Source organism: Stomoxys calcitrans, chromosome 2, assembly GCF_963082655.1.
Source record: "Stomoxys calcitrans chromosome 2, idStoCalc2.1, whole genome shotgun sequence".
NCBI lineage: Eukaryota > Metazoa > Arthropoda > Insecta > Diptera > Muscidae > Stomoxys > Stomoxys calcitrans.
This window is the reverse complement of record NC_081553.1, coordinates 32,584,516-32,656,604: the sequence shown is the minus strand read 5'-3', so window position 1 is coordinate 32,656,604 and position 72,089 is coordinate 32,584,516. Positions and strand designations below refer to the sequence as shown.

Here is a 72,089-nt window from a genome sequence, read left to right as displayed (position 1 = left end):
ATATCGGACTATATCTTGATATAGCCCCATATAGTCCGATCCGCCGATTTAGGGTCTTAGGCCCATAAAAGCTACATTCATTATCCGATTTTGCTAAAATTTGGGAAAGTGAGTTGTGTTAGGCCCTTCGACACCTTTCTTCAATTTGGCCCAGATCGGTCCAGATTTGGATATAACTGTCATATAGACCGATCCGCCGATTTAGGGTCTTAGGCCCATAAATGCCACATTAGTTATCCGATTTTGCTGAAATTTGGGACAGTGAGTTGTGTTGGGCCCTTCGACATCCTTCACCAATTTGGCTCAAATCGGTCCAGATTTGGATATGGCTGCAATTAGGCCTTAATCGATCAAGAATTGCATAAGGCTAAGGACCCATAAACGGCACATTTATTGTCCGATGTCGCCAAAATTTGGGACAGTGAGCTGTGTTACGCCCTTCGACATCCTTCCTTAGTTTGGCCCACATCGGTCCAGATTTGGATATGGCTGCCACATAGATCGATGTCTCGATTTAAGGTTTTGGGCCCATAAATGGCGCATTCATTGTCCGATGTCGCCGACATTTGGGACAGTGAGTGAAATTAAGCCCTTCGACATACTTCTGCATTGTGGCACAGATCGGTTCAGATTTGGATATAACTACCATAATGACCGATCTCTCGATTTAAGGTTTGGATCCCATAAAAGGCGCATTTATAGTCCGATGTCGCCGAAATTTGGGACAATGAACTGTGTTAGGACCTTCGACATCCTTCTTCAATTTAGCCCAGATCAGATCAGATTTGAATATAGCTGTCATATAGACCGATGTCTTGATTTAAGATTTTGGGCCCATAAAAGGCGTGAAATTTGGGACAGTGAGTTGTGTTAGGCTCTTCGACATTTTCTGCAACTTGGCCCAAATCGGTCCAGTTTTGGATATAGCTGTCATTTAGACCGATATCGTGATTTAAAGTCTTGGCCCCATAAAAGGCGCCTTATAATCCGATTTTACTGAAATTTGACACAGTGACTTATGTTAGGCTTTTCAACATCCGTGTAGTATATGGTGCAGATCGACTTATTTTAAGATGTAGCTACTGAAAAGACCAATAGTTTGTTATACACAATTGAACAATGACTTGTACTTATAAGTATTTGGTCCAAATCGGAATATATTTCAATATAACTGCTATGGGGCATAAGGTATGCATTTTTCACCGGATTTTCACGAATGGTGGTTTCTATATAAATCCAAGGTGGTGTGTATCCAAAGATAGGCCCGGCCGAACTTAACGCCTTTTTACTTGTTCTTATTTTCATTAGTGATCTGTTAAGTCAGACATCGAATCCGATCTAGTCATTTGCGGTTGACTGTAACCTCTGTCATTTGTACTCATTCGACCATAAGCCGGGTCTTCGAGACATTGAGGACAAGAGGCAGGTAAAGGACGATACACTCTGCCTGGATTTACTGGTCATTTCTGAGTGGGGTCCAATAAATCGAGTTGATTTTAATGCGCGAAAGACTCAGTGCTGGTATTTGTCACACAAACGATTTGTTGATCCATTACGAGCATCTTTTTCTACCAACGGTATAGAAGAAAATACAAAGTTAAATATGTCCTTTGGGAAAATACAAAGTTATGTGCGTTGGGCTTAACATGTATTTGAAGTGTCGAAAGAAGCATTCAAGTGCTTAGGCTTCCTTAAACAGTGTAAGAATTAATTCACTCCTTCTGAACTTCTGATCTGATCTGGAGCATAAAAAGCATCCTTGGAGCTACTGAACCATGTACCGAGGACAGTAGGGTATCCAGCTCTATTGCCTTTCTTGAACATCGTCGCAATATGGGTTGTTTTGCGCTGTTCTATCGGTACTTTCTTGGTGCATGTTCGTCTTCTTATTCCTGATGTAAGGATGTTTGTCAGAAATACTATACATTCCAGGAACTCACACCCGTTTGTAATTGATTGGCCAGTGGACCGGACAATGCATTATAGAGAGAATTCTTATTTCGCCCGAACCGTTCTTATGTGGAATCGACTTCCGGCTAATGTTTTTTCCACCCATTTTGACATCCCGAGATTTAAGAAAAATGTCAATAAACACTACATCCTTCCGCCCCATCCCCCCTCCAATTCCTAATTCATATTCGCCAACGCAATGCACTGCGTTAATATGGGTCATCCCCTGCGTGTAAATTGATAAAAAAATAAGTGAGAGCGTGCTAAGTTCGGCCAGGCCGAATCTTATATTTCCTCCACCATGTATCACATTGGTCGAGTTCTTTGCACGGTATCTCTTTTTAAGCAAATAAAGAATAGTGGATAAGAACTGTTGTGCTATTATATGTTATAGTGCGGTATATCAAGTTATAGTCGATTCGTACCATAAGTGAATTGAATGTTCAAGACCATAGTAGAAGTCATTGGGTTATATTTCAGTCCATTCGGTTAAGAATTGCGCCTTGTAGGGGCTCAAGAAGCATAATCGGGATATCGGTTTAAGTGGAAGCTATATGAGGCCACTGATTGTTTAAGATCAAATTGGACACGTATGTTGAAGGTCATGGGAGAAGCCGTTGTACAAAATTTCAGCAAATTCGGATTAGAATTGGGCCCTCTAGAGGCTTAAGAAGTCAAGATTCCAGATCGGTTTATATGACAGCTACATCAGGTTATGAGCCGATTTAATCCAAATTTATCTGAGTTGGTGGAAATCATATCGAAATACTTCATGCTAAATTTCAGCCAAATCGGAAAAGAACTGCACCCTCTAGTGGCTCAAGAAGCCAAGATGCCAGATTGGTTTATATGGCGGCTATATCAAGTTATGGACCGATTTAAACCATACTTAGCTCATTTGTTGGAAGTCATAACAAAACATCTTGCGTCAAATTTCAGGAAAATCGGATAAGAATTGCGCCCACTAGTGGCTCAAGAAGTCATGGTCCTAGACCGGTTTATATGGCACTTTATCAGGTTATAGACCGATTTCAAGATCGGTTTATATGGCAGCTATATCAAAACATGGACCGATATGGCCAATTTACAATCCCAATCGACCTACGCTAAGATATATTTGTGGAAAATTTCTAGTGCTTAGTTTTACTATTTCGAAAGTTTTCGACAGACGGACGGACGGACGGACATGGCTAGTTCGACTTAAAATGTCGCGACGATCAAGAATATATATACTTTATGGGGTCTTAGACACATATTTCGAGGTGTTCCAAACGGAATGACGAAATTAGTTTACCCCCCATCCTATGGTAGAGGGTATAAAAAACTGATATGGGCCCCATTTTCACTTCTGGAACCCCTATAAAATATAAATCGTATATGATTTAGTTGAAATTTAACTTATGATGACTTTTGTGTACAGAATGGTCTTTTCTTTTAAGTACGTGAGAAATGCTGTTCTTGGTGAAAGGTATTAAAAGTTCGGTATGTACGAAATTATCGCGTTTTAACTTATTTCTTGTAATGCTTGTCTACTTTCATTGTATCAATATTAGGGCAATAAAGATTATTAGTCTACAACTTCTGCAAACGGCAATACAGCAGAAACGACAAAAATGTGTTTATTACAATCAATAACAAGTCTTATATCATTAGAGACTAGTTTTCAGGCAAGTGCCTTTGATAATATTCCAAATAGTTTTGGACTATTAGTCACTTCTAAGAGAAGCAGTGACGAAATCAATTTATAACAATTTGTATTCCTATATTTATATACACCATAGAAAGAGGAAAGGGGTGCCTTCTCAATATATAGCAAATCAGTTCGATGGTTTAGTTGGAAAATGTTAGCATGCGATACTGTTGTATTGAAATTTCAAAATAAAGATCTTCAATACCAAAAACGAAAAAAATCCTACAGTGCATTCTTTTTCAATCTTTAAAGAGGCTTACAGAAGGAGTAAGGATAAGATTCTTGGACCCCCTTTGGTGGGATTAAAATACAATCTGCTTTCAGTGTAGATACTAATAGCAGATCATGTTACCAATATGTTTCCCCAATCTTTTACTATGTATTGTACATTTTTAGGATGTATGTAGAAATTATCTTCTTTATTTATTTCTCGACCTATCCCAAAAACTTAAGATTACCCAGCATAATGTGACAATTCAAAATAGTTACCATCAAACGCATTTCATAGTTTGAAGTACTTGTTGTTAACATTTTTATGTATTTCTTTAATTGATTGCCTATGTCTTTAAGCAATTAATATGTTTTTGATCTGCTATTTCCGATGATGATGGATTACGTCCTAATCCAACGATAAGATTATAAATGTAGTTGTTTTTTGCAAACTTCCATAATATCAATAGTTAGCAATTATGGAACAATAACATTGATTCCAGGAAAACTCTCAGTGGTAATCAAAGAAGTGCTGAAGTCGAAGAAATATTTACACTGCAAATGGTTTAGTTTTGAAGTGAACTAACAACAATGTACCTACGTAACCAACCAAATTAGTAAAATATCATGTTTACAGTAATACATAATATACCCGTAAACATTTGATTAACAACCAGGGGATACATTACTCAGATTTAAGTTTTATCCCAGTGAAAAATATCCTCTTTTTTATGCCGAACATATCTTTGATACCTGACAAATGTGGCCTGTATTAATGAGGCGATGGATAATCGCTACACATTTTTGTACCCATTACCATAGGATGAGACAGGGGCGTAGCCAGGAGTATAAAAAAAAAGTTTAAGTTAATTTTATTCTAATCATTTCAGTAAAAGATTTTTAAATGAAAAAATTTCATACATCTAATCTTCTTATATATAAAAATCAATTTGTGTTTGTGTATAGGTTTGTTTGTATGTTTGTGTGTTCCTTATAGACTCAGAAACGGCTGAACCGATTTTCTTGAAATTTTCACAAATGATGCATAATGACCCCGTGGTGAAAATAGGGTACTACATTTTTTGATATCTGAAGGGGGCTCCCTCCCCCTTACCCTAATTTTCAGAAACGCCATTGATAATTATGCCGATCGGCTCAGAGTCATTTTCTGATTCGATTTAGCCATGTCCGTCTTTCCGTCTATGAGTCCATGTATTTTTATACCCACCACCGAAGGATGGGGGTATATTCATTTTGTCATTCCGTTTGCAACACATCGAAATATCTATTTCCGACCCTATAAAGTATATATATTCTTGATCAGCGTAAAAATCTAAGACAATCTAGACATGTCCGTCCGTCTGTCCGTCTGTCTGTTGAAATCACGCTACAGTCTTTAAAAATAGAGAGATTGAGCTGAAATTTTGTACAGATTCTTTTTTTGTCCATAAGCAGGCTAAGTTCGATGATGGGCTATATCGGACTATATCTTGATAGAGACCCCATGTAGACCGATCGGCCGATTAAGGTTCTTAGTCCCATAAAAGCCAAATTTATTATCCGATCTTGCTGAAATTTGGGACAGTAAGTTGTGCTAGGCCTTTCGACATCTTTCTTCAATTTGGCCCAGATCGGTTCAGATTTGGATATAGCTGCCATATAGACCGATCCTCCCATTTAGGGACTAAGGCCCATAAAAGCTACATTTATTATCCGGTTTCGCTGAAATTTGGAACAGTGAGTTGCCATAGGCCTTTCGACATCTTTCTTCAATTTGGCCCAGATCGGTTCAGATTTGGATATAGCTGCCATATAGACCGATCCTCCCATTTAGGGACTAAGGCCCATAAAAGCTACATTTATTATCCGGTTTCGCTGAAATTTGGAACAGTGAGTTGTGTTAGGACTTTCGACATCTTTCTCTAATTTGGCCCAGATCGGTTCAGATTTGGATATAGCTGCCATATAGACCGATTTCTTGATTTATGGTTTTGGGCCCATAAAATGCTTATTTATTGTCCGATGTCGCCGAAATTTGGGACAGTGAGTTGCCATAGGCCAGTTGACATGCTTCGTTAATTTGGCTCAGATCGGTCCAGATTTGGATATAGCTGGCATATAGACCGATCTTCCGATTTAGCGTCTAAGGCCCATAAAAGCCACATTTATTATCCGATTTGCTGAAATTTGGGACAGTGAGTTATTTTAGGCCCTTCGACATCTTTCTTCAATTTGGTCCAGATCGGTTCAGATTTGGCTATAGCTGCCTTATAGACCGATTTCTTGATTTATGGTTTTGGGCCCATAAAATGCATATTTATTGTCCGATGTCGCCGAAATTTGGGACAGTGAGTTAAGTTGAGCCCCTTGACATACTTTTGCAATATCGCAGAGATCGGTTCAGATTTGGATATAGCTGCCATATAGGTCGATATCGCGATTTAAGGTCTTGGCCCCATAAACGGCGCATTTATAATCCGATTTCACTGAAATTTGACACAGTGACTTATGTTAGGCTTTTCGACATCCGTGTCGTATATGATTCAGATCGGTTTATTTTTAGATGTAGCTAGTGTACTTTTAGTATTTGGTCCAAATCGAAACCTATTTCGATATAACTGATATGGGACATAAGGTATGAACTTTTCACCGAATTTTGATGAAAGGTGGTTTACATATATTCCCGAGGTGGTGGGTATCCAAAGATCGGCCCGGCCGAACTTAACGCCTTTTTACTTGTTTTAGTAATCAAAATGCAGTTCGTATTTGTTGTCCAATCATCACAAATATTCTACACATATCACAAGGACGAACGCTATTGATTTTGGTCAAAATCGGTTTAGATTTAGATATAGCTTCCATATATATGTATCGCCCGATTTGCCCTTAAATGACCGTAGTAGCTACAATTTTCAATCGATCTACACAAAATTTCATCAAAATCGATTCAGATTAAGATATAGCTCCCATATATATGTATCGACCGATTTGCACTAAAATGCTACAATTTTCAATCGAACTGCACAAAATTTGGCATGATTTGCTTTGTTTTTAATCTTAACATATCCGCAAAATCTCATCACAGTTGTAGTAGCTACAATTTTCAATCGATCTGCACAAAATTTGACACGGATTGTTTTGCTAATTATCTTAATATATCTGCTAGATTTTACCAAAATTGGTTCAGATTTGGATATTGCTCCTATGTATGTGTAACACCCGATTTATTATATAGTCGTCACAGCCCGACTTTTGGCTTTCTTTACTGGTTTAATGTACAGATTTTTCATATTTTTTGCTAAAGACAATATTTTAATTAAATTGTTTATTGTAACTTATTGGGTGCCCAAAAAGTAATTGCGGATTTTTTAAAAGAAAGTAAATGCATTTTTAATAAAACTTAGAATGAACTTTAATCAAATATATAATTGCCATTTTGTTCGATAACCTTTTGCCATCTTCCTGGCAAATTTAGTATTCCACGCTCATAGAACTTCTGGCCTTTATCTGCAAAAAACTGAACCAAGTGCGATTTTATAGCCTCATCATTGCCGAAAGTTTTACCATTTAAGGAGTTCTGCAAAGATCGAAATAAATGGTAGTCTGATGGTGCAAGGTCAGGGCTATATGGTGGATGCATCAAAAGTTCCCAGCCAAGCTCACTCAGTTTTTGGCGAGTGACCAAATTGTGTGCGGTCTAGCGTTGTCCTGGTGGAATATGGCACCTTTACGATTGACCAATTCTGGTCGCTTCTCCTTGATGGCTGTATTCAATTTGTCCAATTGTTGACAGTAAACATCCGAATTAATCGTTTGGTTCCTTGGAAGCAGCTCAAAATATACCACACCCTTCCAATCCCACCAAACAGACAGCATAACCTTCTTTTGGTGGATATTAGCCTTTGAAGTGGTTTGAGCTGGTTCACCATGCTTGGACCATGATCGTTTTCGACTAACGTTGTTGTAAACAATCCATTTTTCATCTCCAGTTATGATTCGTTTTAAAAACGGATCGAATTCATTGCATTTAAGGTGCATATCACAAGCGTTGATTCGGTTTGTTAAATGAATTTCTTTCAATACATGTGGTACCCATATTAAAATTGACGCCAAACAAACAAATGTAAACAAAATTTCGCGCACTTTTTTTCTAAAGCAAGGTAAAAGTATCAGCTGATAACTGACAGAAGAAAGAATGCAATTACAGAGTCACAAGCCGTTGAAAAAATTTGTCAACGCCGACTATATTACTACTATATTACCGACAATTACTTTTTGGGCAACCCAATAATTTTCAATGTCTTTCATTTGTCTTTCAATTTTGAACAATAATGCAATTATTTGGTAATTTGTTATTTTTGTTAAACGATACAAAAAAAAAAAAAAAAAAACATTGAGTCCGAAAGTTCGTCTTATGTCTCTTGAGGTCACTGTGAATTTCTTAGATATCGGTTCAGATTTAAACATAGCTCCCATATTGCCCAATCTTCTCAACATTTTGCACAACGCTTGGTTTTACGATTATGAGTCCCATTCCATATTCATCTATTTCTTAGAATGTTCCTTATTCAGTCTCTGAGAGCCTGTTCTACAAAATTGGAAGTTATAATTGAATCCCTTTCTTTTCTCCTTAGCCATCTATATTAAGGATGTTATTATACCCAGTGGGGTCTACTCGTCAATGTATGGTGAAAATGTTTTGGATTCCTGGAATGATGTAAACTTACGATGGATAGCTTATGACAACTGGACGTACACCAATGAATTTTCTGGTAACTGCTAATGCCAAAAAGTTTAAAAGTTTTTAATAACAATAAACCATTTTCTCAAATTTCAGTCAACACTACAGAACTGAAGAATATCCGCTTCAAAAACCTTACGCTCTATGGCATCGATACTGTGGCCGAAGTGCGCCTCAATCATTATCTCTTGGGTCGTACTGATAATATGTTTGTGCGCTACTCCTTTGAGATATCCAAGTATCTGAAGGAAGAAAATCTCTTGGAAATTGAAATCCTTTCGCCCGTCCATGCTGCCTTGCAAAAGGCCAATGAGTTGATGGCCCAAGGTATTGAGGTGCCTCCGAATTGCCCCAATCCCCGTTATCATGGTGAATGCCACATGAATATGCTGCGTAAAATGCAGGCCAGTTTCTCTTGGGATTGGGGTTTGGCTGCCCCCTCCATGGGCATATGGAAGACAGTGGCATTGGAGTATTATGATGTAGCACTGATACGTGAAGTCGATGTGGCCATGACAAAAAATGATACCCATTGGAATATGGATGTGCGTGTGTTTATCGATAGTGCTGGACATCATGATTTCTATGCTGAATTGACTTTTTATGCAGTGTAAGTAGAATCGCAAGACACACTCTCAAACAATGTTTGGAAGAAAATTTAAATAATTGATAAACGATGTTTGTGATCTCTTTTTTTGTTGTTTTTTTTATGGGTAGTGAGCTACTTAAGAATCCCCTGATAATCAATGATTACACCAAAGTTCCAATTAGTTACAAGGCTCCTGTCATTATGTTTCAGGTGGCCTTTCCAATTGTGAGTAAATGGGAAAACTGACATTGTTTCTAATTTATAACAATTTGAGTGTTTTTCTGTTTGTTATAGAACAAGGTTACTTTATGGTGGCCCAATGGCCATGGAGAACAAAAACTCTATCCTTTACACTTTAGCCTAAAGGCTTGGTGGGATGCAAGCGGCACTAGTCTAAGAAATAGAGTCACTTCGAAAAAGTCAATACGTGTTGGTTTTCGTACCATCGAATTGGTGGAGGATGCTGTCAGCGAAGGTAAGTGAAAAGGGACTGAAAGGGGTACAATGACTGAAAGGAGTAAAAGGACTGAAAGGAGTAAAAGAACTGAAAGGAGTAAAAGGACTGAAAGGGGTACAATGACTGAAAGGGGTACAAGGACTGAAAGGGATAAAAGGACTGAAAGGGGTAAAAGGACTGAAAGGGGTTTGATATCATATGGGTCAATATTGTATTTTTTTTTCCTTACAGGTACTGGAAATTCTTTCTTCTTTCGAGTGAATGGCAAGGAGATCTTTATGAAGGGCAGTAATTACATACCAAGTCATATATTGCCTGAATACAGTTTTGATGCCCTCAGAAGTGAGTATTATGCAGAGGTATGGGACCAAACTTGATCTACAATTCGGGTAACATAAAAAGTTCAAGTCATAGAAATGCGTTAGCAAAGATTGAACAGCTTTACAAGTCGTTGTCTAAAAAAAAATAAAGGGTGATAAAAAATCGTAGTCATATTTGAGCGACAAGGTTCTCAGAAGTTACAATCCAAAAAACCTTTTATACCCACCACCAAAGGATGTCGGTATATTGGGTTGCCCAAAAAGTAATTGCGGATTTTTCATGTAGTCGGCGTTGACAAATTTTTTCACAGCTGGCACTCTGTAATTGCATTCTTTCTTCTGTCAGTTATCAGCTGTTAATTTTAGCTAAGTTTTATTACAAATGCATTTATTTTCTTTTAAAAAATCCGCAATTACTTTTTGGGCAACCCAATACTAACCTAGACATTCCGTTTGTAACACTTCGAAATATTGACCTGGGACCCCATAAAGTATATATGATCTCGATAGTCTCGACATTCTTATTCGATCTTGCCATGTCCGTCCGTCTGTCGAAATTACGATATGGGTCGAACGAAGCTTGAAATTTCGCCCAGATGCTTAATACTGATGTAGGTTTGTTGGGAATTGCAAATGGGCTAAATCGGTTTAGATTTGGATATAGCTCCCATATAAACCGATCTCCCGATTTGACTTGTGTAGCCTCTGAAAGGAACAAAATTAATCCGATTTGGCTGAAATTTTGCACATAGTTGTCTCTTATGACTTCCAACATGCATGCCATGTATGGTCCAAATCGGGTTATAACCTGATGTAGCTCCCATACAAACCGATCTCCCGATTTCACTTTTTGAGCCCCTGGAAGCCACAAAATTCGGGAAATTTTGCACAGATACTTAATATTGATGTAGGTCGTTGGTCGATTCAGATTTCGATATAGTTCCCATATAAACCGATCTCCCGATTTGACTTCTTGAGCCCCTGGAAGCCGCAATTTTCATCCATTTTGGCTGAAATTTTGTATGGAGTGTTCCGGGGTGATGACTTCCAACAATTGTGCCAAGTGCGGTCCACATCGGTCTATAAGCTGATATAGCTCCCATATAAACCGCACATTACAAGCCGCAATTTTTGCCCTATTGGTCTGAAATTTTGCATCTGGTGTTCCGTTATGATTTCCAACAACTATGTCAAGTTCGGTCCAAATCAGTCAGTGTAAACCGTTCACTTGATCATCCTTGTTCGGTTCCTAGTAGCTTTAGTTTTGGCTGGTTTGGTAGAAGTTTGGTATGTAGAATAAAACAAGTAAGAGCGTGCTAAGTTCGGCCGGGTCAAATCTTATATACCCGCCAGCATGGATCGCATTTGTCGAGTTCTATGCGCGGTATCTCATTTTAGGCACACGAAGAATATTGAATAAGAACTATATTGCTATTGGAGCTATATCAAATTATAGTCCGATTAGGACCATAAATGAATGTTGAACATTGTAGAAGTCATTGTGTAATATTTCAGATCATTCGGATAAGAATTGCGCCTTGTAGGGGCTCAAGAAGCAAAATCAGGAGATAATTTTATATGGGAGCTGTATATAGCTATTGATCGATTCAGACTATATTAGACACGTATGTAGAAGGTCATGAGAGAAGCCGTTGTACAAAATTTCAGCCAAATCGGATGAGAATTGGGTCCTCTAGAGGTTCAAGAAGTCAAGAACCCAGATCGGTTTATATGGCAGCTATATCAGGTTCAATGCCGATATACTATACTTAGCACAGTTATTGAAAGTCATAACAAAACACCTCGTGCAAAATTTCAGTCAAATCGGACGAGAATTGCGCCCTCTAGAGGCTCAAGAAGTTAAGACCCAAGATCGGTTATATGGCAGCTGTATCAAAACATGAACCGATTTGCACAATACTTAGCACAGTAGTTGGAATTGATACAAAAACTAAACGTTCAAAATTTCAGTCAAAGCGGATGAGAATTGCGCCCTCTAGAGGCTCAAGAAGTCAAGACCCAAGATCGGTTTATATGGCAGTTATATCAAAACAAGGACCGATTTGGCCCATTTACAATCCCAACGGACCTATACTAATAAAAAGTATTTGTGCAAAATTTCAAGCAGCTAGGTTGACTCCTTTGAAAGTTAGCGTGGTTTCGACAGACAGACGGACGGACGGTCGGATGGACGAATGGACAGACGGACGGACATGGCTAGACATGACATGACGATCAAGAATATATATAATTTATGGGGTCTCAAACGCATATTTGAGGTGTTACAAACAGAATGACGAAATTAGTATACCCCCATCCTATGGTGGAGGGTATAATAATCGATTGAGTTTGAAATACGTATTAATAACCTACACCACTACTGTGGTACAGGTTTTTATAACTAAGTGCATTTGTTTGTAACACCAGAAAGGAAGAGAGTAGACCCTTTGATAAGTATACCGATCGACTCAGAATCACTTTCTGATTCGATTTAGCTATGTCCATGTCCGTCTGTCTGTCTGTCCATGTTAATTTGTATACAAAGTACAGGTCGTAATTTTCATCCGATCGTCTTCAAATTTGGTATGGGCATGTTTTATGGCCTAGAGACAAAGCCTATTGCAATTGGAAAAATTCGGTTCAGATTTGGATATAGCTTCCATATATATGTTCATCCGATTTGCAGTAATAATGCAATAAAATAGTCATTTGTTAGCCGATTATCTCGAAATTCGACAGGAAGGATTTCCTTACGACTCTCAATGTTACTGGTGAATTTCATAAAAATCGGTTCAGATTTGGAAATAGCTTCCATATATATGTTCGTCCGATTTGCAGTAATACAGCAATAAAATGGTCATTTGTTGCCCGATTCTCTTGAAATTCGACAGGAAGGATTTCCTTACGACTCTCAATGTTTCTGGTGAATTTCATAAAAATCGGTTCAGATTTGGAAATAGCTTCCATATATATGTTCGTCCGATTTGCAGTAATACAGCAATAAAATGGTCATTTGTTAACCGATTCATCTCGAAATTTTGCAGGAAGGATTTTCTTATGACTCTCGATATTGCTGGCGAATTTCATAGAAATCTGTTCAGATTTAGGTATATGTCTCATATATATATATATCGCTCGATTTTAACTCCTAGACCCACTGCAAGCGCATTTATTGACCAATCTTGCCAAAATTTTGTACAACGGTTTCCTCGACGACTTCCACAATATCCATAAAGTTTGGTCGAAATCGGTTCAGATTTAGATATAGCTCCCATGTATATGTTCTTCAGATTTTGGGTAATTTGTTGTCATTTGTCAACCGTAGTTATAACATTTTGAGCATATTTGCTTTGCTCGAAATTTTTATAGGGTAGGTGTAGGGTATTATAAAGTCGGCACCGCCTGAATTTTGCATTTCCTTACTGGTTTTGAATAAATTTTGTAGCAGAAGGAATGGTGGTGGCTTCCCAAGATTCGACCCGGCCGAACTTAGCGCGCTCTTACTTGTTTAATTTAGACCAATGACAGCGACCACTGTGCATTGGGGGGTATTTATGCCTACGTCACCTATTAATACCATTTACCGATGTTACAGATGGTTTCCACATATTATACCAAGACAAGATCAGTATGTAAAATTGACCTGGGCTTTGTCGAGATAGAGCCCCTGCGACAGCATAACGTCTACTCTGAATATAAAAAATTTAGTATGACAACCTTTAGTATTTTTCTACCCATCACCGAAGGATGGCGGTATATTAATTTTATCATTCCATTTGCAACACATCGAAATATTCATTTCCGACCCTATAAAGTGTATATATTCTTGATAAGCGTAAAAATCGAAAATATTGGGTTGCCCAAAAAGTAATTGCGGATTTTTCATATAGTCGGCGTTGACAATTTTTTTCACAGCTTGTGACTCTGTAATTGCATTCTTTCTTCTGTCAGTTATCAGCTGTTACTTTTAGCTTGCTTTAGAAAAAAAGTGTAAAAAAAGTATATTTGATTAAAGTTCATTCTAAGTTTTATTAAAAATGCATTTACTTTCTTTTAAAAAAACCGCAATTACTTTTTGGGCAACCCAATAGCTGCCATATAGACCGATCTTGCGATTAAAGGCTTTGGGCCCATAAAAGGCGCTTTTATTGTCCAGTGTCGCCGAAATTTGGGACAGTGAGTAAAATTAAGCCCCTCGACATACTTCTGCAATATGGCACAGATCGGTCCAGATTTGGATATAGCTGTCATATAGACCGATCTCTCGATTTAAGGTTTTGAGTCCATAAAAGGCGCACCTTCGACATTCTTCTTCAACTTGGCTTAAATCGGATATAGCGGTCATATAGACCGATCTCTCGATTTGAGGTTTTGTGCCAATAAAAGGCGCATTTATTGTCCAATGTCGCGGAAATTTGGGACAATGGCTTGTACTTATTAGACAATGGGACAATGGCTTGTACTTATTAGTATTTGTTGCAAGTCGGAACATATTTCGATATAGCTGCTGTGGGGCATACGGTATGCATTTTTCACATAATTTTGACGAAAGGTGGTTTACATATATACCCGAGGTGGTGGGTATCGAAAGTTCGGCCCGACCGATCTTAACGCCTTTTTACTTGTTATACCCTCCACCATAGGATGGGGGTATACTAACTTCGTCATTCTGTAACTCCTCGAAATATTCATCTAAGACCCCCTAAAGTATATATATACTTGGTCAACATGACATTTTAAATTGATCTAACCATGTCCGTCCGTCTGTCCGTCTACGGCCAAAATTAGTCTTTAACCTGATAAACTGGTCTCTCGATCATACTGTCTGCCGAAAGCACGCCAACTTTCGAAGGAGTAAATCTAGCCGATGGAAATTTTCCACAAATACTTCTTCCAATAAATATGCTAAGTATGGTGGAGATCGGTCCAAAACCTGATATTGCTGTCATATAAACCGATCTGGGATCTTGACTTCTTGAGCCTCTAGAGTGCGCAATTATTATCCGATTTGGCTGAAATTTTGTACAACGGTTTTTCCCATGACTTCCAATATAGGTGTCAAATATGGTATGAATCGGTCTATAGCCTGAAACAGTATCGGTCTATAGCTTGAACCAGCACTACAGAGATACCAGGAAAAGAAATCCACAAATTTGATCCATGGTGGAGGGTATATAAGATTCGGCCCGGCCGAACTTAGCACGCTCTTACTTGTTTTAATTTCTATTTCAGTTGGTCATCTCTTAAACTCAGCGAAGGAGGCCCATCATAATATGATTCGCGTCTGGGGTGGTGGCATATACGAATCCGATTATTTTTATGATTTGGCCGATGCGTCTGGTATTTTGATATGGCAAGATATGATGTTCGCTTGTGCCATGTATCCTACAACCGACTCATTTTTGGCATCGGTACGTAAAGAAGTTGTGCAAAATGCCCAAAGGCTCTCCCATCATGCAAGTGTTGCCATATTTGCTACAAATAACGAAAATGAAGTGGCCATAGCCCAAAACTGGTATGGCACCATGGAGGAGAGATATAAAACTGAATATAGGGAATTATATTTGGCAACGGTGGTGCATGAACTCAAGGTGGTGGGGCATAATGATAGACCCAATCCATTGGTGTCATCGCCATCAAATGGCAAGGAATCGGCTAAGGATAATTATATATCGGAAAATCCTCAGGATCCCAATTATGGAGATGGTAGGTTTTTTAAACTTAAAAAAAAGAAAAAAATAATTTTATAAGGAATTTTTTTCTTTTCCAGTACACTTCTATGATGTCTTCAAAGATGGCTGGAATCCCTCCATATATCCTCGTCCCCGTTTTGCTTCAGAATATGGCTTCCAGAGCATTCCCTCGCTAACGGCCTGGCGCCGTTCCATGTATGACAATGATAGTTTAAGTGATCTAATAGAACATCGGCAACACCATCCTTTGGGCATGTTGGCCATCACTACTTTGGTTAGGCAACATTTTCCTTTACCCTTGCCGGAGGATGATAACTATTTGGAGGGCTTGGCCTATTTCAGTCAACTTACACAGGCAATGGCTACCAAAGTGGAGACAGAATTTTATCGCAGTCTACGCAATACTGAGCACAGAACTATGGGCGCCCTCTATTGGCAATTGAATGATGTATGGGTGGCTCCCTCATGGTCGGCCATAGATTTTTATGGAAATTTCAAGGTGAGTTAAAGAATCTTTTCAGAATGTTATTGGTTTTAATGCTCAATTGTTTATATAGCTACTGCATTATTGGTCTAAGGAATTCTTGGCTCCCATTGCCATTGTGGCTTTGCCGGATAGTAGAACCAATTCCATAAATGTCTCCTTGATATGTGATGACTTTAAAGTGGAGACAGAAGGCTTGTATGTTTCGATGCATATTTACAAATGGTCTCAATTATATCCCAAGGATACCAAAACCTGGCCAGCAACGTTGGTAAGTTGATTACAAACGATAGACGGACAAACTGCACAGCAAAGATATGGGGACAGAGAGATATGGCCAAGCCGAATCAGGATGAATTTCTGAGTTGAACCGTACATTTGATTACAAATTCCATATAAATATTTTCCTTGTATACTAATTTCATGCTAGGACCTAAAATAATCAACTGGATTCCTTGAAAAGTTCTACATTTAACAAATCGGTCCATGTTTTGATATAGCTGCCATATAAAACGATCTTGTGTCTTGACTTCTTGAGCCAATAGAGGGCGCAATTCTCATCCGATTTGGCTAAAATTTTGCAGAACGTGTTTTGTTATGATATGCCACAACTCTGCTAAGTATGGATCAAATCGGGAAATAACCTGATATAGCTGTCATATAAACCGATCTTGAATCGTGATTTCTTGAGCCAATAGAGGGCGCAATTCTCATCCGATTTGTTTGAAATTTTGCATGAGGTGTTCTGTTATGACTTCCAACAACTGTGCTAAGCTTGGATCAAATCGGTGAATAACCTGATACAGTTGCCATATAAACCGATCTTGGATCTTGATTCTTGAGCCAATAGAGGGCGCAATTCTCATCCGATATTTCTGAAATTTTGCATGAGGTGTTCTGCTATGACTTCCAACAACTGTGCTAAATATGGTTCAAATCGGTACATAACCAATACAACTGTGCTAAGCTTGGATCAAATCCTGAAATAACCTGGTATAGCTGCCATATAAACCGATCTTGAATCGTGACTTCTTGAGCCAATAGAGGGCGCAATTCATATCCGATTTCGCTGAAATTTAGCATGAGATATTTTTTTAATGACTTTCAACAACTGTGCTTAGTATGGTTCAAATCGACTCATATTCACTGCCCCTACAAGGCGCAATTCTTATCCGAATGGACAGAAATACTTCCCAATGACTTCTACTATGGTTTTCAACATTCAATTCATTTACTGTCGAACTTAACACGCTCTTACTTTTTTATTTTATGTTAGGTTGGAAGAGGGTTATACTTAAACAAAACTTAAACAATATTCGCTGAGGCCCATAACCATTTCATAATTCCTTCTTTTCCCTTCAGGTTCCTAATGGCGTTCATTATGACAAAGTGATACCCATTGACGGCATCATGAATGGTGAATTCACCAAACAAAATAGTTTTGTGGAATTTGTACTACATCGTTATAATCAAATAATGGCGCATACTTTTTATTTTCCTACAACATTTAACAATGTACAGGCAATAAAGGATCCTGAATTGGATGTAAGTAGACCCACAAAAATACCTTCAACTTGCCATTTGCTTTGGCTTAACATATATTTCTTACAGTTGGAAGTTCGCAACACCTATTGTCGCACTGCAGCAAATGTCAAACTCAACAGTTTTAGTCTTGCCCTGACCACCAAATATCCTGCTATATTTGTCTATATAGAATTGTTGTTGGAGTCACGAAACGACATTAAAAATTATAAATTATCTAAGAATGGTTTTATGCTGACCTCTGGCAGTTGTGTTGTCCATTTGGAGTTTGAATCATCGAAATGTGTTAAACTAAAGAGGAGTGATTTGAATGTGTTGACGGTCAATCAGTTTTTAAAAGTTTAATTTAAGGATATACCAAGGATCGTTCGTTATACATCCTCATAAATATTTTATCGAACAAAATAAAATTTTTACATTTTACCATTGTGGTCTCGCAATTTATGCAATACCATAGGGAAGAGAAATATTTGATAGAAAGTACATACATATTTGTTTAACATATTATGTATGCTTGATTGTTGTAGGACTCTTATGCCTAATTTTTGGTATGGGAGAATTTTATTTAGAGATACATCGATCTTTATCAATATTCACTTAAACTTATGAATTTTTTCTTAAGGAGATGTAAGTCCAAGAAATGATGCATACTTTTAGGCGCTTTTAAAATTAATGTTGTTGTATACAGTACTACAATAGTTGATGTACGCCCATACTCACAAAACATAGTACACCTTTAAAGTCGCATTAAGTTTTGTGAAATTGAAATAAAAATTGATTTATACAGTACTGTATAAACAAGGTCGAAGAAGATTAATAAAAAAATTATATTGAAGAATGCTATAAGATCAAATAATGAGAGCCTGAGATGTTGTCGGATTTTGCAAATCTAAGCCATTTATTGGTATAAGAATCAAATATTCGGTATATATAAGGGAGAATTATATTTAGAGATACATCGATCTTTGTCAATATTCACTTGGAGTAATGAATTTTTTGTTCTCAAGGTGATATAAGTCCTAAAACTAATGAATACTTTTAGGTGCTTTTAAAATTAATTTTGCTATATTTATACAGTACTACAACAGATGACGTACGCCCATACTCACAAAACATAGTGCACCTTTAAAGCCGCATTAAGTTTTGTGAAATTGAAATAAAAATTTATTTATACAGTACTGTATAAACAAGGTCGAAGAAGATTAATAAAAAAATTATATTGAAAAATGCTATAAGATCAAATAATGAGAGCCTGAGACGTTGTCGGATTTTGCAAATCTAAGCCATTTGTTGGTATAAGAATCAAAAATTCGGTACATATAAGGCTATTAAATCGTCGTCGTGCGGTATAACGCCTTCTGAAATGATACCAAAACACTGCGTGCAAAATTTCAGTCAAATCGGATGAGAATTGCGCCCTCTAGAGGATCAAGAAGTCAAGATCCAAGATTGGTTTCTATGACAGCCATACCGATTTGAATTATACTTAGCGCAGTTGTTGGAAGTGATACCAAAACACTACGTGCAAAATTTCAGTCAAATCAGTCGAGAATTGCGCCACCTAGAGGCTCAAGAAGTCAAGTTCCAAGATCGGTTTATCCATCGATTTAAACCATAGTTAGTGCAGTTGGTGGCAGTGATACCAAAAGAGTACGTGCAAAATTTCAGTCAAATAGAGAAGCGCAAGCCGAGCTGGCCAGGTATGGATCGCTGATTGCTGCAGATCTTGCTATGGTATCAGTGAGACATTCGCTATGCAAGCTTCTTGGTAGGGAGGACGACTTCTAAGATGACTGCTCTAATAAGGTGTGGGCTGGTGCTATAGTTTATAGGGTGTCAACGGCCCTGTGGCAAAGTATTTCGCGAAACAGGACGTCGCTTATCTTGGGACTGCGAAAGCATGACTTAAGACAGCCAATAGATGTCCTGACCTGATGGTCATTGCATCTTCAGGTCTTCGGCGCTGCTGGGAGCAAGGATAGGCAGACTTCTGAAGGCTGAAACGGCTGAACCGATTACCTTGAAATTTTCACAGATTGTGTAGTTTGGTCTGGAACGAAACATAGGCTATATAATTTTTTCATATGGGAAGGGGGGGGGACCCTCCCCCTTACCCCAAAAGTACTACCCAAAAATAAAAGTGGACCGATCAGGACAATATGGGACTCAAATGAAAGGTATTCAAGAGTAGAGAACGAAATTCATATTAAAAATTGGGTCCAAATAACTGGGGGGCCGCCCCAACCCCAAAACCCCCTAAAATAGGTTTTTTGAACGATCATGACAATATGGGACTTAAATGAAAGGAATTCGGGAGAAGATTGCGAATATGGTCAGGAAGGAGAAATAGGCTTTATAATTTGTTGATTTCGGAAGGGGGCGGACCCTACCCCTATACCCAAAAACACCACCCAAAATCAAAAGTGGACCGATCGGGACAATATGGGTATCAAATAAAAGGTATTGGAAAATATATTACGTATATGGTATTAAAATTTAGGTCTACGTACCGATCGGGCCGCCGCAACCCCAAAATTCGCCAAATCAGACATATTGGGAGTTCATGTCAATATGGGCCTCAAATGAAAAATATTCGGGAGAAGATTGCGAATATGGCCAGGAAGAAGAAATAGGCTTTTTAATTTGTTGATTTCGGAAGGGGGACGGACCCTCCCCCTTTACCCAAAAACACCATCCAAATTCAAAAGTGGACCGATCGGGATAATATGGGTATCAAATAAAAGGTATTGGAAAATAGAATACGAATATGGTATTAAAATTTGGGTCTAAGTACCCATCAGGTTGCTTCAACCCCAAAATTCCCCCAAAACAGACATATTGGGAGTTCATGTCAATATGGGCCTCAAATGAAAAGTATTCGGAAGTAGATTACGAATTTGGCATACAAAATCGGATCGAAGTATAGGGGGTCACCTTACCCCCCAAAAACGCCTTAAAGGGGCATATGACCCTTTATGACTGAATGGGACTTGTTTTTTTCCGTAGAATCAAAAACGGCTGAACCGATTTTCTTAAAATTTTCACAGATTGTGTATGTTCGTCTGGAAGAAAACATAGGCTTTATAATTATTAGTTATCGGATGGGGGCGGTCCCTCCCCCTTACCCCAACAACGCCATCCAAACCCAAAAGTGGTCCGATTGGCACAATATGGGTATCAAATGAAAGGTATTGGAGACCAGAAAACGAATATGATATTAAAATTTGGATCCAGGTACTTAGCGAGCCCCCCAACCCCAATACTCCTCTAAATAGATATATTCGAAGTTCATGTCAATATGGGACTCAAATGAAAAGTATTCGACAGTAGATAACAAATATGACATAAAACATTACGTCCAAGCAATGGGAGGTCGCCCACCCCTAAATACCCCCCAAAAAGGCATATTAGCCGACCATGGCTATATGGGACTCAAATGAAAGGTATTTGGGAGTAGATTACGAATATGACATTAAAATTTGCGTTCAAGTCTAGGTGGCACTATTCCTCCTATGGGACTCAAATGAAAGGTATGTGAGAGTAGAAAACGAATAACCAATTTTGAAGCCAAGGGTTTTGAGGTACGCCCTCAAGCACCCCCTAAACAGAATTTCATTTCCGTTGGGAATAAAGAACGAATCTGATATCTATTTTGAGTGCAAAGTGCCGGTGGCCGCCCAAGCCCCAAAACACCCTACAAACGGTTCATATTTACCGGCCATGGCAATATGGGGCTCAAATTAAAAGGATTTGGAAGTGCAGCACGATATTGATGTCCATATTTGAGTCGAAATGTCTAAGGTGCCATCCCTCCCCTTAAAAGCACTTCTCATTACCCTAATTTTTAAAAACACCAGGAACCGAGCAAGGGCAAACTTCTCACACATCAATAAGTGCTTTACGATTCAAGTTTAAACTCAATGATAAGGGACCTTTTTTTTATAGCCGAGTCCGAACGGCGTCCCGCAGTGCGACACCTCTTTGGGGAACATTTTTTAAATGACCATGCATGGCATGGGGGTTTGTATTTATATTGGGTTTTATTCCTTTAATAATTTTTAAGAAAGTTCCACACTGCAAACTTTTCAAAACTTCTGTGAGAATAAAAAAGCTATTTAAGCACATATTTATTAATATCGATATAATTATTAAATATCTAAATTACATAGTAACTTTATATAAAACAAATTGTAATAAATTACAAATAAATAACAATACGATAAGGCAGACATATGCAGTTAAGCTAAAAGTCTAGGCATAGTACAATAGAAATAAGATTAAATTTAGTGACAAATATCAGAATAATAATAAATTCTAAAGGACAAGATTTAAATGAGCTCCAATTGAGGCAATTGAGGGGCCAAAACCATCAACATCGTCATCAAATGCGGCGATGGCGTTTCTATCTATCGAAAGTCTGTATTTGCACCTTGGGAGGTGTATAGCCCTCGGGATATGGCACCAATTGATTGTTGAGCACACGAGCATTGCGCCATGTTTTCACCTTATCCTCAGGAGTATCAGGCACCCGTATGCCTTCAATGACAGTGACAGCGGGCCCATCGACTACAGAGACAGTGGATGAGGTTTGTGGTGAACGTGTATAGGCGCTGGTCGACTGATGATCCGATTGCACCAGGGACATGGAGGTCTGAGGACGTGTGAATTGTTGACTATAAGTCTGAGTTGAGTACTGTGTGTGAGCATGCTGTTGAGGGATTTGAGTTTGAGTTACAGACGGGGCATGGAAATTTCTGTTGCCCGAACCTTCTTGTACCGCCGTCGAGGAGGTCACCACTATGGGTTGGGGCACTCTAATGGGTTGTCTTTTGGCCTGGCTATAGTTTTTCTTGGTGATTAGATTTACCGGCAATTTATGGGTGTTGTGTTCCTCTTCGGCGGCATTGACATTGGACGAGGTGGCCACATGACGTGAGTTACGATAGAGTGATTCATAATTATCGCTGCTGGCGAAGGTTGGAGTGTAGCCAAAATCGGCAGGAAATGAGGAGGGTACCAAATGTTGTTGGACTTGTCTCAAATTGCGATTTCGCAATTCCCTTACCTCCATGGGCTGCCATTGCTTTTCCTGTGCATATGAGGGATTGGGGGTGTATCTAACATCCTCGGAGGGAAAGGAAAAGTTGCGTCTTCTTTCCAGCGGCACATAGGAGGGGGCCTGCACATTTGATCTGCTATGTGGCTGAACACGCTGAGGCAACAAATACATATCCTCGGTATACTGTTGTTGACCATAGAAAGGTTGGGGTTCATTATTTTCAAAACGTATGCGGCGAGCTGCCCTGGCCCTTTCTACCATGGGATTGGCCAAGTTTTCTTGCTGGCGCCAACTTTGCACCTTTATCAATTTCAGATCCTCCAATTGTTTTTGGCGCGCCTCTGCATCTTCTTTGCGCTGCTTATAGTCCTTGGCTTCCCTTACTAATTCCTGTTGCCTCAACAAAGCCATTGAGTGGGGGAATAGTAACTCTTCGGAAGATCTCTTAGCAGCTTTGTCCTGCTCCACTTGTGGTTTGCGCACATCAGAGGAACGTACGAAAAAGCCTTGGCTTTCTCCAATGCGAGCTTTGCGACTATTTTTGCCTACCAGCAATTCGACATCATCGCCTTTATCTGACTTCACTGTGACCACGCGCACCTTCTCGGGATCTAAATTACGGCCGAATCTCAATTCGGTTCTTAGCACAGTGGGTTTGAGCACCTTTTTGGTGTCTCCAGCATTGGCTGGTGTATATCCAGTGTCTTCGGGGTTGACATGGGCCTCGCCTCGACCATACTGAGCGCAACTCCCATGCAGGATACTTAGAATACAAAGTAAAAATAGGAGTTTTACTTGTCCAGTAATCATATTGGGGGTAAAAGGGTTGCTGTTTATTGGAGTTTCAGTTGTAAACTGGGATAGTGAAAATTCCAAAGAACTGCTGCCACTGAAATTTGAAAAGGAAATCTAGTTAGAATACTGTTCTTCAAAGTATTTTATGTTAAATTTTATTTATTTCTTATCTGTGCTACAGTTGAATGTCAGCAGAAACTAAAGCGAGTTACGCTCTATTTCCCTGTTATGTATTGAGGTTGTGAAGATAATTCTACAAAATTAGGTGAATATAACAAGCCAAGTACTACATAATATCGGTTCTATCGTATGAGCAAAATTATGAAAAAAATCCCCAAAAAATCCCATAGCTGTCTTGTGCCGCAAATTGTAAAACTGTAGAAATCCAATGAGCAAATTTAAGACAAAAATCCTTAAAAAATCCCTTAAATTGAGGGAGCTGTCTGGTGCCGCAATGAAGTCTGTAGAGATTTTTACATTAGCAGAACTATTTTTGGCTTTGTCTTACCCATAACAATGAACTTAGTATTGTTATTACTATAATTTACCCCGAAAAACCCAAAAGCGTTGACAAACTCCACTCCGTTTTATTAGTTATACCCATTTAAATTGCAACGTAAAAACCGCCAAACTCTAAATGACCCATCAACAGCTGTTAGCAAACATTGCAAAACTGCTGCATTTTGGAGCTTTAGGCAACACAAAAACGTGCGACTAAAACCTGAATTTCCTCCATTCAAATTTGTCAGCGATTAAATAGCTGGGCTTGAACTTTTTCGTTGTATCTTTTGTTGTTGTGCCATGAATTCCGGTTTGTAACCGTTTAAACCCCCCCCCCAAAAAAAAAAAAAATCCAAACAATCATAAAGATTTGCAACAAGCTCATTACGCATTATGTAATAGCTATCTCACAGATCTGCATGAAGGCTGAGAGAGTATTAAGTCAACATTTATTTAAACAGAGAGTGTGAGAGAGAGAGAGAGAGAAACTTAACGGTTGCCTTCAGTTTACAAACAGAGAAATCCCAAACAAATACTCCGTGACATTGAAGGCTGTTGAAACCGAAAGCTGGTCATAACAAGACAACAGAAAATAACACAAAACATATAAAAGAGACCGGGCAAAAGAGGCCGTACGGTTAACAAACTTCCATTGTGGTTAAAAGGTAATAACAAAAATGTTAGAGTTGCCAAAGTAGAAGAATAATATGGAGGAGGGATGAAAAATATTAATTTTGAAATGGTACTTTTTTGGGACTTAAGAGTACTTTTGTCTTATCTCAATTTTTGTTTACCTTTTAGGGCGAGGATAATTTTTTTATGATGCGTTTATCTCTTTCGAAACAAGTTTGATCGTCGTCATACATTTCTATGGAATGGTAAATAAAAGCCATTACAGGAATCAAAAATATTTGTCCCGAAAATTTCTGCCTTACAGATTACACAGTGAAACAGCCAATCAGAGATGTGGGAGAAGATTTCTCAGGACCAAAGGTTTTGGGCCCTTTACATAACGCCCTAACCGACGACTGACGGAACTCTAATATTGCCGTCTGGAAGATCATGTTACACAGATGGATCAAAGCTAGGGGACAGAGTGGGCCTGGGGGTCTACATTGATATCCCAGGGACTGAAATCTGTTTTAGAGTGCCTGACCATAATATGGTCCTGCAGGCAGAGATCCGGGCGATTACGGAATGCTTGAGCTGGTGTGGTGCTAACGCGAGGACGTCTAGTGTGAACATCTTTACGTACAGTAAAATGGACGTAAGAGCAATAACAACCAGGAGGGTAAGGTAACGAAGTGTTGCAGTGTAAGAAGGAGTTTAACGCCTTGTCTGAGGATGGAACAATCCGCATCGTTTGACTGGCGGGCCATAACGGAGTAAGGCGGAATGAGAAAGCAGACGATTTGGCAGTGAAGGCCAGACTGCCGTCAATTAACTTGGTTTACTCGAAGCCTTTCGGGTCGACATCCGATTTAAGGGCGTAGGCGACAAACACGCATGTTACACTGCGAAAAATTCTGTAGGACGGTGAAAATCCTATGAGCTGATCCGGATCGTGAGAAGACGTGGCTATTACTGAAAGGAAGTAAGAAGGAGGTCAGTATAGCTTTTGGTGTCATAACGGGACACATAGAACTACGAGCTCACTTATGCAAAATCGTGGCCGCAAGTAATAGCATGTGAGGAAGATAATGAGACATTGGATCATTTCCTATGATTCCTATCATTGACCGGCTTTCGCGGCTTACAGACACCGGTACTTAGGTGGGTTACGATACCAGACATGAACCAACTTAGGGCAGTGGTATGGAAAACAATTAAAGATATTGTAAGTAGCACGAAATTCCTAACTTAAAATTTTCTTTTTCGAGGTTACTTTTTAGTTTTAAGAGCGCACAACAAACCGATTACTGGCTTAGGTGTATGTCCATAGTGGCATGGTGCAGATTAATATCTGCACCCACTATTCAACCTAACCTAACTTAACTTAACCGACGACAAAGCATTACCATCTTTTGCGATATATGCGAGACTACATTAGTGATGACATTTTTGATTGTACATTGATAGTAAAAACTTCTCTCCCAAAGAGATGTCGCAATGCGGTGCAGCAAGTGATAACATGTGGCACGCCGTTCGGACTGGCCTATAAAAAGGAGGTACCTTATAATTGAGTTTAAACTTCAATCGGGCAGCACTCATTGATATTTAAGATGTTTTGTCCCTGTTTTTTAATGGAATGTTCATAGGAAAATTTGCATTACATTTATAATAACCCAAAATCGAAAATTTTGACCCAAGTACCTAGAAGCAACGCCCCACCCCATAACCTCCAAAACAACCATATGGACTGATCGATACCATATGACACCTACATTTTGTGTGTAGATCACGAATCTCATATAGATATTCGAAGACAAGTGTCAGGGCCCTTGCTACTCTCCCAAATCTTGTAAAGGTGCAAATAGTCCAATGAGGCGACTAAATCTAAACTGACCCCCTTACAATCTCCAAACGATCCGCATAACGCAATTTCGACAGTTGGACACATATGATTCGAGCGACTACCAAGTGAATATCCCTATATTACCGTGGCTTGTTTCATAAAGTCAGAACTTTTCATTTTTTAGGATTAAAAAGACTCGAAAACATTCGAATTGTTCAAAAAATTCGTACTGTTAAAAAGGTACCCGAGACGGTCGCGGGGGTACTACGGCACTCCTCGGTTGGAAATAATACTAAAGTAATGACTTTAAGTCCCTGGTATGGAATGAAAGTAGCTGTTCATTGTCGACTCGTACATAATACATATTTTTGGGCTTTGTCCGTCCCCGAATATTATGCTCATTGACTTTACATTTTGCATGTTACGACAACCATGGCCACTGTGCACTTGTCCTCTCTCTATCCACTGTGCTTTAGTGTCCGCCCGCAGTTATTTACGTAAATACTCATATGCCAGCAACAGTTATCCGAACTTATATTTGTTCATACAAACATTCGCTGGTTTTGACTTACCAGCACATCGCTATTCACATTCATACATACTGGTAAGAAGGGTATCCGAAATGATGTGGGAATGGACATTTATATCTTGGCACAGATGGTCACATTGACTGTCGTGTTTCGGCGTCCTTTTTTGATGAGATAAGTGGAATATTTCTCACTTGGTTCATTTGACAGTCTGTACTTAATGTCACACCTTTCGATCGAGCAGATAAAACCATCAGACGTGTGGCATGGTGCGCAGTCGTTCACTTCGAAGCCCTTGAGATCTCATCAGCTAACGCGATTCGTTCGGTTCCTAACGCGATTCGTTCGCTCCCTAACACATTTCGTTCGCTTCCTAACGCGATTCGTTCGCTTTCTTACGCTACTCTTTCGCACGCATTTCGATAATAAAATTCAATAATTTGCCAGCGTTTAGGTGTAATTATAGGCCAAACTGAAGATGTTTGACAGTGAAACAAAAATCGGAACGTGCATAAGCAGTTTAAACCAATATTGTCAAGAAGATAATAGTTACAAAATCACTCTTTATTACACTAGGTTTAACACTATTTTGGGATATTCTTTTAATCCATTAGCGCTAAAAAGGCTTTTATTTATTTCATATGTTTTTTGCTTATACATACTTTTTTATGTGAAGTTGGAAAATTTTCCGCGTAAAAAGAAGAACAGAATACCAAATTTTAGAGTCTTAATCAAATAAAAGTGTCATGAGTCAGCGTCATGTTGTTTTACAAGCATTTCATATGGGACTCTCATGCCGCTGGCATCTGGCGCTAGCGTCAGCGGTTTTTTGTTCCCATATGAAAGGGGTAAACACTTATGCAGTTAGTATTAAATAAAATTATTTTGCGGCAACCCTGTTTCTTAATTTTAGCTTGTTGTTCGTGTAAACAAAAGTTGATTCAATTTGTATCGGCTTCAACACAGAAGGTCATTGTGTGCTACTTTGTAATGATAGTGGTAAGCAAGTGTCGTTTGTTTGATTTCTTTATTCATGGAGCTTAATTTTTTATCTAAAAGCCTAACACTGTGTTTATGCGGATGAAAACCCTGAACATCACAATGAGAATAAAAATTTGGGCTTGGGGGTTAAGAAGTCGCAACTGAGTATCTGATTATAAGAGGGCCCTATAAGACAGTCAGCATGATCCACAATTTCTGTGTTACCATTTGATTTAAAAAAAAAATTTTAGAAGAAAATGTCAGTTTAGTCGGATGAAAATTGAGGTTTATAGGATCCCAAGAAGTTATATCTGATGAACGGATTTTTAGGTTCCATACCTATTAATTGAAACATAGACTAAGAATGTCACGACGAACAAGAACTTGGAATTAAAACCAAGTATTTGGAAGAAGATGCTAAAACTGATGAAATTGGACTTCTCTGTGCTTTCGAAAGTCAAATCGAGATATTGGTCTATATGAGGACTATATTGAAAAGTTAAATATGCGTAATTCTTAGTCAAAATGTTCAAACAATTGGTTTTAGTCTAAGATGTCATGTAAATTGGTTAAAAATTCGATTAAAAGTTTTTCTGTCTACAAGACAAATCGATTTATTTTTATAAATGGGGGCTTTTCCGAAATGAGGGCCAGTATCGACGACCATACTTGGCGTAGATGGAAGGAAGGTTAATAGCTCTCTATATTTTAAATCAGATTAAATTTAGGTCCTCTGTCATCTAATAAATCAATTGTGAAAATCAGTATACATGGCGATATTATCGATAAATACTATGAGCAGCCAATTAAAGGCCACCATAGCGAAGAGGTTAGCATGTCTGCCTATGACGTTGAACGCCTGGGTTCGAAACCTTGCGAGAACACCAGAAATAAAATTTGCGGTGATTATCCCCTCCAAGTGCTGGCGACATTTGTGAGGTACTATGCCATGTTAAAACTTCTCCCCAAATAGGTATCGCACTGCGGCACGCCGTTCGGACTCGACAATAAAAAGAAGGCCCCCCTAAAATAGGACAATGGAAGGTCACAACAAGAAATCCCTATGGATTTTTGTATATGCTTAATTCCTTGATTTCTAGTTTCACTATTTTCACAAACTCTCTCTCCCTCTCTCCTTGAAGTAGTCTAGTTATATCCTGACCATATTGCTATGGTCGGTAAATATGTCCTCTTTGGGGTTTGTTTTGGTGTGGGCGGCCTCCACAAACCCTTGATCCAAAATTTGGATATCAGATTCGTATTATACTCTCAAATACCTTTTATTTGAGTCCCATATTGCCATGGTTGGTAAATATGTCCGATTAAGGGGTGTTTTGGGGCCTAGGGTGGTCCCCCAGGGCACACAAATTTCGATCCATGCTTTGGTATAGCTGCCATATAAAGCGATCTCGGGTTTTGACTTCTTGAGCAACTAAAGGGCACAATTCTTATCCGATTCGGTTGAAATTTTGCACGAGGTGTTTTATTATGACTTCCAATGACTGTGTCAAATATTTTTCAAATCGGTCCATAACCTGATATAGCTGTCATATAAACCGATCTTGGGTCTTGACTTCTTGAGCCTCTAGAGTGCGCAATTATTATCCGATTGGAATGAAATTTTGCACGACGTGTTTTGTTATGATATCCAACAACTGTGCCAAATATGTTTCAAATCGGTCAATAACCTGATAAAGCTGCCATATAAACCGATCTTGGGTCTTGATTTCTTGAGCCTCTAGAGCGCGCAATTCTTATGCGATTAGAATGAAATTTTGCACGACGTGTTTTGTTATCCAACAACTGTGCCAAGTATGGTTCAAGTCGGTGGATAACCTGATATAGCTGTCATATAAACCGATCTTGGAAGTTGACTTCTTGAGCTTCTAGAGGGCGCAATTTCTATACAATTTGGCTGAAATTAGCGTGACGTATTTTATTATGACTTTCAATAACTCTGTCAAATAAGGTTCAAATCGGTTAATAACCTGATATAGCTGCCATATAAACCGATCTTGGGTCTTGACTTCTTGAGCCTCTAGAGAGCGCAATTCTTATCCGATTGGAATGAAATTTTGCACGTCGTATTTTGTTATGATATCCAACAACTGTGACAAGTATGGTTCAAATCGGTCCATAAACTGATATAGCTGCCATATAAACCGGTCTTGGGTCTTGACTTCTTGAGCCTCTAGAGTGCGCAATTCTGATCCGATTGGAAAGAAATTTTGCGTGACGTATTTTATTATGACTTTCAACAACTGTGCCAAATAAGGTTCAAATCGGTTCATAACCTGATATAGCTGCCATATAAACCGATCTTGGGTTTTGACTTGAAAGTATATATATTCTTGATCAGCGTAAAAATCTAAGACGATCTAGACAAGTCCGTCCGTCCGTCTGTTGAAATCACGCTACAGTCTTTAAAAATTGATATATTGAGCTGAAATTTTGCACAGATTCTTTTTTGTCCATAAGCAGGTTAAGTTCGAAGATGGGCTATATCGGACTATACCTTGATACAGCCCCCATATAGACCGACCTGCCGATTTAGGGTCTTAGGCCCATAAAAGCCACATTTATTATCCGATTATTATTGGCACAGTGAGTTGTGTTAGGCTTTTCAATATCCTTCGTCAATTTGGCCCAGATCGGTTCAGATTTGGATATAGCTGCCATATAGACCGATCCTCCGATTTATGGTCTTAGGCCCATAAAAGCCATATTTATTATCCGATTTTTCTGAAATTTGGGACAGTGAGTTGCCTTGGGCCCTTCGACATTTTTTTGTCTATTTGACTCTGATCGGTTCAGATTTGGATATAGCTGCCATATAGACCGATCTCTCAATTTAAGGTCTTGGGCCCATAAAAGCGCATTTATTGTCCGATGTGGCCGAAATTTGGGACAATGAGTTGTCCCCTTCGATATTCGTCTTCAATTTGGCTCAGATCGGTCCAGATTTGGACTTATAAGCATTTGGTCTAAATCGGATGATATCTATAGAGCTGCTATGGGGCATAAGGTATGCATTTTTCGCTGGATTTTGACGATATGTGGTTCACATATATACCCGAGGTGGTGGGTATCCAAAGTTCGGCCGGGCCGCCTTCTTACTTGTTTTGCCTAAGAAGAGATGCCGGGAAAAGAACACGACAAATGCGATCCATGGTGGAGGGTATATAAGATTCGGCCCGGCCGAACTTAGCACGATTTTACTTGTTTTTATTTTCTTTAAAGATCACCAAAGAAGTGTAATCTGTAGGTTTTAATACATTTCAATAAAATCGAGCACATAACTCGAAAATGTAAAACTAATGTTTGCGCAATTACACTTTTGTATGGCTAATTTCATTGACATTGCAAAATTAAAGTTTAGCATACCTATTTAGATAACACTATGCCCCAGATGCCTCTACACCTTGTGCTTTAACTGCCACTCAGGCTATGCTTGCTTTACATTTCTAAGGTTTATATCACCTTTTGCCGATTTCATAACAACCAACCATCGCAGTGGGTTTGAGCTAAATGTAACCCTCGGATCATCAACATTTTGCCAGATTGATGTGTGGCTTGGCAACGGTGGAAGGTGAAGTCTAACCATGGATCATGTGGATGCCACTTTGACTCTCATTGTTTAGAGATGAGAAGGCACACAGCTGAAAGTGAAAGTATGAAAACAAGCAGCAGGCAGCATATGTTGCACCGTTTGCTGCCGTTAGGCACCAAATTTGACTAAGTGGGCTTCTAAGGCTATTGCTTTCGATTTTTCTTTGCTTCCATCACAAAAACAATTGCAAGTTGAGGATGGAATACCAACATTAGGTGTTGAATGTGGGTCTCTAACTCCACATTGGTGGCTTGAATGTAGGTTTCTTTGACAGCCGCTGCCTGATATGTTGAGATTGGGTCTGCTGCAATAACGCTACTCTTGACAATCGTTAGAAACACGTCAAAACACGCCTACTTTTTTCGCATAGATATGCATTTGTAAGAAAAACCAAACCCCACACATCAATATGTGTTGAAAAGTGGCAACTGTTTTGGTTAATGGGGCTCCCCCATAGTTGCTTTGGATGGCGATGATGATGATGATGATGTTGATAGTCATCAGCTAAATATGGTAGGCCTTGAATAAAACATTTATGAATCCATAGCTGTTGCATGTTTGCGGAGTGAATCTTTTTCTGCTTCTTCTTTTTCTGTTTTGAGTGTTGCAACATATAATTTTTTCCTTAATAATACTTTAATTAACAATGGTTGGAAATATGAAAAAAAAACGAAAAAAACAATAAAACCTAAGCGAAATAGCAGTTTTTCACGATACGAATACCACCGTCACTACAATCAATCCATTTTGGCTTAGATTATAATGATGCTAAGCCTTAAAAGGCATTGCCATGCAACTTTATGAATTTCTCAGGCATTAAGTGTTACAAACTCATTCGCTCATAAAAATATAAAACAGAAAGTGTTGTTGTCTTATTTCGTTATTTTTTTTCTTTAGTTTTGGCTAAGGCCTAATAAAACGTCATTGTTATTTGAAAATCATCAAAGTTATCATCACCGAAACCTTCTTGTTTTTATTTGTTTATAAACATATTTATCTTTTCAGCAATATCATTGCTGATAATTGCAACATTGTGTAGCAATACTTGGAGAACAGTGGGTTACTTTGGGAAAAATGTGGAACTGCCAAATGGCACACAAATATAAGTCACAATGTGTTACAAATCCATACATATCTGTAAAATGTGAAAGATAATCTGATTAGGATTAGGCCACCGTAGCGCAGAGGTTAGCATGTCCGCCTGTGATGCTGAACGCCTGGGTTCGAATCAAAATTTGGGCAAAATTTGCAATCTGATTGGATCATGATTGAGCTTAAAATCGTGGACCTCGATTGTCCATTTTTGTTAATAAGTCTTCTATAGTAATATACCAGTAAGAAAAGGCAATAAATAGATTGGGTTGCCCAAAAAGTAATTGCGGATTTTTTAAAAGAAAGTAAATGCTTTTTTAATAAAACTTAGAATGAACTTTAATCAAATATACTTTTTTACACTTTTTTTCTAAAGTAAGCTAAAAGTAACAGCTGATAACTGACAGAAGAAAGAATGCAATTACAGAGTCACAAGCTGTGAAAAAATTTGTCAACGCCGACTATATGAAAAATCCGCAATTACTTTTTGGGCAACCCAAAATATCAGTAATCGGCTTGTTTTGCGCTCTCTACAATGTAACCTCGAAGAAGAAAATTTAAATTTTTAGGAAATGCTATAACACCTCATCATCTTCCCCACATGCCCTACACATGCCATCACTTGCCGCACCGATTTTGCATAAGTGAGGTCGTAGTTTTATGCATCCCGTTATGGCACCAAAAGCTATACTGACCTCCTTCTTACTTCGTTTCAGTAATAGCCTCGTCCTCTTACGATCCGTATCACCCCATAAGATTTTCGCCGTCCTACCGACTGTTTCGCTGTTCCACAGTGTTTCATGCGCGTTTGTTGCCAACGCGCTTAAATCGAACTGCGTCGACCCAAAAGGATTCGGGTTACCCAAGTTTATCGACGGCAGTCCTCTGGCCTTCACTGCCAAATCGTCTGACCTTTCATTCCCCCTTACTCCGTTATGGCCCGGCACCCAAACGATGCGGATTGTGCCATCCTCAGAGAGGGCTTTAATCTTCTTCTTACACTCCTTGGTGACTGTAAGAATGCAAACAATTTTCGAACGAATCGCATCACCAAACTCCGAGATCTGGTGTTTTTAAAAATTAGGGTTATGGGAAATGCTTTTTAGGGGAGCGATGGCAGCAGAGACATTTCGACTGAAAAATGAATATCAAATTCGTGCAACACTCCCAAATCCCTTTAATTTGAGCCCATATTGCAATGATCGGTAAATATGAACCGTTTGGAGGGGGTTTAGGGGCTGGGGCGGCCACCGGTACTTAGCCCTGAAAATAGATATCAAATTCGTTCTTTACCCCCAAATACAGTTGATTTGAGCTCCAATTTGCCATAGTGGGATTTGAAGTTCAGCTTAGGGGGTGACGCCTTAAAGCGCCCCCATGAACTGAACTTCATATCCCCCCAAACATTTGGCTGCAAAAATTGGATATCAAATTCGTTTTTTATTCTCAAATACCTTTCATTTGAGTCAATTAACCTATTTGACGTATTTTTAGGAGGAGAAGCGCCACTTAGACTTGAACGCAAATTTCAATGTCATGTTGTAATCTACTCCCAAATACTTTTCATTTGAGTCTCATATAGCAATGGTCGGCTAATATGCACATTCAGGGGTGAGGCGATCTCCCATTACTTGGACCTAATTTTTTATGCCATACTTGTAATCAATGCCGAATACTTTTCATTTGAGTCCCATATTGATGGTAACGCCGAATATATCTGTTTAGAGGAGTTTTGGGGTTGGGGCGGACAGCTGGGTACTTGGACCAAAATTTTAATACGATATTCTTTTTCTAGTCTCCAATGCCCACTTTTGTTTTTGAGTGGCGGACCGCTGGGTACTTGGACCAAAATTTTAATACGATATTCGTTTTTTGGTCTCCAATGCCCACTTTTGGTTTTGAGTGGCATTTTTGGGGTAAGGGGGGGGGACCGCCCCATCCGATATCTAAAAATTATATAGTCTATGTTTCCTTACGGACAAATTTACACAATCTGTGAAAATGTTAAGAAAATCTGTTCAGTCGTTTTTGATTCTACGGAACAAACAAAAAAAACCGACTCACATATAGTCATGATGGGTCATATGCCCATTTAAGGCATTTTTGGGAAGTAGGGTGACCCCCTATACTTCGAACTGATTTTGTATGCCAGATTCGTAATCTACTTCCGAATACATTTCATTTGAGGCCCATATTGACATGAACGTCCAATATGTCTGTTTGGGGGAATTTCGGGGATGGGGCGGCCCGATGGACACTCAAACCCAAATTTTAATACCATAATCGTATTCTATTTTCCAATACCTTTCATTTGATACCCATATTGTCCCGATCGGTCCACTTTTGATTTTGGGTAACGGGGGAGGGTCCGCCCCCTTCGGAAATCAAGAAATTATAAACCCTATTTCTCCTTCCTATCCATATTCGCAATCTACTCCCGAACATCTTTCAGTTGAGTCCCATATTGTCATGATTGTCCAAAACATCTTTTTTAGGGGGTTTTGGGGTTGGGGCGGCCCCCCAGCTACTAGGACTCCATTTCGTACTCTGCACCTGAATACCTTTCATTTGAGTCCCATATTGTTCCGATCGGTCCACTTTTATTTTTGGATAGTACTTTTGGGGTAAGGGGAAGAGTCCGCACCCCTTCCAATATCAAAAAATTATATAGCCTGTGTTTCCTTTCCAGACCAACCCACACAATCTGTGAAAATTTTAAGGTAATCGGTTGAGCCGTGTTTGAGTCTATACGGAACAAACAAACAAATAAACAAACAAACACAAATTCAATTTTATGTATAAGAAGAAGAAGATATCGGTAACGGCCCTGCAAACAGGAAAAAACAAACCTTTGTTCGGCTGGGCCGAATCTTATATACCCTCCACCATGGATCGCATTTGTCGAGTTCTATGCGCGGTTTCTCTTTTTAGGCAAACAAAAAGAATTCTGAATTAGAACTATTATACGATTGGAGCTATATCAAGTTACAGTCAGATTCGGACCATAAATGAATGCTGAACATTTTAGAAGCCATTGAGTAATATTTCAGCTCATTCGGATAAAAATTGCGCCTTGTAGGGGCTAAAGAAGCAAAATCGGGAGATAAGTTTATATGTGAGCTGTATCAAGCTATTGATCGATTCAGACCATATAAAATACGTATGTTGAAGGTCAGGAGAGAAGCCGTTGTACAAAATTTCTGCCATATCGGATAAGAATTGCGCCCTCTAGAGGCTCAAGAAGTCAAGATCCTAGATCGGTTTAAATGGCAGCTATATCAGGTTATGTTCCGATTTGCGCCATACTTAGCACAGTTATTGGAAGTCTTAACAAAACACCTCATGATACATTTCAGTCAAATCGGATGAGAATTGCGCGCTCTATTGGCTTAAGATATAAAGATCCAAGATAGGTTTATATATACTATACCAGATTATGAACCGATTTGAATCATACTTAACACAGTTGTTGGAAGTGATACCAAAACACCACGTGCAAAATTTCACTCAAGTCGGACAAGAATTGCGCCCTCTAGAGGCTCAAGAAGTCAAGACCCAAGATCAGTTTACATGGCAGCTATATCAAAACATTGACCGATTTGGCCCATTTACAATCCCAACCGACCTACACTAATAAAAAGTATTTGTACAAAATTTCTGCCACATCGGATGAGAATTGCGCCCTCTAGAGGTTCAAGAAGTCAAGATCCCAGATCGGTTTATATGGCAGCTATATCAGTTTATGTACCAATTAGCAACCTACCTAGCACAGTTATTGAAAGTAATAACAAAATACCTCATGCCACCCGTGGTATAAAATTTCTGCCAAATCAGATGAGAATTGCACCCTCTAGCGGCTCAAAAAGTCAAGATCCCAGATCGGTTTATGAGGCAGCTATGTCAGGTTATGTACCGATTTGCGCCATACTTAACACATTTGTTGGAAGTCATAACAAAACACCTCATGCTAAATTTCAGCAAAATCAGATGAGAATTGCGCACTCTATTGGCTCAAGAAGTCAAGATCCAAGATCGGTTTATATGACAGCTATACCAGACTATCAAACGACTTTAATCATACTTAACACAGTTGTTGGAAGTGATACCAAAACACCAAGAGCAAAATTTCAGTCAAATCGGATGAGAATTGCGCCCTCTAGAGGCTCAAGAAGTCAAGACCTAAGATCGGTTTATATGGCAGCTATATAAAAACATTGGCCGATTTGGCACATTTACAATCCCAACCGACCTACACTAATAAAAAGTATTTGTGCTAAATTTCAAGCGCCTAGCTTTACTCCTTCGAAAGTTAGCGTGCTTTCGACAGACAGACGGACGGACAGGTCTAGATCGACTTAAAATGACATGACGATCAAGAATATATATACTTTATGGGATCTCAGACGCATATTTCGAGGTGTTACAAACAGAATGACGAAATTAGTATACCCCATGCTATGGTCGAAATCGCTGCATTATATTGGGTTGCCCACAAAGTAGTTGCGGATTTTTCATATAGTCGGCGTTGACAAATTTTTTCACAGATTGTGACTCTGTAATTGCATTCTTTCTTCTGTCAGTTATCAGCTGTTACTTTTAGCTTGCTTTAGAAAAAAAGTGTAAAAAAAGTATATTTGATTAAGGTTCATTCTAAGTTTTATTAAAAATGCATTTACTTTCTTTTAAAAAATCCGCAATTACTTTTTGGGCAACCCAATATTCAACCTTTTCTTAAATCTCTTATTAAAATAAGTTCCTCAACCTTATGTTGGGTTTTTTTGACTTTCGAATAACTCTCTCTAATATTCAATTACAGTTTTTGCTATCATCAAAATTATAAATACTTCATCAATATGGGAATTAAATTTTCCCCTTCTCATCTGGGTAAAAATTTTAAGTTTCCCAACATATTTTTTCTGCTTGACATTGTATTTTATTTTTCACTTAAATAAGAAACTAATGATATTTTAAATGAGCTGCGAATAAAATCAAAATCGAAAAAAAAACTTTGGCCGGTCATTATTTTTACATCCAAGTACATGAATCATTAGGTTTCATTAACGTCATGTAACCACAATGGTATCAATCATTCGATGATTTACAAAAATGCATACCAAATGAAAAGTCTCAAGTGGGGTCGATCTCAGTATCCAACTCAGTCATATGTTAATTAAAGTTTGATTCCCGCATTGATCCAAAAAAAAGGGGAGTATAACAAACACAGTTAAAAACCAAAACAATCCAACAATAATGACGAATATGATGATGACGATAATCCCCTTAAATTGAGCAGCCAAACTTTTTTTTTCCGATAGATTAAAATGTGAGATTATTATGATTGGCCTAGGTTATGGTCAGTCAGCTATGTTATGTTGAGTCAGCTTTGACTCAATCGTTGAAACTAAGCAAACAAGTCGACGGTCTAATGATGCGCATGCGCGAAGTTTTTGATTACAATCAGTCAAACGTCTGAACAGTAAAGACAGTTAAACAATGCCTTGTGTTAACCAACAATGATGTTTGACTTAAGGAAGAAAGGTCAGTTTTATGTGATAATGAATACCTAGCGTGGTATTTTTTTTTGGGTTTTTTTCTTTGGTTTTCATTGAGATCTTAAACCTCTGCGTGACATTAATCATCATAAATGGTGTTTGAATTTAGTTCATTGAAAATGAAACCGCCAACCAACCAACCCTTCCTTTTGGCTGTTTGTGTTTACCAGCCAGTCAGATCCAGCCACAATCAATCACAAAATGTTATCTTAGGTGTTTTAGGAGTTAGTGAATTAAAGAAAAATTGAAACAAACTCATTTTTCAACATCTTTAATAACAGATTTTCTCACGTTAAGTGTGAGCTTTAGTAAAGTTATATAAAAATCAAATGTTATGATTTAATCTGGTGATTGAACCCATTAATTATTTTTTTACTATTGTTGAAGAAGAGGAAGTAGATGGAATAGACCAATCACAAATCAAACCATTCACGAGAAGCTCAGCTGAAAGCTACCGGACGAATCCACAGTTGCAATTGCAGCCGCGGACAATCAGAGATCGGCGGCGGCACAGATCGGCGGCGGCGGGCGGCAACGGCTCTTGCTTAAATACTGAGTGCCTATGATATTGGATGTGACAAGCCTACAATATCAGCAACAACAACTGATTTCGAAAACTGTTAATCCCATCTCAGAATTTCTTTTGCGTCTATCATTATGGCACATAGCTCTTACGGGCGACTGGAAAATGTTTATTTTTTGAAATTAGTACATTTAGGTACTGATACGAACAAAATGGTACTTTCTTTGTAGATTGAGCTAGAGTTTTGAAACTTGGGATAGAGTTACACCTTGACAGAATATATCGGACGACTAGAATATTTTGTTTAAACTCGTTCCTTTAGGTACTAAAAAGTAAAAATTTTTTGTTTTTTTGGGGGTTAAGGTAGAGTTTTGAAATTTGGGATTAAGTCATACCTTGACAGAATGTATCGGGCGACTGGAAGAGGTTTTGGAAATTCTTACACTAAGGTACTTGAATATACATAATGGTTCTTTAATTACAGATTGAGCTAGAGATATGAAACTTTGCAAACAGTTATACCTTCACAGCGAGGTATTGGTATTTAAACGTACAAAATGGAGCTTTCTTTGCTGGTACAGTTATTGTGGTACAGTTAAACCTTTCAAATTGTGGTACAGTTAAACCTTGTGAGAATTTATCGGGTACCTTCGTTACGGATTCAACTAACGCTCTCTAAATTTCGAAACAGTTATATTGGGGGACTAGGCAACATTTCCGAAATTCATACATTTGAATACTAAACCGTACACAAAAAGATTGAGTTAAAGGTTTCAAAATTGTAGTTACACCTTGACATTATTTATTGGGCGAAAAAACAATTTTTTTTTATTCCCACCATAAAAATAGGGGGTATATTCATTTAGTCATTCGGTTTGTAACACATCGAAATATCAATGTACGACCCTACAAAGTATATATATTTCGGATCATGATAAAATTCTAAGACGATTTAAGGCATGTGTCTGACCGTCCGTCTGTTGTAATCACTCTAGAGCCTTAAAAATTGAGATACTGAGCTGAAATTTGGCACAGACACGTTATTTTGGTGTACGCTGGTTAAGTTCTTGAACGGGCGAAATCGGACCATATATAAATATATCGGCTACATAGACCGTTTTTTCGATAAAGTGTGTAATGCCCATAAAAACTTCATTTTTTATCCGGTTTCGCAGAAATTTGAAACAGTGGGTTCTTTTAAGCCTCGGACATCTGACGTAAATAGGGATTAGATCGGTCCATATTCAGATATAGCTGTGATATTGACCGATCTGCCGATAAATGGTCTGAAGGCCATAACAGCTCTATTTATTACCCGATTTCGTTGAAATTTGAAAGAGTGGGTAGTTGTAGGTCTCTCGACGTCCGTCTCAAATATGGTTTATATCGGACAATATTCAGATATAGCTTCCGTACAGAGCGATCTGCCGATAAAGGGTCTGATGCTCATGAAAGCTTTATTTTTTAACCGATTTCGCTGAAATTTCAAATACAAAATTCAACAGTGACTTATATTTATTAGACCATGCAATTATCCAATTTACACCAGATTGTGGTGAAAGGGGATTTACATATGCATCCGAGGTGGTGGGTATCCAAAGTTCGGTCCGGCCGAACTTAATGCCTTTTTACTTGTTTTTAATTCGTACACTCAAAAGGTGTAACTACTATAAGAGGGCGGGTAGCGAAGCGGTCCGGGGTATGATAGCAAATATTTTAAAAAAAGTGTTTTTTTATACCCTCCACCATAGGATGGGGGTATAATAATTTCGTCATTCTGTTTGTAACACCTCGAAATATGGGTCAGAGACCCCATAAAGTAGATATATTTTTGGTCGTTATGTCATTTTAAGTCGATCTAGGCATGTCCGTCCGTCTGTCCGTCCGTCTGTCCGTCCGTCCGACCGTCTGTCGAAAATAGGCTAACTTTCGAAGAAGTAAAGCTAGCCGATTCAAATTTTGCACAAAAACTTTTTATAAGCGTAGATCGGTTGGAATTGTAAATGGACCAAATCGGCCCATGTTTTGATATAGCTGCCATATAAACCGATCTTGGGTCTTGACTTCTTGAGCCTTTAGAGGGCACAATTCTAGTCCGATTTGACTGAAATTTTGCACGCGGTGTTTTGGTATCACTTTCAACAACTGTGCTAAGTATGATTGAAATCGGTTCACAATCTGGTATAGCTGTCATATAAACCGATCTTGGATCTTGACTTCTGGAGCCAATAGAGCGCGCAATTCTCATCCAATTTTGCTGAAATTTAGCATGAGGTGTTTTGTTATGACTTCCAATAAATGTGTTAAGTATGGCGCAAATCGGTACATAACCTAATATAGCTGCCATTTAAACCGATCTGGGATCTTGACTTCTTGAGCCTCTAGAGGGCGCAATTCTCATCTGATTTTGCAGAAATTTTGTACAATGGCTTCTCTCGTGACCTTCAACATACGTGTCTAATATGGTCTGAATCGATAAAGCTCTCATATAAACCGATCTCCCGATTTTGCTTCTTGAGCCCCGACAAGGCGCAATTCTTATCCGAATGAACTGAAATATTACACAATGTCTTCTACAATGTTCAGCATTAATTTCTGGTCCGAATCGGACTATAACTCGATATAGTTCCAATATCATAACAGTTCTTATTCAATATTTTTTGTTTGCCTAAAAAGAGATACCGCGCATAGGACTCGACAAATGCGATCCATGCTGGAGGGTATATAAAATATGGCCCGGCCGAACTTAGCACGCTCTTACTTGTTTTCCTTTGTTATTTATACCAATATTTGGAAAATTTTTCAGCTTTCTTTTGAAAAAAAAAATCTTTTTAAGATAAAACTTGGTGAGGCGAAGCACACCGGGCCAGCTTGTAAACTATATATATAGAGATTGAGAAAATGTTTGTTTGCGGCAAAATACATTGTAGTGCTTCTTGTCTTATTTTCTAATGAAATCTATTTCCAAATTTCGAGTGCTTAGACCCATATGCATTTGAGCTTACAACAAAAATATGTTTGCATTCATATCATATCTTATATGTCATAACTCCAATGGTGTATCCCATTTAAATGGCCAATAGCCGCGGTAAATATTTAATGCCATTAAATAAATCTTAAGCTTATTACCTCTGACAGGGCAATTGGGGCTAAAGAAAAAGGAAAACAGAAACGAAATTACCCAATGGCTGGATGGAAGCGCGTGTATTTATTACCAAATGCAATGATGATGAAAGTAACTCCAACAAAACTCTATTTATGCAAATCATTTCACATTTAAACGATAACCTATGAAAACTTCAAAGATACAAAAAAAAGGAGAAAAATTAAAAAAAAAAAAAATAATAATAATAAAGACAAAATCAAAAGAGACAGACAGACAGATAGTCAGCAAGACGTCCACCAGAAGCAGCGGCTTCAATGGAAAAAAGTATAGAAAATGTTTGTGGGGGGATTTGCCCACAATTGAACTATCAGCGCCAAGTTAAAGCCGAGTATGGCCATCATATGGGAAAGTAAAGAGTACGAGCATTTTGTAATTGTCGCATAAAGACACACAAAACGGCCTGTAAATGAAGCACTCATTCAAATTGGAATGGAATTAATAAAGTATTAACGTGAGTAGACAGATTAATGGGCGTCAGACGGACATGAGTTCAGATCGAAATGCAACACCAACCCACAAAGCACTAGCGCAGCACCACCACCACCCAATCGACCAACCTCTAATTCAAGTTGAAAATATTGAACAAACGTATTGCCACAAATCACAAAGCAAACGAATGTGCTTTTATAGATGATCAGAAAGACGTGCAGAAGTACAGACGGACAGACAGACAGACAGGCAGCAATAAGTCCATACTCATATCACTAGAGGTGAATAACACTTTCATTTTCAATTGATAATTTGCCGCCGTAGCTGCACTTATCCATCCACCCATGTCCGAGATTCGTTCGTATTCAAGTGGCTTAGCTTCGTAGATAAATCAAAACGTCCCCAACGGAAGGAGCGTGCGCACAGAATGACCAACAACTTTAAAAAAATCCCATTCATCTGTGCTCTGTTACAATGGCAAGTATTAAGTAATCGCAATCACAATTGCTGTTGATGTTGAACGCAGGTGACATGTAGAGATTATATAAAATTTTATGCATTTTTTACACTTGAAGAAAACCAGTAAGGAAAGGCAAAAGATTTTGTAAAGATTTCACCCAAATTGTGGTGTCTACAGCTTTAAAAGGCCATATCGGATGAAAGAGATATATGGTAGCTATATCTAAATTTGAACCGATTTTTATGAAATTTTGCACACATAGGAGGACTTAAAATAAAACATCTTATGCAAAATTTTGTAAAGATCGGACTAAGATTGTGGCTTCTGCAGCTAAAAGGCCATATCGGATGAAAGATATATATGGGAGCTATATATAAATCTGAACCGATTTTGTTCTAAATCAACAGCGCTCGTCTTTGGGTAAAAAAAAAAAATGGCATGTGCAAACGTTTGTAACAATCGGACAATAAATGCGACCTGCACCTTGATTTCAAGAATACGTGGACAGATAGGCTGACAGACAGACATAGCTTAATCGAATCAGGAAGTGATTCTAAGCCGATCGGTCTAGCTCTTCTCCATCTTAGCGTTGCAAATAAATGCACAAATTTATAATAGCCCGTACCGCAGTGGTGATCTGGGGTATGAAATGCTTAAATGTGTTGTTTTGGTATAATCGAAAGGAGGGAGAGTATCATATGAAAATGAAGGAGGAGAGGGGTGGTCACGTGCAATAAATGTGCCTGTTATGGGCTTTTCATGACTCTATATCAAGATTGAGCTATATTCGAGCTAAATCTGCCAAAATTCAAAAAAAAAACAAATAAAGGCTTGCCAAGTTCGGCCGGCCCGAATCTTATATACCCTCCACCATGGATCGCACTTGTCGAGTTCTTTTCCCGATATCCCTTTTTAGGTTAACAAAGGATAAAGAAAAATAATTGCTATGCTATTGGAGCTATATAACGTTATGGGCCGATTTGGATCATAAATTAATTAAATATTGGAGACCATAGTAGAAGTCATTGCGTAAAATCAAATAAGAATTGCGCCCTTTAAGGGCTCAAGAAGTAAAATAGGGGAATCGGTATCAAGCTATAGACCGATGCAGACCATATTTGACACGTATATTGAAGGTCTTGGGAGAAGCCCTTGTACAAAATTTGGGATAATAATTGCGTCCTCTAGAGGCCAAGGTAGTCAAGATCCCAGAATAGTTTATATGGCAGCTATATCAGGTTATAATCTGATTTGAACCATATTTGATATAGTTGTTGGAGGTAATATCAAAACACGTCATGCCAAATTTCAGCCAAATCGGATAAGAATTGCGCACTCTAGAAGCTCAAGAAGTCAAGTCCCCAGATCTGTTTGTATGACAGCTATATCAGGTTATGGACCGATTTGAACCATACATGGCATAGCTGTTGGATATCATAACGAAACCAGTCGTGCAAAATTTCATTCCAATATGATAAGAATTGCGCCCTCTAGAGACCAAAGATCGGTTTATATGGCAGCTATATCAAAACATGGACCGATATGGCCCATTTACAATACCAACCGACCTACACTAATAAGAAGTATTTGTGCAAAATTTCAAGCGCCTAGCTTTACTCCTTCGAAAGTTAGCTTGCTTTCGAAAGACAGACGGACAGACAGACAGACGGACACGGCTAGATCGACTTAAAACGTCATGACAATCAGGAATATTTCTAATTTATGGGGTCTAAGACCAATATTTCGGGGAAACATTTAAATCGAACCAAAAATGCATTTCAATTCCAGCCAATCTTGGCTTGAAAGCTCGTTTATCCCCGAAAGCAGTGTAGATTTAGTATACGTCAAGCGAACTTCTTTGTAGGGATTTTTTGACACTATCCAGCATTTGGAAAATCGGACCTAAAGGGTAGATTTGGCAGCCCAAAAATTTTTTTTGAAATGCCGAGGAGACCAGTTTTAGGGGCCTGCCAGGACCTTGAAATCCTGCACATCTTTATACGTTCTCAAATGACATATTTTTTACTAGCATATTTCGATTTTATCCCACTGTGCGCTGGGATCTTAATAGCACTTAAACGAAAGGTAGCGAGATTTAACAGGTCTTCTCGGGATAAACTCATATCGGACACAGGCAATGAGGCTAATGGAACATTGGTGGAAAATCTGTCCAGGGTCCAGTCGCAGCAGACAAATCTCAGGTTTGTTTCTCAAGCGCTGGCACACCAGCCTCCGAACCACTGTTGTCGTTCGGCAGTTCTGTTATAATCACGGTAGTCGCCCACTAGAGCACAGTTGTTCATTGCCGCTATGCATGCTGGGATCTGCCTCAGGCCGACATCAATGCATCGATTACCTTAGCGGTGCAGCTCTCTGAAAAACCTTTTGAGAACTCCTCCTTGCACTCAATTACTTTAAAGCCACGATAAATCTCGCTAGAGGCTCTACCTCATTCTGTCATGATTAAACTCTTCCCCCATTCAAGTTTGCCCCATTCCGTCTAGGTTCCGGTTAGCAATTCCCTCTTCTGCTGTCGATCAGAAATGCAGACACCAGATTTGAAGATCCTTATGATGGTCGATTCGCGTCGTGGTGATTTTCGTCTTCTCCTCTTAGAGGGTTTGGAGTCCTCAATCTGTGAACGATGCCGTAGCAGCACCGATCCCGGAGCCTGTTTCACTAGATTCGCATGTATCCAGTTCATGACTGAAGGCCAAAAGTTCATCCTCGGAAGAATTGCCATTTAGAAGGCAATGGATGGCATATTCATTTTGTTTTTTCTTTTGTAAAACATCGAATATTTATTTGCGACCCTATAAAGTATACAGGGTGGCTGATGAATATTGCTACAATGATGAATATTGCTACATTTTTTTTTCGGTGTATGGAATACATTTTTCTTTTATTCATGTTAAATTAAATTATTAAATTAATTATTAAATTATTATTAATTAAATTAATTAATTAATTAATTAAATTAATTATTAAATTATTATTATTAAATAGAAAAAAAGTTATTACATTTTTTTTTGGTAGCGGCTTTCATCAGCCACCCTGTATATATTCTCCTTCCTCGTAAAATTCTAAGACGATCTAGCCATGTCCGTTCGTCTATTCTAATTAAAGACGGTAGTCTTTAAATATTATGATATTGAGCTGAAACTTTGCACTGAATTTCTATACCCTCCACCATAGGATGGGGTTATACTGATTTCGTCATTATACCCAACACCATGGGATAGGGGGTATACTAATTTGGTCATTCCGTTTGTAACACCTAGAAATATTTACCTAAGACCTCGAACACCTAGAAATATTTACCTAAGACCTCTCGACATTATAAGTCTAGATCTAGCCATGTCCGTCCGTCCGTCTATTGAAATCATGATAGCGGTCGAACGCGTAAAGCTAGCCACTTGAAAATTTGCAAAAATACATTTAATTAGTGTAGGTCAGTTGGGATTGTAAATGGGCCAAATCGGTCCATGTTTTGGTATAGCTGCCATATAAACCGGTTTTGGGTCTTGACTTCTTGAGCCTCCAGAGGGCGCAATTCTCTTCCGATTCGACTGACTTGCATGAGGTGTTTTGTTATGACTTCCAATATCTGTGCGAAGAATGGCGCAAATCGGTACATGACCTGATATAGCTGCCATATAAATCGATGTGGGATCTTGACTTCTTGAGCCTCTAGAGGGCATAATTCTTATTCGATTTGGCAGAAATTTTGTACAACGTCTTGACTTATGACCTTCAACATACGTATCTAATATGGTCTGAATCGGTCAATAGCTTCATACAGCTCCCATATAAACCTATCTCCCGATGTTCCTTCTTGAGCCCCTACAAGGCGCAATTCTTATCCGAATGAACTGAAATATTACACAATGAATTCTACAATGATCAGCATACATTTATGGTTCGAATCGGACTATAACTTGACATAGCTCCAATAGCATAACAGGTCTTATTCAATATTTTTTGTTTGCCAAAAAAGAGATCCCGCGCATAGAACTCGACAAATGCGATCCATGGTGGAGGGTGTATAAGATTCGACCCGGCCGAACTTAGCACGTTCTTACTTTTTTCAACTGTTTTCGCTGCAATTTGGATCAGTGAGTAGTTTCAGACCTCGTAACATCCGACCTAAATATGGTTCTAATCGGACTTTATTCAGATATAGCTGCCATATAGACCGGTCATCCGATAAGGGTTGGAAGCCTATAAGAGCTTTATTTATTACCCGATTTCGCTGAAATTTTAAACAGTGAGTTGTTTTGAGACTCCCTTTATCCAACCTTAATATGGTTCCGATCGGACTATATTTAGATATAGCTGCCATATAGACCGATCTGCCGATAAAGGGTCTGAAGCCCATAAAAAGCAGATTTTTTGTCTGAAAATGTTACTTGTATATGAGTTCTCAGGACTTGAATAAAATATGAAATGAAATCACGATAGCGGTCAAGCGCGTAAAGCTAGCGGCTGGAAATTTGGCAAAGATACTTAATATCGCTGTAGGTCATTGGGGATTGCAAATGGCCCATCGATTCAGATTAAGATATAGCTCCCATATAAACCGATCTCCCGATTTTACTTCTTGAGCCCATGGAAGCCACATTATATGTCCGATTTGGCTGAAATTTTGCATGCAGTGTTCCCTTTTGACTTTTAACAACTGCGTCAAGTACGGTCGAAATCGGTTAAGAACCTGATATAGTTCCCATATAAACCGATCGCCCGATTTGATTTCCTGAGCCCTTTGAAGCCGCAATTGTTGTCTGATTTGGCTGAAATTTTGCATGCAGTGTTCCCTTTTGACTTTTAACAACTGCGTCAAGTACGGTCGAAATCGGTTAAGAACCTGATATAGTTCCCATATAAACCGATCGCCCGATTTGATTTCCTGAGCCCTTTGAAGCCGCAATTGTTGTCTGATTTGGCTGAAATTTTGCACGTAGCGTTCAGTTTTGTCTTCCAACAACTGTGCAAAGTACGGTTCAAATCGTACTTTACACAGTTGTACCCATATAAACCGATCTCCCGATTTGACTTCTTGAGCCGCTGGAGGCGCAATTTTTGTCCAATTTGGCTGCAATTTTGCACATGGTGTTTTACTATCACTTCCGATAGCTGTACCAAGTTTGTTCTAAATCGTTTGATAATCTGATATAGTTGTTATATAAACCGATCTTGGGTCTTGACTTCTAGAGCTTCTAGAGGGCGCAATTCGCATCGGATTTGACTGAAATTTTGCATGAAGTGTTCTGGTATGACTTCCAACAACTGTGTTAAGTATAGTCCAAATCAGTTCATTACCTGATATAGCCGCCATAAAAACCGACCTCTTCATTAGACGCAATTCCTCTCCGGCTTAGCTAAAATTTTGCATGAGGTGTTTCGTTATGACTTCCAACAACTGTGCCAAGTATGGTTTAAATCGGACTATAACCTTATATAGCTGTCATATAAACCGTTCTTAGGTCGTAACTTCTAGAGCTTGTAGAGGGCGCAATTCTTATCTGATTTGGCTGAAATTTTGTATGAACTGTTTTGTTTTGACTTCCAACAACTGTGTCAAGTATGTTCTAAATCAGTCCATATCCTGATAAAGTCGCCATATAAACCGACCTCTTGATTAGACTTTTGAGCCTCTAGAGGGCGCAATTCTTCTCCAATTTAGATGAAATTTGCATGACGTGGCATGTATGTTCTAAATCAGTCCATACCTGATATAGCCGTCATATAAACCGATCTCCCGATTAGACTTCTGGGGCTTCAAGAGGGGGCATTTCTTGTCCAATATGGTTGACATTTTGCACATGTTGTTCTGGTATGACTTCCAACAACTGTAGCAAGTATGGTCTATATCGGTATTTAACCTGATATAGCTGCCATAAAAACCAATATCCCAGTTTAACTATTGAGCCTCTAGAGGGCGCAATTATTACTCCATTTCCCCGAAGTTTTGGAGGTGGTGTTTTTCAATGACTGGTTTTCTTCTATACATACGACTTTTTCTGATATACGGCTTTTTTGTCAGTGCACCATTTTTCAGACACCAGTGTAGGTGTAGAAATACTTGAAGTAAGGATAAATATTTACCAACATTACTATCCATTTGCGACAACCACTTACCAAATTCCGCCTTACATAAGCGATGCAATTATAGTGACATTTTCAAAGGCCAACGAAGAAAGCCTGGAAAACAGTGGCAGTTGGTTATGAATTTATAATAACTTCACGTACGCACCTAGACTTCTACAACTTGAGAGATGAAATGGTGATGTGATGATTTATTACACAAGTCCATGGCCCAGACAAAATTATGACGAAGATGAATTGCAAGAAAAAAAAATAACACAAACGACCATTGGGCGGTAAGTTATAAGTCTCAATGAGTGCTTGTGGAGTTTATGGGATGGTAGGGAGGCGCTATTAAGAGTGTCATTTGAGATGCAAATGTCTGTATCAGTCGACACTCAAAGTGTAAAGTGTTTTATTAATATTTTGTTGTGGTCCAAGCAGCTGCCTGCCCTCTATACATTTCATTATGGAAATATGAAAACACCTAAAGACAGACAGGTGGACTACCTACCTACAGCCAACAGCAGCAGCAGCAGCAGCAGTACTCATCGCAGATTGTGATGATGACTGACTATCTCATCACTTTTACTTTCATCATTTTGTTGGCAACATTTTCTTCACACCAAGTTCCAGGCCTTAAGTTGGTTGTTTTTTTTTCTTTTTGTTGTAGGACACTTTGTAAGACAAACAACAGCCACGAAGTCTTGGCCTTTTGTATTTAAATGTTGATTAAAACAATTTCTTTTAATTAGAAAGAAATGTTCATTTTTTAATTACCCCCTCACCCAACTCCTACCCCCCAGAGTCAGCTCAAGCTTCACATGGTTGTCATTGTGAAAATGCATGGCCCATGCTGAAGCAGCCAGGCAGCGCCCATGCCCATTCATCTCATCAGTTAACAAGAATTGTGCAAACTCCAACAATCGCATTACACATCATTATGTTTGACATGCCAATGGTGATGGCTATAACATTGAGGCTCATTTGGCCAAATTACCTTCCCCAACAGCAGACATACTAGGTGATGACATAGTGCTTGGTCACACAAACAATTTGGTCAACTTAAAAGGTCATCTAAAGTGGGGACAGAGAAAAAAGGCTTTTAAGGCAAAACATAACTTGGGCTTTTAAAAAACCATTTTTTTGGTGTTGGTTTTTGTTCACATTTCTTCAAAGGGTTTGCCAATACTTAACAAATAAACTGTGTTTTTTTAAGCAACAATTGTTGTTGTTATTTTTCCTGCTCACATGCATTGAACTGTAGGAAAATTAAACAGAAAACGAAAGCGCTCTAAGCCCCCAATGAAAGTAATACATCGTACACATCGCAGTAATAGTTTTATGATAGCCATCCATCTATGCATCTATCCAACCATCCATCTATCCATCCAAGTCGCAGTTATTCTTTGCCCACCAAGGTCTCATGAAAGTAAAAGTTTGTTTAAAATGATTTTATGATTGACTATCTTTATCGCCATGACCGCTGTAGACCCTCTGTTGTGGTTGTCATCATCATCATCGTCATCATCACGAATGATGAATTTTAAGTATTTAATATTCAATTTCCATATTTCAAAATCTATCACTGGCCCCCAACCTGGTCATGCGGTCAACAACTCATTGTACCCGCATAATAATAAGTTTAAGTGAAAATTATACCTTTGAGAGATTTTTAATGTTAGGTGTTCAGTAGACAATAAATAACACTAATATTACAAAATTTTAATTTGGACACATTTTATAGCACATTTTACGTGGAAATTACACTTAAAGCCATAAAATGTCTACAAGCATTTATGGCCTTATATTTGCTAAATAATAATAGTATTCGAAGAATTATGGCATAATAGTGGTGTATGGTGAAAACTTGATAGAAACAAGTAAAAAGGCATTAAGTTCGGCCGGGCCGAACTTTGGATACCCACCACCTCGGGTATATAGGTAAACCACCTTTCGTCAGAATTCGATGAACAATGCATAATCTATGCCCCCATAGCAGATTTATAGAAATATGGTCCGATTTAGACCAAATTCGATATGAATATTGAGTGGTCTAATAAGTACCAGTCAGTGTTCAATTTTGCAGAACAAAATATTGGTATTTTTGGTAGCCATATTCAAAAGCCTAAAGATAAGCCTAACATAAGTCACTGTGTCAAATTTGAGCAAAATCTGATTATTAATGTGCCTTTTATGGGGCCAAGATTTTAAATCGAGAGATCGGTCTTTACAGCAGCTATACCCAAATCTGAACCGATCTGGGCCAAATTGCAAAAAGTTATCGAAGAGCTTAACGCAACTCACTGTCCCAAATTTCGGCGAAATTGGACAATAAAAGCGCCATTTATGGGCCCAAAACCATAAATCTTGAGATCGGTCTATATGGCAGCTATACCCAAATCTGGACTGATCTGAGCCAAATTGAAGAAGATTGTCGAAGAGCCCAACACAACTCACTGTCCCAAATTTCGGCGACATTGGACAATAAATGCGCTTCTAATGGGACCAAAACCTTAAATCGAGATATCGGTCTCTATGGTAGCTATATACAAATCTGAACCGATCTGAGCCAAATTGAAGAACGATGTCGAAGGGCCCAACACAACTCACTATCCCAAACTTCGGCGCCATCGGTCATTAAATGCGCTTTTAATGGGGCCAAAACCTTAAATCGGAGGATCGGTCTATATGGCAGCTATATGCAAATCTGGATCGATATAAGTCATATTGCAGATAGACATATAGACAGGGTTTAACTTAACCCAATGTCCCGAATTTCGGCGATATCGGACAATAATTGCGCCCAAAACCTGAAATCGAGAGATCGGTCGATATGGCAGCTATATCCAAATCCGTACTGATATGTGCCAAATTGAAGAGGGATCTCGCGAAGCCTAACACAACTAACTGTAGCAAATTTCAGCAAAATCGGGTACAAAATGTGGCTTTTATGGGCCTAAGACCATAATTTGGCGGATCGGTCTATATGGCAGCTATACCCAATCTGAACCGATCTAAGCCAAATTGACGAAGGATGTCGAAGGGCCTAACACAACAAACTGTACCAAATTTCTGCAAAATCGGGTAACAAATGTGGCTTTTATGGGCCTAAGACCCTAATTTGGCGGATCCGTCTATATGGCAGCCATATCCAAATCTTGACCGATATGTGACAAACTGAAGAAGGATGTCGAAGAGCCTAACATAACTCACTGTGCCAAATTTCGGCGACATCGTACAATAAATGCGCCTTTTATGGGCCCAAAACCTTAAATCGAGTGGTCGGTATATATGGCAGCTGTGTCCAAATCTGGACCTATCTGTGCCAAATTGAAGAAGAATGTCGTAGGGCCTAAAACAACTCACTTTCTCAAAATTCAGCAAAATCAAATTAAAAATGTGGCTTTTATGGGCCTTAGACCCTAAATCGGTGGATTGTTCTATATGGGGCCTATATCATGATATAGTCCGATATAGCCCATCTTCGTACTTAACCTGCTTATGGAAAAAAAGAATCTGTGCAAAGTTTCAGCTCAATATCTCAATTTTTAAAGACTGCAGCGTGATTTCAACATACAGAGGGACGGATATGGCTAGATCGTCTTAGAAGAATAATATATTTACCTTGTAGGGTCGAAAATTGATATTTCGATGTGTTGCAAACGGAATGACTAAATTAATATACCCTCTATTCTACGGTGGTGGGTGTAAAAACTATGACAAGTGAAAGCGTGCTAAATTCGGCCGCGCCGAATCTTATATACCCTCGAAACATTCGATATTTTTGATATTTCCAATAATTATTATCGATAGTAACGATACTATCGTTAATTTCTCGTCACCTATATTTGAAAAGAAAATGAGAAGTGAAAATCAGGAGATCGATTTCTATAGAAGCAATGCACAGATATAATAAAACAAAATTCAACAAGTAATCGCGTGCTAAGTTCGTCCGCGCCAAATCTTCTATACCCTCCACCATGGATCGCATTTGTCAAGTTCTTTGAATGACTTATTCAATATATATATGAGATTCATCAAGTTGTTGACCGATATGGAGCGTACTTGTGATGATCGTGAGGAGTTATAAAAACATACCAACTCAAAAATTTCAGGCACATCGGGTAAAAGTTGATCCCTTCAGTGGCTCAGAGTGTCAAATCGGGATATCGGTTTATATGGCGGCTATATCAGGTTATGGAATGATTTGGATATCAGATAAAAATTGCGCCTTCTAGAAGCTCAGGAAGTCTAATCGGCAGATCGGTTTATATGGCAGCTATATCAGGTTATAAATTACAAATGTGGCAAGTATCATTTAGACCATATTTGACACAGTTTTAGGAAGTCAAATCTATCATCAAAATGATATGTGCCAAATTTCAACCAAATTGGATAAATATTGCGCCCTCTAGAAGCCCAAGAAGTCTAACCGGGAAATGGGTTTATATGACCGCTATAATAGTTTATGGACTGATTTATACTGTGCTTAGCACAGTGATTGGAAGTGCTACCGAAACACAAAATATAAAAAAAAAATCAGCCGAATCGTATAAGAATTGCGACCTCTAGAGGCTCCAGAAGTCAAGACCCAGTATCGGTTTATATGGCAGCTATATCAAAATATGGCCCGATTTGGCCCACTTACAATCCCAAATGACCTACACTAATAAGAAGTATGTATGCCAAATTTCAAGCGCCTCCTTCGAAAGTTAGCATGCTTTCGTCAAACATACGGACGGACATGGCTAGATCGATTTAAAATGTCATGACGTTCAAGAATATGTATATACTTTATGGGGTCTTAGACGCATATATATTTCGAGGTGTTACAAACGGAAAGACGAAATTTGTATACCTTCATCCTATGGTGAAGGCTATATAAATGTTAGCCTAATCGGATGAAGTTGGCGCCCTCTATAGTATCTTATAGGACACATTCGGTATCGGATCGCTAAATTTTGTTAAATTTTGTCAAAAATTTCACTTTACAGATAGCATTGATAGAAAATAGCTATATCAGGATATGAACCTATTCGGACCAAACTTGTAGCTCCTATAGGCTTAAAACATATACCGGATGAAAGATGTATATGGGAGCTATATCTAAATCTGTACTAAATGTTATGTTATTTTGCATACATAGTAGGATGCCAAATAAAACACCTCATGCCAAATTTTAAAGAGATGGCATCAAAATTGTGGTTGTTATAGCCTTAATACTCCATGTCGGATGAAAGATATATATGGGAGCTATATCTAAATCCAAATCTGGATCGATTTAAACAAAATTTCGCACATATGTCTAAAGATCGGACCAAAATTGTGGCTTCTACAGCTTTGAAAGGCCATATCTCATGAAAGATATATACGGGAGCTATACCTAAATCGTTCGTCCTTGGGCAAAAAAGTGACATGTGCAAAATTTCATGGCAGTTGGACAATAAATACGACCTGTACCTTGATCACAAGAATACATGGACAGACAGACGGATAGCTATGTCCGTCGAATCGGGAAGTGATTCCAAACCGATTGGTATACATATCAATGGGTCTAGCTCATCTCCTTCTTAGCGTTGCAAATAAAAGCACAAAGTTAAAATACTCTATACCACAGTGGTGGTATAAATATTTCCGATCAATGTGACAGAAAGAAAATATTTTAAAAATATCAAATTTTTTTTTACCCACCATCATAGGATGGGGTATACTAATTCAGTCATTACTTTTGAAAAACTTCGAAATATTGATATACAACCCCCTAAAGTACATAAATTCTTGATCGTCTCGACGTTCTGAATCGATATAGCCATGTCTGTTCGTCTGTCGAAATCACGGTAGCTGTCGAACGCGTAAAGCTAGCCGTATTAAATTTTGCACAGATACTCAATATTGATATTGATCCCATATAAACGGATCGCCCGATTTGACTTCTTGAGCCCTTACATGCCGCAATTTTTTCCCGATTAGCTGAAATTTAGCATGTTGTGTTCTGTTATAACTTCAAACAACTGTACTGCGTAAAGTCCAAATCGATCTATAACCTAGTACAGCTCCCATAAACCGATCAACCGATTTGAATTTTTTAGCCCTTACAAGACGCAATATTTGTCCGATTTGGCTGAAATGTTGCATATAGTGCTCTGTTGTGACTTCCAACAGCCGGGACAAGTATGGTTTAAATCGGTCTATTATCTGATATAGCTCCCATAAAAACTGATCACCCGATTTGATTTCTCGAGCCCTTACAAGCCGCAATCTTTGTCCGATTTGGCATGCTGGGTTCAGTTATAACTTCCAACAACTGTGCCTTGGGCGGTCCAAATTGGTCTATAATCCGATATAGCTCCTATATAAACCGATCTCCCGAATTGACTTCATAAGTCTTTACAAGCCTCAAGTTTTGTCCGATTTGGCTGATATTTTGCATGCTGTGTTCTGTTACGACTTCCAACAACTGTGGCAATTACCGTCCAAATCAGTCTATAACTTGCTATAGCTTCCATATAAACCTGTCTCTTGATCATTCTTGTTCGGTTCCTAGAAGCTTTAATTCTTGGTGGTTTAAACGAAGTTTGGTATGTAGAATAAAATTATGCCTTTCAACTAAATTTTTTTAATTTTTAGTAGAATCCATGGTGTTGGGATCCCGAGATTCAGCCCGGCCGAACTTAGCACGCTTTTACTTGTTCTGCTCTATATGTCTGGCTGGAAAACTATTTTTTTAGCATCTTGGATGTTATTGTATAACTCCTAACGTTATTAAACCACATTCAAATAATATATGATGTGGTTTCGATGATTGTTGTATTAAAGAACTCACCAGTTTAAATTATTTTTAATTTTCAATTGAATAAATTTTTCTTATAATACAGGTAAACTAATTATCACTCATTCAATTCTCAGAAGCTTTGTGGTAAATAAATTTCTTGCACATGCTATTATTATGGTGTTTATACCCACCACTAAAGAACGCGTGTTTATTCATTTTGTCATTTCATTAGCAACACGTCGATGAATTTATTTTTGACTTTAAAAAGAACTAGCTGGACACGTCCCCCCTCCCAGCTGTGCCTACTCTCTCTCATTATTATTTTATCTAAGCCCTTTACTGGCACGGTCAGGAAAATCCTGTTTGGGGGTGCTGGTATGGCCTTTAAGATATTTCGCCCCAATGTGGATATCATATTGGTGCTCTAATCCCTAATACCTTTTATTTGAGCCTTATATTGGTATGGTCGGTTAATAGGTCCGGTATTGGAAGAATATTTGCGGGTAAGGTGGACCGTCATTTATCAGATTCATTCCCTATTTTAAAAAACCTTTAATTTGAGCCTCATATTGTCATTATTTGTTTGTATTTCCATTTAGTGGGCTTTGGAGGTGTCGCGGCCCCCTAGGTATCCACCCTAAATAAGGATACCAAATTTGTTTTTGAGTTATTATAAATATTGGAGTAGCTAAATCCTTTTGGTGGGAAGTGGATATCAGATTCATACTCTACTCCCAAAAATCACATTTGAGCTACATATTGCTAAAGTCGGTATATATGTGGGGTTTAGGGGGAGTTTAGGTGAGGCATCTCTGATACACATGGCCTTAAAACAGATCTCAGGTTTGAGCCCCGTTACTGTCATAATCCACAAACACGCCCACTTTAAGGTGGGGCGCCACCCATGCACTTAGCCTTGAAAAATTATTAGCATCGTGCTCTACACTCAAATTTCTTTTATTTGAGCCCCAATTGCCATTGGTTGGCGGGGAGTTTATGGGGTGAGACGACCCTCAAACACTTGGCCTCAAAATTGGATATCAAATTCGTTTTCTACTATCAAATACCTATTATTTGAGCCACTTATTGCCATAGTAGGCAAACATGGCCGGTTTGAAGGGAATTTTGGGGGCGAACGCTGAAATAATATCAGCATCGTGCTAGAGCACGATGTTGTTTCAGCCCCATAATGTCAAGCATTCTTAAGAGGGCTATTAAGATATTTAGGGCAACGGGTCTGGTTCAGAATCACACTAATTATTTGTTTTTTGTTTTGGTTATCTACATTCAAAATCATATTACAAAGTTACCACTTGGGGTACCCCATTCAAAGATCAGTAGGTCCTCCTGTGTCTATCTCATTTTGAGGGTAAAAAGTGTACTCTACTGCCAAAGGCCTTTTATTGCTGTCCTATTTTAACTGATCGGCCTTCATATATAATTTTTAATTTAATTTTTTTTTTTTTTGGGTAGGACAGGGGGAGGTTTTTTGAACTCTGACACATCCCTTCAATTGAGTACAATATATTCTCAGTCGTAATGCATGATAGTTTGGAGTTGTTTTAATTGGGAGGAGAGTGCCGCTCCCCCCGATGCTAAGACCCAAAAGTTCTGTTGAATGCCAGGACGGCTGGACGTGACCCATATTCTTGAATTCTTATACCAACATTAGATTCAAACTCTACTGACAAAGGCTTTTCTTTTAACTTACATATTATCTCGCTCGAACTGCACGTCCTATTAAAGGATATTTAGTGGGTGGGCCGATCCCTCTCTCTATCCCAAATATGTATACCAGATTCGTAGTCAACTCCCAAAGACCTTTCATTTGATATCCATTTTGTGACATTGGACATTCATGCCCGTTTAAGGAGTTTTGGGCTTGGCGAGGCCCCGTAGACACCTTTGACCAAATTCTTATAACATATGTGTACTTGACTTCCAAACACCTTTCATTTGGTATCCATATTGTCCCAATTGGTTTGTAAGCCCTGCGGGGGGGTTTTGGGGAGTGGGGGCGCCTCAGATACCAAGGAATAAATTTGTATGTCAGATTTGTACTCTACTTTTAAATACCTTTCATTTGATACACATATTGCACAAAGCGGTGAAAGAGTCCTGTTGGGAGTCTTTTGGGGGTGGGGGACCCCCCGAACATTTTGGGCAAAATTTGTATACCAAGTTCGCACTCTACTCTTCTATACCTTTATTTTGCTACCATGTCCGCACGGGTAGTTTTGGAGGGTAGGGAGGCCACTCAGACACCAAGGAATAAATGTGCACTCATTGGTACGAGAGAAGTATCTAATTTTCCTTATTGGAATGTTCATTGGAAATTGGTCGATCTCCAGAATAAATAAATAAATATCTTAGACCATTTATGAATCCGATATAGCTTAAATTTTACAACAGTGGATTGTTTTGAATACTGCTACATATTTTTCCTATAGCGGACCCAGTTTGGTTAAAGGTTGTTGTTCTCCCGAAAAAACGTCTATATTTCAAAGAAGGATCATTTTGATTTTTCGAAGAGGTTTAAACGGAATGACTGGGATATGGGGGTGGGAATAATAAGACTTTTGGAGTTATTAGTTTAGTGCAAGGGCGTGTTTTTTATTCCGTAAAGCAAGGCTTTTGAAAATCGCTAATATTAGGTTGATACAAGATGCATATGAAACAAGTAAAAAGGCGTTAAGTTTGGATACCCACCACCTCGGGTATATATGTAAAACATGTTTCGTCAAAATCCGGTGGAAATGCATACTTTATAGCCCATAACAGCTATATCGAAATATGTTCCAATACTAATAAGTACAAGTCATTGATCAATTGTGTATAACAAAATATTTCGATCTGAACCATATACGACACGGATGTTGAGAAGCCTAACATAGGTCACTGTGTCAAATTTCAGTGAAATCGGCTTATAAATGCGCCTTTTATGGGGCCAAGATTTTCAATCGAGATATGGATCTATATGGCAGCTATATGCAAATCTGGACCGAATTGGGCCAAGTATCAGAAAAATGTCGAAGAGCCTAACGCAACTCACTGTCCCATATTTCAGCGACATCAGACAATGAATACGCCTTTTATGGGCCCAAAACCTTAAATCGAGAGATCGGTCTATATGGCAACTATATGTAAATCTTGAACGATCTAAGCCAAATTGAAGAAGAATGTCGAAGGGCATAACGCAACCCACTTTCCCAAATTTGGGCGACATCGGACAGTAAATGCGCCTTTTATGGGGCCAAAACCTTAAATCGAGAGATCGGTCTATATGGCAGCTATATGCAAATCCTGATCGATCTGTGCCATATTGCAGAAGTATATCGAGAGGTTTCACTTAACTCACTGTCCCAAATTTCGGCGACATCGGATAATAAATGCGCTTTTTATGGGTCTAAAACCGTAAATCGGGAGATCGATTTATATGGTAGCTATATGCAAATCTTGATCGATCTGAGCCAAATTGTAGAAAGTTATCGAGGGGCGTAGCACAACTTACTGCCCCAAATTTTGGCAAAATCGGACAATAAATGCGCTTTTTATGAGCACAAGACCTTAAATGGAGAGATCAGTCTATATCCAAATCTGAACCCATCTGGGCCAAATTGAAGAAGGATGTTGAAGGGCCTAACACAACTTACTGCCCCAAATTTTGGCGACATCGGATAATAAATGCACCTTTCATGGGCCTACGACCTTAAATCGAGAGATCGGTCTATATGGCAGCTATATCCAAATCTGGACCGATCTTGGATAAATTGAAGGAAGATGTCGAAGGGCCTAACACAACTCATTGTCACAAATTTCAGCAAAATTGGATAATAAATGTGGCTTTTGAGGCCCCAAAACCCTAAATCGGCAGATCGGTCTATATGGGGGCTATATCAAGATGTAGTCCGAAATAGCCTATCTTCGAACTGAACCTGTTTAGGGACAAAAAAAAAAAGAATCTGTGTAAAGTGTCAGCTCAATATCTCTATTTTTAAGGACTATATCGTGTTCTCAACAGACAGACGGACGGACATGGCTAGATCGCCTGAGATTTTTACGCTGATCAAGAATATATATACTTTATAGGTTCGGAAATGGACATTTCGATGTGTTGCAAACGGAATGACAAAATTAATATACCCCCATTCTTCGGTGGAGGGCATAAAAATACCGCTGCCGAATTTGTTGATGATTGGATGAAAATTGCGACCTGTACTTTGTTAAAAAATTAACATGGAAAGACAGACAGACAGACGGACATAGCTAAATCGAATCAGAAAGTGATTCTGAGTCGATCGGTACACTTATCAAGCTCTCTCCTTTATGGGTGTTACAAACAAATGCACTAAGTTATAATATCCTGTACTACAGTAGTGTTGTAGGGTATAAAAATACCATAAATATGACTTGTGCATGCAAATTCTAATAATAAATGAAGCTCATATAGGTGAACATCTGTCGAAGACACGCGTTCAAGATTAACTAAAATTTTTAGTCCAACTAGGTAAATTTATCGAAAGTTTTTAATTTCGTTGTTACATACTAAACCTGTTCAAATTATTCCATCTATTGGAAATAGCTGACAATTAAATTCCATAAATTATTTTTTGCTGGTGACATTCAATTTAAAACAACTTCAGTTATTAAAAACACTAGTCAATTTTTTTTTGTCAAAATTAGTTTTGCAATAAATTTAAAATTTTTTTGTTTTTTTTTTCTTCTTTCTTTAAACTCACATCTGTTAGAAAACACAAAACACTAGGGTATTGGGGAGAGGGAAAGCACTTCAATTACAACAGGATAACACACAAAAAGTATTGGCTACTCGACTGCAGGGTCGAATCGTTTAGTCGGCCGTTTTAATTTGCCGTATTTTTCAAATTGTTTCACACTTTTTCGATTTCGATGGTGGAGAGATAGATACAAGCAACAGTTCAGTACCCGTACCGAGAGGTAACTGAATGAAATTGAAATTTGTTGGTGGCTTGTAACTGAAGTAGAAAAAGCGAAAACACCAACAAAGCCAGTAAGCACAACAACTATTTCGTAAAAAATAAAAACACAACAACAGACAAGGCGAAAAAAGCAAAGCAAAGCAAACATAAACGGCAAAAGCAAAAAAAATACAAAACAGACACAACAGTTGTTGGATGCATGAATTAATGCTTTATAGCGGGCTGAACGGACTGACTTACAGACTAACTGAATCAACACAGCAGTGCGTCAGTCGGCGGCGGCTATATCCACAAACTTAGGAGCGGTTATAACAATCAGCCATCTGATCGTTTCCTCTCGTCTCGTCTGACCGATCAACAACAATAATCCTATTGAAATGCAACAACAAAAACACTAAGCCACTCCTGAGGACACATTTTTGAATTAATGCTCTCTTTTTCATTCAAGAGAGAGAATCACATGCAACTTCAAAGCTTGGCGGAGAGCATCTCAATTGACCGAGGAATACACAAAAAAAAAACAATACAATATTGATGGCTGAGCTAATAATATTGCCAATCCATTGAAGCCTAGGGCACACATTTGGCTTAATTTTATGCTTTTGGCTATACAATTAAAAATGTAAACAAAAACGACCGAAAGAAATGAACTAAAATGCACCAAGCTTAGCGTGAAAAAAAAAAAACAGCCACTATACCATAGCCATTGTGTTAAAATAACAATGAACAACCACACGAACAAATTTACTGTGAAATGATTTTTCATAGAATAAATCTTTGACATTTAATTTTAGATAGAAAAATTATATGAAACAATATATCTGATTTTACATAGAAATTGTTATTGTATTTTGAAAAGAAAATTTTTATTTAATGCTGGAATATACGCAATGAAACTTCAAGGGGCGTATAGTATTTTGGTATTTGCATATCTTTGGCGAAACAGAATGTGCAAAGGATTGCGGGAATCTGATGTTGACGTGAAGCGGAGGTGTGTTGCAGACGTTTTGGCGCATGATGAATACATTCTAATGTGTCGGGTGGTCCAAACAGAAACCCATATCGGATGGTCTAAATAGAATCCCGTATCTCACGACCTAAACCAAGGGTAAAAAGTATCTTCGCCAAATGGAAATCAAAAATTAGGTCACTCCATCATTCTACGTCACGGACATAGATTTGCAGTGCTTTTTATACCCACCATCGAACGATTGGGGTGTATTCATTTTGTCATTCCGTTTGCAACACATCGAAATATCCATTTCCGACCCTATAAAGTATATATATCTTGATCAGCGTACAAATCTAAGACGATCTAGCCTTGTCCGTCCGTCTGTCTGTTGAAATTACGTTACAGTCTTTAAAAATAGAAAAAGTTGAGCTGAAACTTTGCACAAATTCTTGCATTGTCCATAAGCAGGACAAGTTCGAAGATGGGCTATATCAGACTATATCTTGATATAGCCCCCATATAGACCGATTTGTTGATTTAGCGTCTTAGGCCCATAAAAGCCACATTTATTATCCTATTTTGCTGAAATTCGAGACAGTGAGTTGTGTTAGGCCACTTGATATCAATCGTCAATTTGGCCGCGATCGGTCCAGATTTAGATATTGCCAACCGATTTCTCGATTTAAGTTCTTGGGCCCGAAAAGGCGCATATATTGTCCGATGGCGGCGAAATTCGGGACAGTGAGTTGTGTTAGGCCCTTCGAAATGCTTCACCAATTTGGCTCAGATCGGTACAGATTTGGATATAGACCCATTCACCGATTTAGGGTCTTGCGCCCGTAAAAGGCGCATTTATTGTACGATGTCGCCTAAATTTGGGCCAGTAAGTTAAGCTGCCATATAGACCCGAGGTTTCGGGTCCAAAAAAGTCGCATTACATGTCCGATGTCGCCGAAATTTGGAACGGTGAGCTCTGGAAGACCCTTGGACATCCTTCATTAATTTAGCCCAGATCGGTCCAGATTTGAATATAACTGCCATATACAGGGTGGCTGATGAAAGCCGCTACCAAAAAAAAATGTAATAACTTTTTTTCTATTTAATAATAATAATTTAATAATTAATTTAATTAATTAATTAATTAATTTAATTAATAATAATTTAATAATTAATTTAATAATTTAATTTAACATGAATAAAAGAAAAATGTATTCCATACACCGAAAAAAAAATGTAGCAATATTCATCATTGTAGCAATATTCATCAGCCACCCTGTAGAACGATCACTCGATTTAAAGTTTTGGGTCCATAAAAGTCGCATTTATTGTCCGATTTCGCCGAAATTTGGGACAGTGAGTTGTGTTAGGCTCTTCGATATTTTTCTGCAACTTGGCCAAAATCGGTCCAGATTTCGATATAGCTGCCATATAGACCGATCTCTCGATTTAAGGTCTTGCGCCCATAAAAGGCGCATTTATTGTCCGATTTTGCGAAAATTCGCAACAGAGAGTTGTGTTAGGCTCTTCGACATTTTTCTTTAACTAAGCCTAAATTGGTGCAGATTTGGATATAGCTGCCATATAGACCGATATCTCGAGTTAAAGTTTTGGCTCCATAAAAGGCGCATTTATAATCCGATTTCACTGAAATTTGCCATAGTGACTTATGTTAGGCTTTTCGACATCCATATCGTATATGGTATATAAAGACCATATGTTGTTATACAGAATTGAACAATGACTTGTACTTATTAGTATTTGGTTCAAATCTTAACATATTTCGATACAGCTGCTATGGGGCATAAGGTATGCATTCTCACCGGATTTTGACGATAGGTGGTTTACATATGTACCCGAGGTGATGGGTATCTAAAGTTCGGCCCGGCCGAACTTAACAACTTTTTACTTGTTGACAATAAGACTCCTTTTTTCGGCCGATCTCGGGTCTTGAAGACTATGTTAACATTTTTGTATGCTTCGCCACGAATGCCGTGTATCTAAAGCCATGTTCTGAACTTTCCACAACATTTGAGTCATTATCGTTTCTCAGTCTCATCAAGTAGCAGCAAATGAGAAATCTGAGAAATACTACACACATAGCCCAATTGCGTTCGAACAGTTGGTCAATATTTAAAACTTCTTTAAATCTTTTTGTGCCAACACTTTTTTATACCCTCCACAGTAAGATGGGGTATATAAATTTTGTCATTCCGATTGTAACTCCTCGAAATATTCGTATATATATTCTTGATCGCCTTGAGATTTTAAGTCGATTTAGCCATGTCCGTCCGTCCGTCTGTCTGTCGAAAACACGCTAACTTTCGAAGGAGTAAAGTTAGCCGCTTGAAAATTTGCACAAATACTTCTTATTAGTGTAGGTCGGTTGGGATTGTAAAATAGTAAATTCGCCATATCTGTCTATATTTAGATATTGCTCCCATATAAACCGATCTCCCACTTACGAGGGTTACCTTTTATATTTCTGGATGGGAAAGCTCTTGTATTGCAATCTGCCAACTGATAGCTCTGTCGTAAATCTTTACATTTTTGAGGTTATATGTATTCAAAACGTTTTTGACATACGAGCGTTATTTGTGTTGTTTACAGTAACTTAAAAAATGGAATTAAATCGTGAACATTTTCGTGCGATTATTGTTTACAACTTTCGACGTGGATTAACTCAACAGCGCATCGATGAACTTAATTCAATTTATGGCGATGAAGCTCCATCAAGGACCAGTGTTTATCGATGGTATGGTGAATTCAACCCAGAATTAGTGCAATCCAAAACGAATTTCGTGAAGATCGTCCAAAATCAGTTGTTGTTCCAGAAACCATTGATGCTGTGCCCCAACCGATATTGCAAGATCGTAATGTGACCTAACGTGAGATTGAGACAAACTTAGGCATTAGTGAGACCAGCATACATTCAATATTACATGAACATTTGACCGTAAAAAAAACTGTTCGCATTGGATCGCTCAAAAAAAAGGCTTGTGTCGTTTGGTCGAAAGAAATGCTCTAAATTTACAATGGCGGTGCTTCGAAACACGTCTATGACATCGTGACAGGTGATGAATCGTGGATTTAGGCGTATGAGCCCGAAAAAAACAGCAGCCGATTTTATGGGTGTTCCATGATGAGCCAAATCCATCAAAAGTTGCTCGCGCACGAAGCACTTTCAAGCAAATAATCGCCTGTTTTTTTTCGGAAAAACTGGACATGTCGCAATCGTACCACTTGAACAACGCAGTACAGTTAATTCTGAGTGGTACACAACCTTTTTTGCCAGTGTCTTCCAAGCAATCAGGAAAACCAACCGCTGAAGACACATCACTCTTAACCACGACAATGCGAGCTCTCACACATCGGCTCAAATAACTGAATTTTTGAGCACTCATCCGCCGTACAGTCCTGACTTGTTACAGAATGAATTCTTTTTATTCCCGTATAATAAAATGAGAGGCCAATGTTTTTTGACACCTGAAGCAAGGGTTGATGCGATCAGAATGCATGCTTGAGGGATACCTCAATCAGATTGGCAAAATTGCTTCGACAATTGATTGAAACGCATGCAAAAGTATATAGAAGATCTAATGGGGAATATTTTGAAAAACAATAAAGAGATTTTCGATTATTAATATTTTTTTTTTGTTCTCTGATCCCGAAATATAAGAGACAATCCTCAACAAAATTTCAGCCTTTCTAATTTTGCACTATGATGTTTTCTTTCATATTCACTAGCTGTGGTAAGTATGGTCCGAATCGGTCCATATCCTGATATTAGCGCCCATATAAACCGATCTCCCTATTTTACATCTTGAGCCTTTAAAGTGCAAATGCAAATTTGCCCATGAAGATTCCATTAAGGTTCAACGGCAAACTTCTCCCATATCAATGAGTGCTGTACGATTCGAGTTTAACGCTCATTGATAAGGGGCCTCCTCTTTATAGTCGAGTCCGAACGTCAGTTCAGTGTTCAAGTTCAACACATCTTTGGGGAGAAGTTTTTACATGGCAAAATACTTCACAAATATCGCCAGCAATAGGAGGGGATAATCACTCCTGAAAATGTTCTCACCAGGATTTGAAATCATTCGTTCAGCGTTCATGGCGGACGTGTTAATCTCTGCGCTACAGTGGCCTCTTGAGCCTCCAAAGGGCAAAATTCTCATCCGATTTAGTTGAAATTTTGCACAATGGCAGCTACTATGGTCTCTAACATCCAAGTTATGTATGGTCCAATTCGGTTCTGATATGGTTCGAATAGAATAGCAATTATTATCCCTTATCCTTTTTTTGCCCATAAAGAGATACCGGGCAAAGAACTTGACAAATGCGATTCATGGTGGAGATATTGACTGTGGGTATCCAAGATTCGACCTGTTTTTCTTTGTTTTAATTAGAAAATATTGAGAAACGCTTTTATTTTAATTTTCGACGACATTCGCTAAAGCAATTATATATGTATTTTAATTGAAAAATTACCTCGTCAAGTTCATTGATTTTAAATTAAAAAGGGCGGATATTGGCGACATCTGGTAACCCCATAAACTTGAAGTTACTTTGAATTACCTCAAGCAAACACAAGTTGAGGTAATACCGCACATGGTATGATTATAAACTAAATGTTTGTTGTTTTGCTTATAACTGCTGTTGTTGTTGTTAGTGTTGTGTTATGGCTATTGCTGTTGTTGGTTGGCGTTTTGGCCTGAACTCCCCGAAAAAAAAACACCAACATCAGACACAATATCCAAATACACTCATTGTTGCGCAATTGTGACACTTAACAGCTTTATCCCATGAACACAAAACCAAAAGAAAAAGCTTTTTTTAAGCGGTTTTTTGTGTTTTTTTGTTATAATTCGACTTCTTGGATATTTCGCCTTTTCTACGTTGGCAAGTAAAGTTTGGAGTTTTGTCTTTTGTCTTCTGTGTTTTTGGTAGGAAGTAAACCCCAAAGTTGAACTCTTAATGTTTTGTGCGCATGCGTAGCAGTATTGCAATCGGTAAGCAATATATTGCCACAATACTAACAGCAAAGTTGCGCTCTTCTGTTCAGGGGTAAAAGCCCACAGCTGAGGTTTAACTTATGTTACCGGTAGTTGTTTTTGTTTTTCTTGCCATTTGTATTTTTGAATGTTTGGATGCTTCATGAAGCATTACTAATCGAGCCTTCTGTAGTGTTGCCTGCAGCTTATCGTTCACACATGACGTTGATGTGATGTATTCAGTTCGTCTCAAGGCATTGTGAAGTGTGATTTTTTTGCGCTCTAAATGAATTTCCTATTTTTGTGAGTACGATTTGTAACGATGTGTAGTATTCGCAATTTGGCACATTGGGAAAAATTTTAATTAATTCAGAGCGTCATGCAGCCAAAGACTGTAAGAAGATAATAAGGTAGAACTGTTTTTATGCGACCTGTTTATATTGATGGATGCCACCATTACAAAACTCGGTTAGTTGAAACATATTTCTTATATCCGAACTTCGCAGCTAACGAAGAAGTTAATACTGAGGATCAGTTTCTAAGGGAGCGTTCGGCACTAAACTGATTTCAGAAGGACGGAATGATATTGCCCCATCATAGAATATTGGACGATAAGGAATATATTTACCTCATGGGATTAGAGAATACTAATTTTTAGGATCACATAACAGAATGACGGGATTAGAAAATCGTCCTTTCTATGATGGTGGCTATAGAAATCTTCAAATGAATCGGATTGCAAACAATTCTCCTAAGCTAAAATACATCCCACTGTGTTCGCAACATTTTTGACACTACAACGTGTATTCTTATCATTGTCACCATTTAAACATTTTGCCGTTGTTAACATAGTATTTAAGAAATTCCATGTATTTGACGCTACATGCATGTAAATATGTATGCAATATGAGATTTTCCGGTCTCTATGCACTAAAATTAATTTCACTTTGGTTGTTATAGTTGAGCGATGCCTTAAAGCTTAACATAGGCAGGTGTAAGGTAGGGTAGTTTAGGTTGGAGAGAATGATGCCAAAACATTGCCTCGATATCTGCTCGCGTCCTATGTGGGCCACCCATTGTGATTTCTCAATCTTTCCTCTCCTTCAGCGGCAGAGTTTTCATTGTATTGCATCTCCTCTACTTAAGGCACCTTCTCAAGTCTTTGCCAAGCCTTACTCCTCTTAACTATTCTAGTGCCTGATATAAGAAAATTCCAAGTATCCTATTTCTATTACGACATAAAGCTGGACATTGGCAGAGGAAATGAAAGCTATCTTCCGGAACGTGAGCGCTATGTCATCACCGACTGATATAATCACTTCTGATGCCTATGCGGGTTCAATGTGCGGATATTAATTGTGCACTCTAAATATTAACAAGTAAATAGGTGTTAAGTTTGGCCGGGCCGAACTTTGGACACTCACCACATCGGGTAAATAAGTAAACCACTTTTCGCCATAATCCGGTGAAAAATGCATAATTTATGCCCCCATATAAGTCTTTATGGTATCTACATTCCAATATAGGCCGATCTGAACCATATACGACACGGATGTCGAAAAGCTTAACACATCTCATTGTCCCAAATTTCAGCGAAATCGCACAATAGCGCCTTTTATGAGCCCAATACCTTAAATCGAGATATCGATCTATATGGCAGCTATATCCAAATCTGAACCGATTTGGGTCAAGTTACAGAAAAATTTCGAAGAGCCTAACACAACTCATTGTCCCAAATTTCGGCGACATCGGACAATAAATACGCCTTTTAGGGGCCCAAAACCTTAAATCGAGAAATCGGTCTATATAGCACCTATATCCAAATCTTTAACGATCTAGCCCAAATTGCAGAAATATGTCGAAGGGCATAACACAACTCACTGTGCCAAATTTCGGCGACATCGGACAATAAATGTGCCTTTTATGGGCCCAAAACCTAAAATCGAGAAATCGGTCTAAATGGCAGCTATATACAAATCTAGATCGATCTAGGCCAAATTGCAGAAATAAATCGAGGGGCTTAACTTAACTCACTGTCCCAAATTTCGGCGACATCGGACAATAAATGAGCCCTTTTATGGGTCCAAAACGTTAAATCGAGAAATCGGTCTATGTGGCAGCTATATCCAAATTTGGACCGATATATGCGAAATTGAAGAAGGATGTCGAAGAGCCCAACACAACTCACTGTCCCAATTTTTGGCGACATTGGTTAATAAATGTTAAAGGATGTTGAAGGGCTTAACACAACTCAAATTTCAGCAAATTCGGATAATAAATGAGGCTTCTATGGGCCAAAGACCCTAAATCGGCGGATCGGTCTATAAGACCGATTTGGCCCAGATCGGTCCAGATTTGGGAGGATTTCGAAAGGCCCAACGCAACTCACAGTCCTAAATTTCAGAAAATCGGAAAACAAATGTTGCTTTTATGGGCCTAAGACCTAAAATTGGCGTAGCGGATATCAAGATATAGTCCAATATAGCCTTCTTCGAACTTAACCTGCTTATGAAAAAAAAGAATGAACTCAATATCTCTATTTTTAAAAACTGTGGCGTGATTTTAACAGACAGGCGGAAAGACGTACGGACATGGCTAGATCGTCTTAGACTTTTACGCGGATCAAGAATATACATACCAAAAAGGGGTCGGAAATGGATATTTCGATGTGTTGCAAACGGAATGACAAAATGAATATACCCCCTTCTTCGGTGGTGGGTATAAAAAAGAAAGTTAGGAATTCCGTGCTACCTACAAAATCCATAATTGTTTTCCATGCTACGCCCCTAAGTTGGTTCATTGCTGGTATTGTATCCCCACCTAAGTGCCCGCATCTGTTATATGAGAAAGCCGGGCAATGATATGGGAAATACTCCAACGTTTCATAATCTTCCCCGCATGCCCTACACATGCTATCACATGCCGCACCGATTTTATATAAGTGAGCTCGTAGTCCTATGTGTTCCGTTATAATGCTGAGAGCTACACTGGCCTCCTTCTTACTTTCTTTCAGTAATAGCCTCGTCTTTCCACGATCTGGGTCCCCCCATAGGATTTTTGCCGTTCTGCGTCGACCCAAAAGGCATCTGGTTAACTATACTGACGGCAGTTCTCTAGCCTTCACTGCCAAATAGTCTTCACTATGGTCCGGCACCCAAACGATGCGGATCGTGCCTTCCTTAGAGAGACATCTGATCTTACCGTCCTGGTTTGTAATGCCCTAATGGTCTTTTTACTGTCCGTAAAGATGTTCACACTCGACGTCCTCGCGTTAACACTACACCACCTCCCGCATTCCGTGATCGCCGGATCTCCGCCTGCAGGACCATATTATGGTTAGGTAGTCTAAAATAGATCTCAGACCCTGGGTTCTCAATGTAGACACCCATCCCCACTCTGTCCTCTGGCTTTGATCCATCCGTGTAACATGATCTTCCAGATGGCAATACTAGTCTTCCGTCAATCCAAGACTGTGCCACTGGCAGCAGTGCCACACAATCGACCTGAAGTGTATCCGATCGAAAACCTCTTCCAATCCTTTATTGAGCCCGTACCAGCGAGAGCTTACAGTGCCACCAGACTGTTGCTGAATACACAGATATACCTTAGGTCGATGTCCATCTCCAAAACGATCACGTAGGCCTACGCTTGGAAAATGCTGGACGTATTGTGCATGAGGAGAGAGACGTGAAACCCGAATTCGTGACAGTGGACACAACATGCGATGCCGGTATCCATCTATAAATAAATTAATGTCTGCGATCCAAATCCTTTCTTGTTGCCACTCTTCTTTTGTAGGTACCTGAACCACCAATCTGCTATCAACTATAATCTTCTCCATCTGGAAATCCGTCCAACGATCCATCATGTCACTATCAAATATGTATACGAGTATGTCTCGACGGCAGCCCCCTAAGGGACTACTAGGCTGCCGTCGGATTCCCGGCAATACCTCCAATGACCTAGTCGAGTTGGTGCCCAGGTATGAATCTTAGGGCCAATCCTATCAATATGCCTTACATGCGTCGCATGCTCTAATAAACGGCCACCGTATGTGACAACCCTACGTCAGCACCGGCCATAGCATCGCCGAGTACAACCATTGCATCAATCTTGGTTTCAACCTGGAATTACTATCCACGAGCCCCTGGCAGCTATATCAAAACATGGACCGATTTGACCCACTTACAATCCCAATCGACCTACACTAATAAGAAGTCTTTGTGGAAAATTTCAAGCGGCTAACTGAACTCCTTCAAAAGTTAGCGTGCTTTCGACAGACAGACGGACGGACATGGCTAGTTCGACTTAAAATGTCACGACGATCAAGAATATATATACTTTATGGGGTCTAAGACGCATTTTTCGAGGTGTTACAAACAGAATGACGAAATTAGTATACCCCCATCCTATGGTGGAGCGTATAAAAACACAAGTTAACGCGTGCTAAGTTCGGCCGGGCCGAATCTAGGCCACCATGGATTCTGCTACAAATGTATACCAAATAAATTGGGCCCGAACAAGGATAATCGAGAGACCGGTTTATATGGAAGCTATATCAGGTTATAGACAGATTTGGAACATACTTTGCACAGTTGTTGGAAATCGTAACAGAACATCACATGCAAAATTTTAGCTAAATCGGAGAAAAGTTGCCGCTTGTAAGGACTCAAGAAGTCAGATCTGGTCATCAGTTTATATGGGAGTTATTATAGGTTATAGACCGGTTTGGACCGAAATAGGCATATTAGTCGGAAGTCATAACAAAACACTACATGCTCCATTTCAGACAAATCGGACAAAAATTGCGGCTTGTAAGGGCTCAAGAAGTCTAATCGGTAGATCGGTTTATATCGGAGTTATATCATGTTATAGACCGATTCGGACCGTAGTTGGCACAGTTGTTGGAAGTCGTAACAGAACACCACATGCAAAATTTTAGCCACATCGGACAAAAATTGCGGCTTGTAAGGGCTCAAGAAGTCTAATCGGTAGATCGGTTTATATGGGAGCTAAACCAGGTTAAAGACCGATTTAGAGCGTATTTGGCACAGTTATTGGAAATTAACAGAACACTACCTGCTCAATTTCAGCCAAATCGGACAAAATTTTGCGGCTTCCAGTGCTCAAGAAGTCAATTACGGAGATCGGTTGATATGGGAGCTATATCAGGTAATAGACCTATTTAGACCGTGTTTGGAACAGTTTTTGGAAATCTTAACAGCACACTACGTGCAAAATTTCAGCCAAATCGGACCAAAAATTGCGGCTTGCAAGGAAGAGGCTTTAAAAAATGGGGAGATCGGTTTATATGGGAGCTATATCAGGTTATAGACCGATTTGAATCGTACTTGGCACAGTTGTTGGAAGTCGGGGCTTCTAAGGGCTCAAGAAGTTAAATTGGGAGATTGGATTATATGGGCGCTTTATGTAAATCTGAACTGATATGGCCCATTTGCAATCCCAAACCACCAACATCAATATTAAGAACCCTTGCAAAATT

General features: G+C 38.7%; 2 protein-coding genes across 3 annotated transcripts in view; one reads left to right on the top strand and one right to left on the bottom strand.

Annotated features, from left to right (window-relative positions):
• Positions 1 to 18,099, top strand: part of LOC106095717 (beta-mannosidase) — a 20,135-nt gene extending 2,036 nt beyond the window's left edge. The window contains exons 2-11 of the mRNA XM_013263015.2: positions 8,485 to 8,622; positions 8,688 to 9,201; positions 9,309 to 9,405; positions 9,475 to 9,655; positions 9,869 to 9,979; positions 15,190 to 15,663; positions 15,728 to 16,149; positions 16,208 to 16,405; positions 17,497 to 17,679; positions 17,746 to 18,099. Of these exons, the coding sequence (XP_013118469.2) occupies positions 8,485 to 8,622; positions 8,688 to 9,201; positions 9,309 to 9,405; positions 9,475 to 9,655; positions 9,869 to 9,979; positions 15,190 to 15,663; positions 15,728 to 16,149; positions 16,208 to 16,405; positions 17,497 to 17,679; positions 17,746 to 18,021 (2,594 nt within the window). The 3' untranslated portion in view covers positions 18,022 to 18,099. The remainder of the gene's footprint in view (positions 1 to 8,484; positions 8,623 to 8,687; positions 9,202 to 9,308; positions 9,406 to 9,474; positions 9,656 to 9,868; positions 9,980 to 15,189; positions 15,664 to 15,727; positions 16,150 to 16,207; positions 16,406 to 17,496; positions 17,680 to 17,745) is intronic.
• A 3,669-nt stretch (positions 18,100 to 21,768) lies between these two features.
• On the bottom strand, positions 21,769 to 60,655 carry LOC106095685 (uncharacterized). Of its 2 annotated transcripts, none has more exons than XM_013262977.2 (2): positions 60,425 to 60,655; positions 21,769 to 23,624 (listed from the first exon to the last, which is right to left on the bottom strand). In XM_013262977.2, exon 2 carries the CDS (start codon positions 23,543 to 23,545, stop codon positions 22,079 to 22,081), a length of 1,467 nt encoding a protein of 488 aa, XP_013118431.2. In that variant the 5' UTR covers positions 23,546 to 23,624; positions 60,425 to 60,655; the 3' UTR covers positions 21,769 to 22,078. The 2 variants fall into 2 exon arrangements, with proteins under 2 accessions (XP_013118431.2, XP_059219812.1); XM_059363829.1 differs by lacking the exon at positions 60,425 to 60,655 and adding an exon at positions 48,965 to 49,027.
• Positions 60,656 to 72,089: the final 11,434 nt, after the last annotated feature.

Excerpts from the sequence above, each read along its gene's own strand:
- LOC106095685 (XM_013262977.2), bottom strand. The coding sequence starts at position 23,545 with ATGATTACTGGACAAGTAAAACTCCTATTTTTACTTTGTATTCTAAGT.